Source organism: Nicotiana tabacum, chromosome 4 (assembly GCF_000715075.1).
Source record: "Nicotiana tabacum cultivar K326 chromosome 4, ASM71507v2, whole genome shotgun sequence".
Classification (NCBI taxonomy): domain Eukaryota; kingdom Viridiplantae; phylum Streptophyta; class Magnoliopsida; order Solanales; family Solanaceae; genus Nicotiana; species Nicotiana tabacum.
Window position 1 is genome coordinate 110,138,710 of NC_134083.1, and position 72,089 is coordinate 110,210,798.

Below are 72,089 nucleotides of genomic sequence, written 5' to 3' on the forward strand. Positions count from 1 at the left end.
CTGAAAGGGGTGGCATATTCTTGGTTTGAAATGTGGGAGGACTCCCGCGAGGAGGGAAGCCCTCCGGTGAGGTGGAGTGAGTTTGCCGATGCTTTCGTTGATTATTTCTTGCCTGCCGAGACTAAGGCAGCCCATGCCGCCGAGTTTGAGAGCCTAAAAAGGTAGCATGAGTGTGTGGGAGTATTATATGAGATTCGTGCGCCTGTCCAAATATGCCATCTACATGTTGCCCACTATGGAGGCTAGAGTGCGCCAGTTTGTGTAGGGCCTTAGCCCCTTGGTTATTAATGAGGCCGCTACAAATGCCTTGAATTCTGATATGAACTATGGTAAGATGGTGGCATTCTCTCAGGCCACATACACCCGCAAACTGAAGAATAGAATAGAGTGTGAAAGCAGCAGCAAGGCCCGGTCCGCGGGGAATTTTGGTGGTTCTTCTAGTGGTGGTGGTGGTAGGTCAGCATTCAGGGGAGGGTCATCAGGGCCATCCCAGTCTTTTTCTCATTCTTCAGTCAGTGCACTACCATTGGGGCCCAGTCAGCAACAAAGGAGCCGTTTTAGGCCCAATTAGGGCATTAGGGGATCTTACCAGCATGGTCGATTTGGTAGGAGATTTGAGCAGCAGCAGAGGCCCGCATGCCCTAGGTGCGGGAAGATGCACTTTGGGGCCTGCAATATGGACCAACCCATATGCTACGGGTGTGGAATGAGGGGTCACATTCAGAGGGACTGTCACTCGTCTCACCAGAGCATGGGCAGGCGTACAGCTCAGCCAGCCAGTTCTACAGCTACTACATCCGCAACACCTCCTCTAGCTCGAGGCACCCTAGCAACCGCAGGGCATGGTGCTGCTAGGGGTGGCGCACAGATTTCAGGAAGACCTAGCCGTTTCTATGCAATGAGGGGTCGCTAGAGTTCAGAGGCTTCTACAGATGTTGTCACAGGTATATTGACTATCCAATCTCATGATGTGTATGCTCTTATTGATCCCGATTCCACTTTGTCCTATGTTACTCCCTATGTTTCTATGAGATTTGGGATAGAATCGGAATAGCTCCATGAGCCGTTCTCTGTATCTACTCCAGTTGGTAAGTCAATTATAGCCGCGTGGGTTTATAGTGATAGTGTTGTCACGGTGCATGGTCGGGACACCATGGCCGATCTCATTGAATTGGGAATGGTTGATTTTGATGTGATAATGGGAATGGATTGGCTTTATTCATGTTTTTCCAAACTTGACTGTTGAACCAGAACCGTTAGCTTTGAGTTTCCAAATGAGTCAGTGATTGAATGGAAGGGGGATGATGTGGTGCCGAAGGGTAGGTTTATTTCTTACCTTAAGGCCACGAAGATGATTAACAAAGGGTGTATCTACCATTTGGTTCGGGTTATGGACACCGATGCTGAGGCAACTACACTTGAGGCTATGCCGTGTGTGAATGAATTTCCGGAGGTCTTTCCGGATGAGCTCCCTGGGATTCCGCCAGATAGGGAGATTGATTTTGGGATTGATGTGGTGCCAGAGACACAACCGATATCTATTCCACCCTACAGAATGGCACCAGCAAAATTTAAAGAGCTATAGGAACAATTGAAAGATTTGTTAGAGAATGGCTTAATCCGGCCAAGTGTGTCGCCTTGGGGCGCACCGGTTCTATTTGTAAGAAAGAAGGATGGGTCGCTAAGAATGTGCATTGACTATCGGCAGCTCAACAAGGTTATAATAAAAAATAAGTACCCACTGCCAAGGATAAATGACTTGTTTGATCAATTGCAGGGTGCTAAGTACTTCTCCAAGATCGATTTAAGATCCGGGTATCACTAGTTGAAGATCAGGGAGCAGGATATTCTGAAAATAACTTTTAGGACTAGGTATGGGCACTTTGAGTTCCTGGTAATGTCTTTTAGTCTAAAAAATGCCCCTGCAACTTTCATGGATCTTATGAACCGGGTTTTCAAGCCTTTTCTTGACTCATTCATGATAGTGTTTATTGACGATATCCTTGTATATTCGTGAAGTTGAGGGACCATGTCGTTCATCTCAGGGCGGTTCTACAGACCCTATATCAGCACAAGTTGTATGCAAAGTTTTCAAAATGTGAATTTTGGCTTGAATCTGTCACGTTCTTGGGTCATGTCGTCTCCAGAGAAGGAATAGAGGTGGATCCTTAGAAGATTGCAGCTGTGAAGAATTGTCCCCAATAGAGATTCGCAGTTTCTTGGGCTTAGCTGGATATTACAGGAAGCTTGTGGAGGGGTTCTCTACTCTTGCCTCTCCGTTGACTAAATTGACGCAGAAGGCGGTTAAGTTCCAATGGTCAGATGCTTGTGAAAGAAGCTTCCAGGAGTTGAAATCAAGATTGATTACGGCACCGGTATTGACCCTACTAGAGGGTACAAATGGGTTTGTGGTATATTGTGATGCTTCAAGAATCGGACTTGGGTGTGTATTAGTGCAACATGGCCTACGCTTCTAGGCAACTCAAGAATCATGAAAAGAACTATCCAACCTATGACTTAGAGCTTGCAGCGGTGGTCTTTGCATTAAAGATTTGGCGTCATTATTTGTATGGGGTCCATGTGGATTTATTCACGGACCATAAGAGCCTTCAATATAATTTCAAACAGAAAGAATTGAATCTGAGGCAGAGAAGATGGCTTGAGTTACTCAAGGATTAGGACATCGATATTCTGTATCATCCGTGGAAGGCTAATGATGTGGCAGATGCTCTTAGCCGGAAATCTAGGGGTAGTTTGGCTCACTTGGAGGTGTATCAAAGGTCGTTGGCCAAGGAGGTTCATCGGGTGGCTAGTTTGGGAGTTCGTCTTGCGGACTCTATTGTAGGAGGGGTGATTATGCAAAATAGGACTGAATCGTCACTTGTGGTGGAAGTCAAGGAGAAGCAATACAACGATCCATTGTTGGTACATTTGAAGGAGGGAATTCATAAACATAAGACCATGGCCTTTTCTCTTGGCGTGGATGATGGTACACTAAGGTACCAAGGGCGACTATGTGTTCCAAATGTGGATGGTCTTCGGGAAAGAATCATGACCGAGGCTCACACTTCTACGTATTCCGTGCACCCGGGCTCTACATAGATGTATCATGATCTTGGGGAAGTCTACTGGTGGAATGATATGAAGAGGAATGTAGCAGACTTTGTGGCAAGATGTCCAAATTGTCAGCAAGTGAAGGCCGAACACCAAAGGCCCGATGGGTTGGCACAGAATATTGAAATTCTGATGTGGAAATGGGAGATGATCAATATGGACTTTGTGGTAGGACTACCTCACACTCCTTGCAAGTTCGACTCGATTTGGGTAATTGTGGATCGACTCACGAAATCAGCACACTTCTTACCCGTTAACGCTACTGACACATCAAAACAGTACGCTTAGTTGTATATCAAGGAAATGGTCAGGTTGTATGGCACTCCAGTTTCTACTATATCAGATCGAGGGGAACAATTCACAGCTAATGTTTGGAAGAAGCTTTAGCAAGGTTTGGGTACTCAAGTGAATCTTAGTAAAACCTTTCACCCGCAGACTGACGGGCAGGCAGAGCAGACTATTCAGACACTCGAGGATATGTTGTGTGCTTGTGTTCTTGACTTCAGTGGTACCTGGGATGATCATTTGCCGATCATAGAGTTTTCCTACAACAACGATTATCATGCTAGCATTCAGATGGAACCATTCAAGGCTTTATATAGTAGGAGATATAGATCTATCATTGGGTGGTTTGAGATTGGGGAAGCAAAGTTGATAGGGCCAGACCTCGTGCTTCAGGCTATAAAGAAGGTTAAGATTATTACAGAATGGTTGAGAACTTCCCAAGGTCGTCAGAAGTCCTATTCAGATATACGTCGTAGGGATTTGGAGTTCCAAGAGGATGATTGGGTATTCTTGAAGGTTTTCCCCATGAAGGGGGTAATGTGATTTGGTAAGAAGGGGATATTGAGTCCAAGGTATGTCGGGCCGTACAAAATTATTCAGAGGATCGGTTAGGTGGCTTATAGGCTAGAACTACCTCCAGAGATGTCTTTAGTGCACCCGATGTTCCACGTATCCAGGTTGAAGAAGGTGGTTGGGGATCCATCGCTTATTGTTCTGGTTGAGACTATCGAGGTTAATGAAGAATTGACTTATGAAGAAATTCCAGTTGCCATTTTTGATAGGCAAGTTTGAAAGTTTAGGAATAAAGAGATTGCCTCCGTGAAAGTGTTATGGCGAAACCAACAAGTCGAAGAGGCCACCTGGGAGGTCGAGGAAGAAATGAAGAAGAAATACCCTCATTTGTTTGAATAGTCATGTATTTATAAAGTTATGTTCTATGAAAATGTTAAGAGTTTACCTTCTATGAATTATGTATCATTTGTACAGTCGATGTTAAGGGTGTTCCCTTTTGGTGATATACAGCTCGTAAGGCCATGGTTGCAATTATTTTTATGATATATTGCGTCGTTGGTTCATGAATATGTTGTTAGGGTTGATTTTTGGGATTCTCTAATAGGTGGCTAGACGCAGTTACAGGGGAAACTCTAGAGAAACTTTTGGAAATTTGGGGAGTTAGTCAAAAGTTGGAACTATTGGTGTGTTATAGCAGCTAAGTTACATTAGTTTCTAATGGCAGATATTGGCCCTCATTCGAGGACGAATGATCTTAAGTGGGGGAGGATGTAAGGCCCCGTAAAGTTTTTCCTAAGACCCGGGGTTTCGTGGTGTCGAAGTAGGCTTATGTATTGGCAATTGTAGATTCAGACTTTTTGGGTTGAGTAGTGCATTGGGGAGTTGAAGAAAATTTTTGGAAATACAGGGCATTTTCTGCGGTCCATTCTGCAGTCGCAGAACTAATTTGCTGACCGCATATCTACCGCAGACCGAAGCAGAAATTTGGGCAAAATTTTTGGACCATTATGCGGCCGCATAATCATTTTGCGAGATGCATAACTCCTCGTAGATCCAATACAAAAACATTTTGGAGGAACGTTCTGCGGTGCATTATGCGACCGCAGATTAGGTCTGAGGACCGCAGACTTGCATCGGGGCTTTATTTTTTCTAATTTTTGAACCCGACCCCATTCTTATAAAACAACCTTGGGTGTGGGAGTTGTTTATTTTACATGCATGTACCATCAAGGGTAGTGGGAAGATTGTTTAGCTTTTTTGGGTGAACTTTGGGTAGTAGGGTGAAAGAATCCACCATAGGAGGATCTTGAAACCTTAATGCTCACCTAGTGTTTGATAAAATACTCTAGTGAGCTGGAACTATGAACTCCTTCCTAATTTGTGTTCAATTTTGCTATATCTTTAAATAGATCGAAGTGGATAAGATTTTCGGAATATTGTAGTAATTTAAAAAGCTCGAGGCAAGGTATGTTGGCTAAATTCTTCTCTTATAATTGAACCCCACAATGTCCTTGTAAGTCCCGTGATGCTCATTATAAATTGATTATTCCAAATAAGCTTTGTGCCAAAATAATTATGCGTTCGATATGTATTCCAAAAATTCTTGTTAATGTTTGAGAATGTGGTTTAAGTATGGGCTGTGTGTTATTATGTTATGATTTAAAAGCATGATTCTAAAGAAAACTATCATGTCAATTGTGTAAGAAATCATATGTACCTAAGACCCTAAAGTTCTCAAATATGTGTTTAAAGTCTTAATTAGAAAGGCCTTGTTGTTGATTATCCATGATGATAATTGAAAGTGAAAGAAGAGGACATGAAATATGATGTGAGGCAATCGTGCCAAGAATGATATTGCATCATGGCCATTGGTGCCAATGAAATAAATGATATGAAAAAGATTATGAAATGAGTGATAAATCTTTTTAATAATAAATTCCTTGGGAGTATCGTTTAGCCACCGAGGAATGGTAGGTCGGAACAACCTAACCCCGAAACTACACGTGCCGGTGTAGGAGTGATCAAGGGGTAAATCCCCGTGTTAATGTGATGAGACTGTTTCCCCTTATATGGGATGAGATTAGTGTGTTGAGATGTTTCTCCTTAAATGGGATGAGATTATTGCTAGCGAGATGTGATGTGATGTCGACCCACACAACATTGTGGTGAGACAGCTTAGCCGATCGGGTTGAGATTGGACGCCATGCCGCACACATGGTAGTATTGTGAGTGTATGTATCGGAGCGAGACGGCGTCCGGCTGAGATCGAACTCCATGCTAAAACACGGTGGTGTATCAGTGCTAAAGATATCCCAACTTAAATTACTGAAACCTACTTGAAATTTACCTTTCCCCTAACTTGACACCTTGATACTGTTTGAGTCTTTTATTGATTTCATGTTTTATTCTCTATTTACTGTTGCTCGTTCTATTGAGAGGGTGTTTAGTTTTACATACTAGTACTATTCCATATGTACTAACATCCCTTTTGACGGGGGCGCTGCATCTTTATTGGATGCAGGTGGTTCTATATCAGGTGGTATTGATCAGTGATAGCAGCATACCCTCTCCTCAGCTGACTTAGTGAGCCCCACTTCATTTCGAGGTCAGGTATCTCTTATCCTTTGTACATAGCATTTTGAGGTATAGTCGGGGCCTTGTTGCCGGCACTGTCATAACACTCTTTTATTCCTGTTAGAGGCTTCATAGACATAGTGTGGGTAGTATCTATTTTTGGGAAGGTTAATCTAAAAATGCTGTAATCGTATCATCTGTTCCACTTTAATTATGATTGTACAAGGTAATGTTTTGGAGACTTGTTAATGACGTAACTAATGGAAATGAACTAGTGTTTTCACATGACCTCTTACTGTCTAATTAATGAAATGTATTCTTCTCTTTATTCATAGGTGAGTTGGGTAGACGACACTGTACAGGCTTGCTCGACTTGGGGTAACTCCGTTGAGCGCCGGTCGGGCTCCCCGAAGTCGGGGAGTGACAGAATACCATATAAAATGCTTGGCATCAGTGGAAAGATAATCTCGTGAATATTCGGACTGCCAGTGATATAACATACGATTCTGCCATGGTCCTTCGGCCCGATCCAGAATAATGTGTACACTGCCGAGGGTCGAGCGGCACGAACAATAGATGCATCTATTCTACTGCCGAGGCGTTCGGCCCGCTCCATAAGAAGAGAGAATTCATCGAATTACGAGACACGTGCTTACAATACAGTACATGAGCACAAAGTGAATATAACCTTTACCGTTTCTCAAATAACTTGCCAACAACTCAAGGTGATAAGGCTCAGCCTAATATATACATATATTTTCACATCAATTTCAATTATAAATTAAATTAATTAAGCCAGCATAATGAGTTCAAATATACATATATATATATATAAATTATAAATTCAATTAATTAAGCCAGCAGAGTGAGTTCAAGTAATTCACATATTACATGATAAAGTCCTAAGTCTACCCGGACATAAACTTTAGCTACGTACGGACTCTCGTCACCCCGTGCGTACGTAGCACCCGCAACTAGAAGAACATAACATTTGTTTCACCTAGGGGGTAGTTTCCCCCTTACAAGGTTAGACAAGAGACTTACCTCGCTCCGAAGTTCCATAACCGGCTCCAATGCCACTCTAACACCTCACACCGATGCTCGTCGATCCAAAGCTAGTCAACCAATCATGAAAACCAATAAACATATACTCCAACATCACAATAAATTAATTTATAACACTTCCCAACTCGGCTCGAAGAGTCAACAAAGTCAACCCTTAGGTCCACATGCCCGGATTCCAAAAATTTAGATAAACATTACCCATAACATTACGAACTCAAATATATGATTTATTCCTAATTCCATTTCAAATATCGTGGTCAAAATCTAAAATTATCAATTCTACTTTTTTCTCTTAAAATCTCATAATTTCCACAAATTTTCATGTTAAAATCCTTATGAAATCCTTGAAATTAACTTACAATACGTGGGAAGTACTTACCTTGCAATAGATGATGAGAATCCCCTCTTGAAGAGATCCAAAAATTCGCCCAAACCAATAAAAATGTGGGAGAAATGGGCTAAATCTCGAATTAAAAGCACCCCACTGCCCAACGACTTTCGCATCTACGGTCCACCAGTCGCACCTGCAGAACAATATATCGCAGGTGCGGTCCCCTCTAAGACCAGCCATCCTCACTTCTGCAGAAAAATGCTCGCTCCTAAGAGCCTTCACCAGCCTACCCGCTCCGCTTCTGCGGAAGGTTTGGTCGCGCTAGCGGTTGCGTACCTGCGTTCAAGCCTTCGCATCTACGGAAGGCCATGCCTCTCCTCCTTCGCTTCTACTCTCAACTGCCCGCATCTGCGAGCTCGCAGGTGCGACCAAAACCTCGCACCTGCGCATCCCCCTGCCCAGCACAACTCTGCACCTGCGATGCCAAACACGCCCCTGCGGTCTCGCACCTGTGACCAAATCCTTCGCAGGTGTGATCGCACCAGACCTGGTGCACTTCAGCAGTTGCCCAAGTCCAAACTCATCCCAATTTCCAATCTGAATCACCCCCGAGGCCCCTGGGACCCCATCCAAGCACACCAACACATCCCAAAACATGATACCAACTTAGCCGAAGCCTCAAATCACGTCAAACAACATCAAAATCACGGATCGACGGCCAACCTTTACGTTTAACGCGTTCGAATTACACTTAAACATCCCGGAATGACGGCAAACTTTACGTGCAAGTCACAAATCATGATACGAACCCATTCCAAGGCTCGAAAACCCAAACGGACATCGATAGCACCAAAGTCCACTTTAAATCAACTTAAGAAATACTTAAACCTTTAAAATGCCAACTTTCCATATTAAGAACAGAAATGCTCCCGGGCCACCCGATACTCAACCCGAACATACGCCCAAGTCCAAAATCATCATACGAACCTATTGGAACCTCTAAATCCCGATTCTGAGGCCGTTTACTCAAAAGTCAAACCTTAGTCAACTCTTCCAGCTTAAAGCTTTCGAAATGAGAATTTTCCATCCGAATCAACTCCGAACTTCCCGAAATTCAATTTCGACTACGCGTACAAGCCATAATACATGAAGTGAGGCTACTCAAGGCCTGAAACCGCCGAATTACGCGCTAGACCTCAAAATGACTGGTCGGGTCGTTACATTCTCCCGCACTTAAATATACGTTCTTCCTCGAATGTGCTAAGAACTGCTCCGGAGTTGCCCCAAAATCTTTGTTCAACACCTTGTGCACCTACCCATGACACCACAACCCAGTTGAGCACATTAGCTCGAGCCAGACTGAAGATCCTCCCTTTTATTTAGTCAACAAGCCTTAGAACCAAATTCCAACCCCCGAATTTCTCTACAAGACCTGATTCTAACATACTTAAACCGTATCAATCACTACACACTGTACCAAAACATGATCATACACCTTTGCTGTACTCACACCATGCACCGCATAATTCACATGCCCATAATATATCATCCGACCACAATAGCTGAAATTTCACGAATCTAATGCTCGCAATACGCCTCACAACATATGGAATCCCTGTTCCAACTCTCGCAATACCGCCACGACGAAAGAGATGTGTAGAAACTCATAACCACCTGCCAAAACAATAAATCATGGGGTCTCTTCACCTGACAAGCACCATTACCTCATTCTGAATTGAATAACAATATTTTCTCTTTAATATACCCTACTTAAATCTGATCGCACTGATCTCAGGTCCAATAATCCCATCTCACCGAGTACAGGCTGCTCAGGTAATAAAAAACCTCAAACACCATCTAAAATCTTATATGACGCCATCCATGTGCCAAAAAGATACAACCAGAATATGAATCATAATGAAAAACGAACTCTGGCAAGGAACTACCCAGCCCGCATAACGAATGAAACGGCCAAGTCAAATTATGGTTCCATCTCATAGATAAGAAATAAGGCACAAAAATAAGTATAAGGAACCGTACTTAAAATCTCACTGTTGCGGCGTGCAATCCGATCCAACTATGACACTATTGCGGCGTGCAACCCGATCCAAACATGACACTGTTGCGGCGTGAAACCCGATCCAAATATGACATCGTTGTGGCGCGCAACCCGTTCCACACAACATACCCGTGGCGGCGTGCCACCCGATCCAACAATACACCCGTGGCGGCATGCCACCCGATCCACATAACAATCAATAAGGAAACACCCATCAAGTCGAAATGCTTATACTTACGAATGCTCGAATATCGACCACAAACACGCCAAGTGCATAATACAACCCTGAGGAGATGGGTAGTGCCATACGCTACAAAAACTCAAGCACGACCAAGGTGCAATAAATAACATGCATCTCGAGAGCCATCTTACTTATATAACACCACAAGCTACACGGGATCACAACATATGTGCGAATAATCAAGCCATCTCACAACCCACCTGGCACAATAAAGTATTACATAGAATAGATGACGACGGGATTAACATCCAATGCTCGAAGACTCCTCCGTAAGCAACGCTACGCTAAATGAACACATCCGGCCTGATGTAGAGCGTACCTTCACATTAGACCCACCAACGGACCTCAAGCCGATTATGATCATACCATACTGGACCACAACCTTCCAAGGATCCGCAATGGCCATATGCATGACACACACGAGCAGCCGTCCAATTCGAAACAAACTCCCACAGTCCACAACCAAAGGAATAGAGTGCCTCTCAATCATAAGCTCTCACATTAGCGATAATACCATAGTCTCCATACTTGGTTCAATCTTTAACAATCAAGTCACTAACATGTTACACTTATATGATCTCCTCGTGGGATATACCCCCACAATCTTCCACATCAGGTAGTAAAATCTGAACGTTAATGGCCATCAGCCATGTTATTTCCACAGTGCTAGTCAAGCATCCGCAAATCAATACACGATGCCTCTTACCTCGGACACCGTTCTTAGGTGACACTAATATAATGCCAGCTTACTCTAAGCATCTGAAATTTTCTCCTCGCTCCTCCGAGCTCGTGATATTCTTGCCAACATCGAACTGCAACCTTGATCCCTCATTTCCAATTCCCATGCCGCTCACTGCACCTATCCTGCCGCTACGTGATAGTACAAGAATTTATCATAACCCCTGAAACACTAGTAGAATAAGCACTCCATTGGCTAGGAACCTTTAACTTAACTCATTTTAGAAGAACCATTGCAACATGCAACTGAATCCCCATAACAATAGAAAATACAAACCTCAAGTCATGGTCTAAACCGTCGTAACTCTTTCGGGATCCATTTACCCATAACAAAGCCATTAGAATCAAATACCTCCCAAATCAATCAAATTATGATGGCTGTCAAGCCCACACGTACAACCACCAACCACTTGTATAACGTTACGCGCCGAAGGAACTGATCATTGCCACAATCATGCTGGTTCAAACCATTACCAACCGACCCAACTTCCTCCAATTTACTCTTGACCTGCCTTAGAAATAATAATAGCTCCATTCAAAAACATAACGAACTCAATCATCACTCATCCCGAGTGACTCGACTCACGAGATCACATCGTCTCGATACCCATGAACCATCTCATACCCTCATCATGCGCACAATAACGTCTCCAACTGGTACACCCATTCCGAAGGACCTTCCGCAAATCCAAAATTATTTCTTCCATTTCTCCAATACTGCCCCGCAGACCCGATGATAACATAGAAAATTCCCCAAGTATTCTTCACACTCTGTTGCAAAATCCCGATCTTCATCCACACCATGAACCCAAAGTCCTTAGACACCACACTTACATCCTTGAACCCATTAGAACCACTATTAAGAACCACCAAATCTGACATGGTCCCGAGTATAATCAAACTCCATCGCTCTATTAGTATATGAACACTCCCAAAGAAGCAACCAGATTAATTCTTTTCCTTGTACATCACATCTACAAGAAGCATAAACAATGAGTCTTCCCAAAATCTGCACATGAGTCAATAAGGCGAAATATAGCACACATTCATCAAGTTCTTTGCTCGAATTACCCCTGATGTTTTTCTTTTCTTAGTCATAAATAATCCACCAATGCACCGATGACCAGAAATCGCACAAGTAGAATACCTTGCAATCCGATCATAGACGGTGGGCTCCCCCACTTAGCTTTAAGCTACCATCACATAATGTAGAACCCGCAAAGATTCCTCCTTGTCAATTGCCATGATCTCACACCGTCAACTAGCCAAATTTCTCATAGTCCCTTGTTAAACGTTTCTTGAACATTGGAATTATCTGCCACAATCGCATATTTGACCTTCTGCGAGTAGTAAGTAGAACTATTCATAGAAACTTCATCAAAATCACGCAACCGCTAACTTACACACAAGAGATATCCCACCTGTGGAATTCCATACCGACATCTTCCAATGACGCTGCACTGGGTACCACTACTTCAAAATCAGTAAACCCTTCTGAGTCCACGCTCGTCCACCGGCTGTACAAGTCTGTTCATTCCCCATTGACATCAACTGAAAGTCCGACAATACCTTCCAAACTCGAGGTCACATCGAATCCCATAACGATAATCAAGCTCTTACATCCCTAAGTACTCCAAGCAAACTTATTTCCGTCATATTCAACCTTCCTCAGCACAGTAGCCACTATTCCAAATAAAATTCGTAGACCTAGTCACTGCCCACCATGATTCCCAAATTGCTCTAATCTTTTATCAAGGCATGTGGCGATCCTACCACAGAATCCATATGCTACTCTGCCACTCCCACTTCAGTTAAACCATATCCTTTAGGCAACTTCTCGACCTCTGCTTTTCATACTTTACCTGCTAGCAATTCAATCACCGCGAGACACCTCCCACCATGTCCTTCCTCATCCTTCGCTACCCAAATATTGCCTCGAATCAAAATCCATCTCTAGAACACCTGAACTAATAAATTGCTACCAACTCTAAGCCTCTTCGAAGATCATCTTTCTCGAGCCATCAACATTAGAAACACTGATACGATTATGAAACCGCTACACACCGCCATCTCTGAGAACCGCTTCTCAAACACAATTTCACAACACCTTGCCCCGAAGGCAAATCAAGAAGAACATAACACCGATGAACCTTAATGCATTCAAATAAGGACGACGACACCACATCACACATGAGAATTCCACCACGCTCGAAAATATTAAGTCTCGTTATTCCATCACCCAAATCCTGAACATCCATAGTCTGATTGCCTTTCCTCCGCTGGAATTAAATGCCGAACCTCTAAACCATGAACCGAGAAATCCACCTTTCGAGTCATACACTACCGCGACCCGTAAATGAGCAATCTACCATTCACAATAACACAACACGATAACAACGCACGAACATCATAACAATATGTGCATAACATCAAAACCATAGGCAATACTTATACAGGGCTGGAATGACAGAACCCCTTCCACAAGACGACGATAATAACTTGCTCGAATACATAGGGAGAAATATCATGCACCACATCTGTAGTACTACTATAACTCCTCGCTGCCCCAATTAATAACAAGCGCTCCATGTCGCATAAGATTGAGTAGGAAGGAAATGAAGGCATAAGATTCAATGGAATCAAACAGCACAAAGAGGAATCAAGAAGGGAAGTGCTCCCAACAGCCCCGTAGCCTCTCAAAGATAAGTACAAACGTCTCCGTACCGATCCGCAAGACTCTACAAGACTTGCTCATGACTCGTGAGACCCAAGTGAACCTAACGCTCTGATACCAATAGGCCGTGATAGCGCTCAACGTCGTCGTTAGGAAAGCCCACGGTGAACTACCAACTTAATTATGAACTTTATTATTTTCGAAATCGTGAATTTTATTAGATAAAGAAATCAATGCATTAAAATCATGGAAACTTAAAATTTTAACAAAATAGATAATAAAAGTGTATAAATGCTAAGCAAAATCACAAACAACTTCTAGAACATCCCAAAACCTGGTGTCACAAGTGCATGAGCATTTACTAAGGAATACAATAATAATACAACATATGTCCGGAATGTAAATAAGACAGGATAAAGTAAATAGTATGATGAAGACTCTGTGGGCTGCGATGCATAGCCTGAAATGCAGCTCACCATAAAGTTTCCTCTGCAGCTGCGCCTACGCGCCAAGATGACCACCAGATGAACATGTCAGATCCTGCACATTTAGTGTAGAAGTGCAGCATAAGTACATAAATCAGTGCGTACCCAGTAAGTATCTAGCCTAACCACGGAGAAGTAGTGACGAGGGGTCGACATCGACACTTACTAGAGGTCCAATAAAGCAATATAATAAATCATAAGAAGATATGAAGCACACATCAATAATGGGGTAAATCTGTAAGTTACATAATCTTCCAAATATTTCTTTTAGAGGTATGAGTTTCTCAGTCTTGTATTCTACCTCAACAACTCAGATATATCAAGTGCTAGAATTAAATGAATAAGGAATACCATACAAAGTGCAGGCATTAGTGGAAAGATAATCTCGTGAATATTCGGACTGCCCGCGATATAACGTACGATTATGCCGAGGTCGTTCGGCCTGATCTAGAATAATGTGTACACTGCCGAGGGCCAAGCGGAATGAACCATAGATGCATCTATTATACTACCGAGGCGTTCGGCCCGCTCCACAAGAAAGGAAGGAAGTCATCGAATGCACGTGGCTCTAACTAGTGTCCTGTCTCCTACACTGTATTGATCTATGCTTAACATTTCAAGTGGAAAATGTACTTGTGAAGTGGTTCTTAACACACACACACACACACACACACACACACACACACACACACACACACACACACACACACATATATATATATATATATATATATATATAGCCCCAAATCAATTTCAATTATAAATTCAATTAATTAAGCGAGCAGAGTGAGTTCAAGTAATTCACATATTACATGATAAAGTCCTAAGTCTACCCGAACACTTATCTCGCTCCGAAGTTCCACAACAGGCTCCAACGCCACTCTAACACCTCAAACTGATGCCCGTCGACCCAAAGCTAGTCAACCAATCATGAAAACCAATACAAATATACTCCAACATCACATTTAATTTATTTGTAACACCTCCCAACTCGTCCAGCTTAAAGCTTCAGAAATGAGAATTTTCCATCCGAATCAGCTCCGAACTTCCCGAAATTCAATTCCGACTATGCGTACAAGCCATAATACATGAAGTGAGGCTACTCAAGGCCTCAAACCGCCGAATTATGCGCTAGACCTCAAAACGACTGGTCGGGTTGTTATATTCTCCCGCACTTAAACATACATTCTTCCTCGAACGTGCTAAGAACTGCTCTGGAGTTTCCCCAAAATCTTTGTTCAACACCTTGTGCACCTACCCATGACACCACAACCCAGTTGAGCACATTAGGTCAAGCCAGACTGAAGATCCTCCCTTTTATTTAGTCAATAAGCCTTAGAACCAAATTCCAACCTCCGAATTTCCCTACAAGACCTTATTCTAACATACTAACACCGTATCAATCACTACACATTGTACCAAAACATGATCATACACCTTTGCTGAATTCACACCATGCACCGCATAATTCACATGCCCATAATACATCATCCGACCACAATAGCTGAAATTTCACGAATCTGATGCCTGCAATATGCCTCACAACATATGGAATCCGTGTTCCAACTCTCGCAATACAACCACGACGAAAGAGATGTGTAAAAACTCATAACCACCTGCCAAAACAATAAATCATGGTGTCTCTTCACTTGGCAAGCACCATTACCTCATTCTGAATTGAATAACAATATTTTCTCTTTAATATACCCTACTTAACTCCGATCGAACTAATCTCAGGTCCAATAATCTTGTCTCACCGAGTACACTCTGTGAGCTGCGATGCGTAGCCTGAAATGTAGCTCACCATAAAGTTTCCTCTGCAGCTGCACCTATACGCCAAGATGACCACCAGATGAACATGTCAAATCCTGCACATTTAGTGTAGAAGTGCAGCATGAGTACGTAAATCAGTGCGTACCCAGTAAGTATCTAGACTAAACATAGAGAAGTAGTGACGAGGGGTCGACATCGACACTTACTAGAGGTCCAATAAAGCAATATAATAAATCATAAGCAGATATGAAGCACACATCAATAATGGGGTAAATCTGTAAGTTACATAATCTTCCAAATATTTCTTTTAGAGGTATGAGTTTCTCAGTCTTGTATTCTACCTCAACAACTCAGATATATCAAGTGTCAGAATCAAACGAATAAGGAATACCATACAAAGTGCCAGGCATTAGTGGAAAGATAATCTCGTGAATATTCAGACTACCCGCGATATAACGTACGATTATGTCGAGGTCGTTCGGCCCGATCTAGAATAATATGTACACTGCCGAGGGCCGAGCGGAATAAACCATAGATGCATCTATTATACTGCCGAGGCGTTCGTCCCGCTCCACAAGAAAGGAAGAAAGTCATCGAATTACGAGACACGTGCTTACAATACAGTAAATGAGCACAAAGTGAATATAACCTTTACCATTTCTCCAATAACTTGCCAAACAATTCAAGGTGATAAGGCTCGGCTTAACACACACATACACACACACACGCACACGCACACACACACACACACACACACACACACATATATATATATATATATATATATATATATATATATATTTCAATTATAAATTCAATTAATTAAGCCAGCAGAGTGAGTTCAAGTAATTCACATATTACATGATAAAGTCCTAAGTCTACCCGGACATAAACATGCTTTATCTACGTACGGACTCTCGTCACCTTGTGCGTACGTAGCACCAACAACTAGTAGCACATACCAATTACATCACCAAGGGGGTAGTTTCCCCCTCACAAGGTTTTAGATATGAGACTTATCTCGCTCCGAAGTTCCACAACAGGCTCCAACACCACTCTAACACCTCAAACCGATGCCCGTCGACCCAAAGCTAGTCAACCAATCATGAAAACCAATACAAATATACTCCAACATCACAATTAATTTATTTGTATCACCTCCCAACTCTTCCAGCTTAAAGCTTCCGAAATGAGAATTTTCCATCCGAATCAACTCCGAACTTCTTGAAATTTAATTTCGACTATGCGTACAAGCCATAATACATGAAGTGAGGCTACTCAAGGCCTCAAACCACCGAATTACACGCTAGACCTCAAAACGACTGGTCGAGTCGTTACATTCTCTCGCACTTAAACATACGTTCTTCCTCGAACGTGCTAAGAACTGCTCTAGAGTTTCCCCAAAATCTTTGTTAACACCTTGTGCACCTTCCCATGACACCACACCCCAGTTTAGCACATTAGATCGAGCCAGACTGAAGATCCTCCCTTTTATTTAGTCTATAAGCCTTAGAACCAAATTCCAACCTCTGAATTTCTCTACAAGACCTGATTCTAACATACTAACACCGTATCAATCACTACACACTGTACCAAAACATGATCATACACCTTTGCTGAATTCACACCATGCACCGTATAATTCACATGCCCATAATACATCATCCGACCACAATAGCTGAAATTTTATGAATCTGATACTGCAATACGCCTCACAACATATGGAATCCCTATTCCTACTCTCGTAATACCACCACGACAAAAGAGATGTGTAGAAACTCATAACCACCTGCCAAAACAATAAATCATGGGGTCTCTTCACCTGACAAGCACCATTACCTCATTCTGAATTGAATAATAATATTTTCTCTTTAATATACCCTACTTAACTCCGATCGCACTGATCTCAGGTCCAATAATCTCATCTCACCGAGTACAGGCTGCTCAGGTAATAGGAAATAAAGGCATAAGATACAATGGAATCAAACTGCACGAAGAGGAATCAAGAAGGGAAGTGCTCCTAATAGCCCCGTAGCCTCTCGAAGATAAGTACAAACGTCTCTGTACCGATCCACAAGACTCTACTAGACTTACTCATAACTCGTGAGACCCAAGTGAACCTAACGCTCTGATACCAATAGGCCGTGATGGCACCCAACGTCGTCGTTAGGCAAGCCCACGGTGAACTACCAAGTTAATTATGAACTTTATTATTTTCGAAATCGTGAATTTTATTAGATAAAGAAATCAACGCATTAAAAATCATGGAAAATTAAAATTTTAGTGAATAGATAATAAAAGTGTATAAATGCTAAGCAAAATCACAAACAACTTCTAGAACATCCCAAAACCTGGTGCACAAGTGCATGAGCATTTGCTAAGGAATATAATAATAATACAACATATGTCCGGAATGTAAATAAGACAGGATAAAGTAAATAGTAAGATGAAGACTCTGTGGGCTGCGATGCATAGCCTGAAATGCAGCTCACTATAAAGTTTCCTCTGCAGCTGCGCCTACGCGCCAAGATGACCACCAGATGAACATGTCAGATCCTGCACATTTAGTGTAGAAGTGCAGCATGAGTACGTAAATCAGTGCGTACCCAGTAAGTATCTAGCCTAACCACGGAGAAGTAGTGACGATGGGTCGACATCGTTACTTACTAAAGGTCCAATAAAGCAATATAATAAATCATAAGCAGATATGAAGCACACATCAATAATGGGGTAAATCTGTAAGTTAGATAATCTTCTAAATATTTCTTTTAGAGGTATGAGTTTCTCAGTCTTGTATTCTACCTCAACAACTCAGATATATCAATTGCCAGAATCAAACGAATAAGGAATATCATACAAAGTGCTAGGCATTAGTGGAAAGATAATCTCGTGAATATTCGGACTGCCCGCGATATAACGTACGATTATGCCGAGGTCGTTCGGCCCGATCTAGAATAATATGTACACTGCCGAGGGCCGAGCAGAATGAACCATAGATTCATCTATTATACTGCCGAGGCATTCGGCCCGCTACACAAGAAAGGAAGGAAGTCATCGAATTACGAGACACATGCTTACAATATAGTAGATGAGCACAAAGTGAATATAACCTTTACCGTTTCTCCAATAACTTGCCAAACAACTCAAGGTGATAAGGCTCGATTTAACACACACACACACATAATATATATATATATATATATTTCCAAATCAATTTTAATTATAAATTCAATTAATTAATCCAGCAGAGTGAGTTCAAGTAATTCACATATTACATGATAATGTCCCGAGTCTACCCGGACATAAACATGCTTTATCTATGTACGGACTCTCGTCACCTTTTGCATACGTAGTACCCAAAACTAGTAGCACATAACAATTATTTCACCTAGGGGGTAGTTTCCCCCTCACAAGGTTTTAGACATGAGACTTATCTCGTTCCAAAGTTCCACAACAGGCTCCAACGCCACTCTAACACCTCAAACCGATGCCCGTCGACCCAAAGCTAGTCAACCAATCATGAAAACCAATACCAATATACTCCAACATCACAATTAATCTATTTGTAACACCTCCCAACTCGGCTCAAAAAGTCAACAAAGTCAACCCTTGGGCCCACGTGCCCGGATTCCGAAAATATTCGAAGATATACATTACCCATAACATTACAAACTCAAATATATTATTTATTCCTAATTCCATTTCTAAAACCGTGGTCAAAATCCAAAATTTTCAATTCTAGGTTTTTGTCTTAAAATCTCATAATTTCAACGAATTTTCATGTTTAAATCCTTATGAAATCCTTGAAATTAACTTACAATACGTGGGAAGTACTTACCTTGCAATAGATGATGAGAATCCCCTCTTGAAGAGATCCAAAAATCTCCCAAACCAAATAAAAATGTGGGAGAAATGGGCTAAGTCTCGAATTAAAAGCACCCCACTGCCCAGCAACTTTCGCATTTGCGGTCCACCAATCGCACCTACGACTCCGCACCTGCGGAACAATCCATCGCAGGTGCGGTCCCCTCTAAGACCAGCTATCCTCGCTTCTACAGAAAAATGCTCGCTCCTGCGAGGCTTCACCAGCCTGCCCGCTCCGCTTCTATGGAAGGTTTGGTCGCGCCAGCGGTTGCGCACCTGCACTCAGGCCTTCGCATCTGCAGAAGGCCATACCTCTCCTCCTGCGACAAAATCCTTTGTAGGTGCGATTGCAACAGACCTGGTGCACTTCAGCAGTTCCCCAAGTCCAAACTCATCCCGATTTCCAATCTGAATCACCCCCGAGGCCCCTGGTACCCCCCATCCAAGCACACCAACACATCCCAAAATGCGATAAGAACTTAGTCAAAGCCTCAAATCATGTCAAACAACATCAAAATCATGAATCGACTCCAAAACATTTCTTTTAACTTTCCAACCTTCAAACTTAGCTGAACGCGTCCTAATTACACTTAATCATCCCGGAATGACGCCAAACTTTACGTGCAAGTCAAAAATCACTATATGAACCTATTCCAAGGCTCAAAACCCCAAACATACATCGATAGCCCCAAAGTCCACTTTAAATCAACTTAAGAAATTCTTAAACCTTCAAAATGCCAACTTTCCATATTAAGCGCCAAAATGCTCTCGGACCACCTGATACTCAATCCGAACATACGCCCAAGTCCAAAATCATCATACGAACCTATTGAAACCTCCAAATCTCGATTCCTAGGTAGTTTACTCAAAAGTCAAACCTTAGTCAACTCTTCCAACTTAAAGCATCCGTAATGCGAATTTTCCATCCAAATCAACTCCAAACTTCCAGAAATTCAATTCCAACATGTGTACAAGCTATAATAAATAAAGTAAGGCTACTCAACGCCTCAAATAGCCGAACGATGCACTAGAGCTCAAAATGACCGACCGGTTCGTTACATTACGAAAGCTAGAACTCAACACAAATGAGCGACTAGCTCGTCTACGAAATTTTGGACAACACCTCCCCTTATTCTTTTTCACTTTCCTCAAATAAAACAACACAACAAACAATATATAAATAGGCTCATTCTCGAGTAACCCAACCACAATTTCAATTTAGAAATATGCTCACTACAAACCAATAATGGCACGGCAACACTAACAAAAAATGAGCATTAAACTCGGTTCTACAATATCAACAACACTTCTCCAAGCCTTCTCTTCAACCATAATAGCAATAGTATTATTAAGTTATTTCTACTGATTTCCAGCCATAAAACATCAAGATTTCAACTCCAAAATAGTCCAGCAATTACAACACTTCAACATGAAGTTCAACCTACTTCACAAGTTTCTTTTATCAAACCAACCAGATATATATAGATGATCTTAAATACATATAGGAGAAGTTGAACCTTACCTTGGCAACAAGAATACTCGTCCAACTAAGTTTTACTTCAAGTTTAAGTAAGTTCTTTACCCCAAACAACAAAATAGAAAGATAACTAGGTGATCTTGATCTTCCAAGAGAGAAATCACCTTACCAACTTGTGGATTTGGTCTTGAACCCTAGGATAACGTTGAGAGAGGTTTTGGGATGATATTTTGGAGCTTCTTCACATTGCAATAGATGGAGAGAGATTCTAAATTATTCTCTAAGTGAAATATAGATATATCTATGTATATATAGCCCTACTAATGGGCTTGGACAGATGGGTTTGGCTGCCTATCTCTATCCTTTCCCTTTCCCTTTTAATTTTGTCCACAAACTCTAAGTAGGTGATGCACCTACTTAATCAAGTAGGTGATACATGTTGGTTCTTTTTTCTATTTTTAAACATGTGTCTCATCCTCGTTAAATAATTTAGACATGTGTTGAGTATCTCAAGAAAGTAGGATGAAAAGTAAGTTGGTGAAGCAGGCACGTCGGGTAAGCAAGCAGCTTGGTTTTATTTGTTCAAATCTCCTTTCTCACATTTAAGTGTATGTCCTTAACCTATTCGTGCATATGTTGAATGGAAATACGGGATGTAACATCATTAAATTACTTTATATACTTTCAAATAGGATCTCATTTCTGAGATTACATCAATTGACTTACGCCGTACTTTTGCGTACGAAAACATAGGGTGTAACATCATTCCCCATTTTGGAACATTTGTCTTCGAATATTGACTGATGCGTGTTACGAATACTTTAATACCGCCCTTGTTATCCAGGCCACTGTTCTATGAATAAATCCAAAGGCCAGGGCATCCCCCCCTTTAGGCCTCTCGAATGTTAAACTCCCAAAGATTTATAGAAATTTTGGTAGAGTCTCCTCTGTAACTGTACTACTTACTATCAACCTGTCACGCAACAAACCAACTAATACAAAGCCACACAGAGACACAATCACCGATAACAATGGGCTCACACGAACAATGATAGTATCTAACATAAGAATCTGGTAACATATATGCACCTAAACGATGTGATGTCTCAGTCTTATCCTCTGGAAGCAGAAACAAGTGAGGATACCTAAACTTCATATCTTTTTTAGCTTCCCAAGTCATCTCCTCCACATTCTTGTTCCTCCAAAGTACTTTAACCGAAGCTACGTCCTTAGTTCTCAATCTCTAAACCTCTCTATCTATTATAGAAATGGGAGCTTCCTCATATGATAGCTGCTCTATGACCGGGACATCATCAACTGGCACGACTCTAGAAGGATCTCCGATACACTTACGTAGCATAGACACATGAAAGACTGGATGCACAGACTCCAAGTTGGAAGGTAATGTTGGACATATTTCTATATGTTTTAATGTTATTCTACCCAAGTTTTAACCGCTTTTTGGTGCTATTTGATGTTAAAAATGTCCAACATGTGTTAATTATTGGTTTTATGACTAATTTAGTTGTGTGTGATGATTTAGGATGTTTGGAGAGCAAAATTATGAAGAAAAGATGCTCCAGCTATAGGAGAAGAGGGTGGATGCGTCGCATCCAACCTTGGAAAAAGGTCTATTTGGAGCACCAATAACAATGAAGTCTTGAGAAGGCATCCACCTTAACATCCACACCTAGGCACATCGAGGTTGAGGGAATAGAGGGTAGGCGTGAAGCATCCACCCCATCATCCGATGCTGAGAAGTTCAAGCTAAGGCGGACTCGAAGCATCCAACTCAATATCAATCCCTGAAGCTGATTTGGAAAATGAAAGGAAAACTTTGGCCCACGACTTTTAAACGCAATATATAATCTAAAAACGCCTCTTTTAGGTCATGGAACACACTCTTTGAAGGGGATTCGGCCTAGGGAGAGCAAGGAGCCGCCATGGAGGCTGGATTTCATCTTCTTCCGCCAAACTTAGTAATTTTTATGTTTCTTTATATGATTTGTTGTTTGGCTACCATGTCTATGTGAAGCTAAACTTTACGTTCTAGGGTTGTGGTTCTTTCATGACTATTATTATTCAAATATTGATTTTCATTTCTTGATTTATCATATTAGTTTATTTATTCAATCCTACACTTAATTATTTCATTTCTTGATCACCAATTAAATACTATCTACAAATCTAGAATTGAACTCGAAAGTGGGAGTTCTAGATTGCATATAGGATTAATTAGAGCAAGTTCTTGAACATGGGCATCGGAGAATGGATTCAAAGTTAGGATAGACATATATCTGATTGCCTTGCTTGGTTGATTTACAGGAATTACAAATGTGTTCTTGTAAGTTCTAATTCCATAGACATATAGGCGTTAGGTTAGCTTGAATATGCGAGTAAGAACTCGACAAATTCTTATGAGAAATATTAACATTGTCAACCAATAAACTAGATAAATTAGTTAGTCAATTCAATTGAAGAATACAATAGGAATGTTTGATAGCCCATAACCCTAGATCGTTTTCATTACATTGATAACTCTTCCTTTGTTCAAAGTTCATTATTTATTTTCTTTTTAGTTTAGTTACTTTAGCATCACTACTTTTGGGTTTCATCCTTGTTTAGATAATTATGATAGTCTAATCTAGTTAATAGTTGATAACAAGTCCTCGTGGTATCGACACTCTATCTTATCACTTTATTACTTGACGACCGCGTATACTTACGTGTGCGTTTGTCCGCAACAGAAGGAAAGTCTAACTCATATGCTACCCATCCTACTTTGCGTATGATCTTATATGGTCCAATGTACCGAGGGCTAAGTTTGCCTTTCTTACTGAATCTCATAACGCCTTTCATCAGTGATACCTTTAGGAATACCTAGTCATCTACCTGAAACTCCAAGTCTCGTCATCGATTATCTGCATAAGACTTCTGACGGCTCTGAGATGCTAATAGACTTTCTTGTATAAGCTTAATCTTCTCGACTACTTGTTGTACCAACTTTGGTCCTACTAACTTAGTTTCCCCAACATCGAACCATCCGATAGGCGACCTACACTTCTGTCCGTAAAGAGCTTCGCATGGAGCTATCTGAATGCTGGAATGATAGCTATTATTATACGTGAACTCAATAAGTGGCAGATGATCATCCCAGCTACCCCTGAAGTCTATCACACAAGACCGTAACATATCCTCAAGTGTTTGAATAATATGCTCAGTCTGAACATCTGTCTGAGGATGAAATGCTGTGCTAAGACTTATCTGAGTCCCCAATCCTTTCTGGAAGGACCTCCAAAAATTAGCTGTAAACTGAGCACCTCTATCTGAGATAATAGACATAGGGACACCATGAAGTCGTACTATCTCCTTAATGTAAAGCCTTGCATAATCCTGTGTTGAATAAGTAGTCATGACAGGTAGAAAATGGGCTAATTTTGTAAGTCTATCAACAATCACCCATATAGAATCGAACTTACGCTGGGTATGAGGTAAGTCTACGATGAAATCCATATTAATTACTTCCCATTTCCAAGTCGGAATCTCTATAGCCTGCAATAATCCACCGGGTTTCTGATGCTCAATCTTAACCTACTGAGAATTAGGGCACTGAGTAACAAACTCTGCTATATCCTTCTTCATTTCGTCCCACCAGTATATTTTCATGATATCATGATACATCTTCGTCACTCCTAGATGAATAGAATAATGAGAATAGTGAGTTTCTCTCATAACCTGTCGGCACAGCCCTGCAACATTAAGGACACATAATCGACCTCGATATCTGAGCACTCCATCTCCTATAATCTCAAATGGTGTCTTCTCCTTCTAAGGGTCTATATCTATGTAATGAGCTAACATAGGATCCTCATACTGGCGTTCCTTTACTTTAGTTACTAAAGAGGATGTTGTCGTATCCTACATAGTAACTCTGGTATCACTTGAATCCAATAATCAAACTCCATGACTTGCTAGCTGATGAATCTCATGGGCAATCTCACTCTTCTCTGGATGTAAATATGACAGGCTACCCATAGATCTATGACTGAGGGCGTCGGCTACTACATCCTCCTTCCCTGGATGGTATAAAATATCAACATCATAGTCTTTCAGTAGCTCCAACCATTGCCTCCGACAAAAATTCAATTCCTTTTGCTTGAAGATATACTGAAGGCTCTTATGATCCATATAGATATCAACATGAATGCCATACAAATAGTGCCTCCACATCTTTAGTGCATGAATCATCGTGGCTAACTCTAAATCATGGGATATTCTCGTGTTTTCTTAGTTGTCTAGAAGCATAAACGACAACCTTACCATGCTGCATCAATACAAAACCCAATCCAATGCCTGAAGCATCACAATAGATAGCATAACCATCGGTTCCCTCTAGGAGTGTCAAAATCGGTACCGAAGTCAATCTGTCCTTCAATGCCTGGAAACTCCGTTCACAAGCATCACTCCGCTGATACTTAGCTGCATTCTGAGTCAACTTTGTCAATGGTGTTGAAAGAGAAGAAAAACCCTCAACAAATCTCCCGTAGTAACCTGCCAAACCCAAGAAGCTACGAACCTCCGTCGGTGTCGTGGGTCTAGGCCAAGTCTTCACTGCCTCAATATTCTGGGTATCAACCCGGATACCTTCACCTGAAATAATATGCCTAAGGAAAGCTACATAATTCAACTAGAATTCATATTTAGAGAATTTTGTGTACAACTTCCTTTTTTATAGAACTCTAAGCACAATACGCAAATGATCTGTATGCTCAACCCTTGAACGAGAATAAACCAAGATATCATCTATAAATACAATCACGAATAGATCTAGAAAAGGTTTGAATACACGGTTCATCAAGTCCATGAATACTGCTGGGCATTAGTCAAACCGAACGACATAACACAAAACTCAAAGTGCCCGCATCTGGTCCTAAATGTTGTTTTCCGAATATCTTTCTCTTTAACCCTTACCTGATGGTACCGAACCTCAAGTCTATCTTCAAGAAACACTTGGCACCCTGCAACTGATCAAATAAATCATCAATCCTCGGGAGTGGGTACTTATTCTTGATCGTCACCTTATTCAACTACCTTTAATCAATACACATCCGCAATGAACTATCTTTGTTTCTCACAAATAACATATGTGCTCCCCACGGTGATGTACTGGGTCTGATAAAGCCTTTTTAAGCAAATACCTCAGTTGTTCTTTTAATTATATCAGCTTTGCAAGTGCCATTTTATAAGGAGAAATAGATATCGGCTGAGTATCTAGTAATATGTCTATAGCAAACTCAATCTCCCACTCTGGTGGAAGGCCTAGAAGCTCGTCAGGAAAAACATCAGGAAACTCATTAACCATAGGGATAGATTGAAGGGTCGGTGACTCTGCTTTCACATCCTGTACCCGTACTAAGTGATAAATATATCCCTTTATGATCTTCTTTCTTGCCTTGAGATAGAAAATGAACCTACCTCTCAACGATGCAGTATTACCTTTCTACTCTAGAAATGGCTCCCCTGGAAACTATATTCGAACCATCTTTGATCTACAATCAACGTTAGGATAACAAGAAGCCAACCAATCCATACCTATTATAATATCAAATTCTACCATATCTAGCTCAATCAGGTTTGCTACTGTAGAACGACTAAGAACTACTACTATGCAATCTCTACATACCCATCTAGCTATCACTGGATCCCCAATAGGTGTAGACACCTCAAAAGGTTTAATCAACCCAGGTTCTATCACAAACTTACTAGCAACCAACAGAGTGACATACTATAAGGTGAAACCTGGATTAATCAATGCATATACATCATATGAGGAGACTGATAATATACCTGTAACAACATCAGGAGGCGACTCCTGATCCTGTCAACCTGCTAATGCATAGATGCGGTTCTAACAACCGCTCGAGCTAGATGCTCCACCTCTGCCTTTAACACGACCGACTGGTGCTTGTGAACCTTGGCAGGGGGTGTACTGATGATGATGATCCAGCTACAGATCCCATTGGTTGAACTATACCTGCACCACCTCTCGTCAGACAATCTCTCATAACGTGGCCTGGATAACCACAAGTATAATAAACACCCAAGCCAACAAGGCACTGCCCAACATGGTGCTTACCACACTGAGCACATCGTGGCAAGGGAGGCCTCATCTGACTTGACTCACCCCTATACTGAGAACTAGAGGCCATGAAACTCTAACAGGTCCCTGAATATGTGGAATGATCAAATCCCCTACCAGCGAACTGAGGGGGTGCCCTAGCCGATGGCTGGGGTGGATAACTCGGGTACTGCTGTCTCTGAACACCTCGAAGCTCACTAGAAGGACCTGAAAATATCGCTCTCTTATTCTGTCCCCTATCATGCTCATGATCGGCCCTCTGCTTCTTCTTTACGCTCATCTACACCCTGAGCGTATGCCTGAATACGAGAAATATCCATACCTGGCTGAAGTGAGACCAACATACATTCATTAAGCAAGTGTGGCTCCAACCCCATCATGAACCAGTGAACCCTATCATCCATCTTAGCTACAATAGTGGGAGAATACCTAGCCAATGAATCAAACTGAAGGCTGTACTCCTGGACACTCATATTACCCTGCCGAATGGTCAAGAACATATGAACTCTAGCTCATCTAAGCTCTGGTGGAAAATAATGATGAAGAAAAGCCTCTGTAAACTCCTGCCATACTGTTAGAGGGGTATCCTCACCTCTGGACAATTCCCAAGACTCGTACCAATTAACTACAACATCCCGAAGTCTATAGGAAGCTAGTTCAACTAATTTAGTCTCAGTGGCCTTCATTACCCTCAAAGTCCTCTGTATCCTATCGATAAATACCCGAGGGTCCTCATTTGGATCTGCCCAGTGAATACCGGGGGGTCTAAATTAATGAAGTCCTGAACCCTCGCACTGGTGGCCCTATCTGTATTACCAATACCTACCTCCTAGCGCCGAGCCTGTGCAGCCACTAATTGAGTCAATAGCTGAATAATATCTCTCGTCTACTGGCCCGGTGCATCTGGATGAGGAGCTGGGGTTACTGGGGCGGGCGCTAGAGTTGGTGCCCCTCAGAGATCCTCTAGAGAGGGTGGGGTATGTGAAGTCTGAGATAGAGTCTCACTCTAAGACTCTCCCCGAGCCCTGGTAACTCGTGGCGCTCGACTCGTAGTTTCATCAGCCACAAACATAGATTTGCCCTTCTGGGCGACTGTAGCCTTCTTAGGCATTGCTGAAAACATAACATATTATTAGGAAAATGAATCCTTATACCGCACGATCTAAGATAAGAGGGAGGATACCATCCTATATGTAACAACCCGGAAAATTTTGAAGTATTTCAGTGTAAAGCCCAGTAAATTTCGCAAGTGAATTCAAGGTTTTGTGGTGCCGGAGTAGGCTTACGTGTTTGAGGATGGTATAAAATCTTCGAGGCGAGCAAGCTCGCTGCGGTTCGGACTTTTTGGGTTGAACAATGCACCGGAAAGTAAAGGAAAATTTTTGGCGGAAAAGCGCGTTAATGTGGTCCATTATGCGACTGCATAATCACTTTGCGGGCCGCATAATGGCCGCAGAAGTGAGCAGGAGAAGGGCCAGTCTGGGGATAATTATGCGGTCGGCTATGCGACCGCATAACTGTTATGCGGTGCATTATGCGATCGCATAACAGTTATGCAGACCGCATAGTGATCGCATACACATGCAGCTTTTTGATTGTTTTGGTCTGTAATTATGCGATCGATATGCGGTCGCATATGCGACCGCAGAACTTGTTCCGGAGCTCCATTTTTGGGTTTTTAAAACCCGACCCTACTTCGTTAAATACACGTTTTGGGTCATTTTTGAGCAAAAACTCTGATGTTTTAGAGAGAAGGGAGAGTATTTTAGAGAGAGGAAAACCCTAGGCTAATTATTCATCAAGTCTTGCTCAAATCGTGGAAGATTAACAAGGAAAAACCCACAAGTTATTCAGCTAAGAGGTAAGGTTCCATACCCTAGTTTTCAATTTCGAATTTGGGTAGAAGATGGTTGATTAGGAGTATGATTCATGGGTATGAGATTATTATTTATACATGCATGTACCAATAAGAATTGTGGGAAGATTGTTGAGGTGAAATAAGTAAGGATTGGGTTGTGGAGTGAAGGAAATCTTGTAGAAGAACTTTGTGGTTAAATTTGCACACCTAGTGTCTAATAAAATGCTCAAATGAGCTGAGACCATGAATATCTTCCTAATTATGGTTCAATTTTGTTATGTCTCAAAATAGATCGGGATTGCTAAGAATTTCGGATCATTCTAGAGTTAAGGAAGCTCGATTGAGGTATGTTGGCTAAACTTTCTCTCTTGGAATTGAATTTCATAATGTTTCTGTAAGTTTCAAAGTATGGGTTGCGTATTAAAAGGTTATGGCTTTGAGTCGTGTTTTCAATGAAAGATAGTATGCCAAATTGTGTGAGAAAATCTCAATATTATTAAGACTCTTAATTGCTCGTATGTGTACCTAAAGTCTTGATTTGGAAATATCTTATTGTTGATAATCTATAAAGATGGTTTGAAGTGAAATAAGTTAATTGGGGGTATAGAGTGTGGCCAACGTGCCAAGAATTTAAGTTATGATTGTGTCTAGTAGTGCAAATGATTTGAGAATATACGATAAAGAATATGAAATGAGCCTCGACTCAACTGTGTTAAAAGTGATTTGGAAAATAGAATTTGCCTAAGAGCTTTTGTACTGAATTCATGCCCATTAGTGGCTGCTTTAACTAATACTTTGCTTTATAAATATATCTAGTGTGATTCGAGTTCTATATACTCATGTGTTGAACTGGTACATTGTCATTGCTAGGGAAGAGCATTGTAAGAATAAATGGTGTATTGATTGTTTATGATTTTCATGTGTGTTTCTATTGTTGGATGGTATGACTCATTCTTTGGGAAGAAACCATTTGTGTTTGAAGTTTCCATTTCAAAAGGATTTGAAGTATATGATTTCTGAAATATCCTATATGTTGATACTTGATGGTGATCTTTGAAATTAAAAGAGGTGAAAGTGTGGAATATGAAATACGGCCATCGTGCCAGGAATAAAGAATCTTGTGAATGGACTAATGAGCCAAGGAAATATTGTCATTGTGAATGACTAGAAATACTAATAAGAATTCATACAATGTGAAAGATGTTGAGGTGAGTACAATTGTATTTATGATATTTCTGTTTGCAAATCAAATCAAAACTATTTTGGGAGCATCATTAGCAATACCGAGGAAGGGTGGGTCATAAGGCCCACACCTGAAACTACACGTGCCGGTGTAGGGGTGGATTGTGATTATTCCCCCAATTTGGGATGAAATTGGAACCTTTGGGAAATTGTGATATTATTTCCCTTAATTGGGATGAAACTGGAATCTTTGTGGATTGGAAAAGTCAACCCACACGGCATATGTGGGAAGGCGGCCTAGCTGATCGGGTGGAGATCAGACGCCATATTGCGCATATGGTGGTACTTCTCTTGGTAACAACTTTCTTTCGCATCACATGTCAAGCTACATTGTTCGTGGGGAGATGGCCTAGCCGATCGGGAGTGATCGGACTCCGTGCTAACAAAGACGGTGGTATATCAGTGCTAATGATCTCCCAACCAAAATTATATATGAAGTTCATATTTTGAAAATTATTATGTATTAACTGGACGTTTGGTTATTGTTGATTGTGACTTGCTGTTTCTATGTGTTGCCTTTTCTTATATGGGCATTCTATTTTGAAAGAGGATTTTTAGCTATACATACTGGTGCTATTCGACAGTACTAACGTCCCTTTTGCCGGGGGTCCTGCATCTTTAATGGATGCAGGTAGTTTTTCAGCAGGCGGCATTGATAAGTGATAGCAGTACACTCTTTTCAGCTGATTTGGTAATCCCCACTTTATTTCGGGGTCATGTATCTTTTGTTTCTCATGTACAGTGTTTTGAGGTATAGCCGGGGCCTTGTTACCGGAATTTCCATATCACTCTTCTATTGTATTTAGAGGCTCCGTAGACAGGTTGTGGATTATGGTTGATGTTGGGAATTGAACTAGAAATGTTGGTACTTGGAAATTATATTTTTCATTAATTCTATAAACTCGTAATGTTTTGGAAATTATGAATGAAGCTACTAATGGGAGTGAAAAGGAAGTTGTTAATAAAAATCTTTTCAGTGATTGATTAATGGAGCACATCTCCTCTTTATTCATAGATGAGTTTGGGTAGAAGGAAGTCTAATAGGCTTGCTCGGCCGGGTTCTCTCGGTTAACCACCGATCGCGTTCCCTGAGTTTGGGGCGTGACACCATATGTCCTGCAGCCTACTTTTTATAAGTGTGGTGCATAACACACTCATAAACAAGACTCTACTAGACACGGTCTGTAGACAACTCTAGGTCAGAACTGCTCTGATACCACTTTTGTCACTACCCAAATCGATTAGCCATGACGAGTGCCTAAGTCCTACCTGTCGAACATCCCTAATCATAAGTCTAAGATATAAACATGAAATAAGGGTAGGTCATGAATAACATATGTCAATAGACTACTGAATCATGTGAATAACATACGTGAGGAAACATGCCCAAAAGACATATATACATATACATGCAGAATACGGTAGGGCGAGTTGACAAGGTCACACACTATCCAACTATACATGACTATCTACAGACCTCTAATAGAGTGTACAACTATATAAGGATGGGACTGGGCCCTGTCATACCCATATATGTATACAAAAATATCGTACCAAAACCCAATAGCAGCTCCAGATCAAATGGAGCACACCAACTCTCGCTGAGCAAGGATCCTAAGAAGGGGGACCATCAACCTACACCTACGGGCATGAAACGTAGGCCCCCAGGAAATAGGAGCGTCAGTATGAATAATGTACCGAGTATGTACGACATGAAAACAATATGGAGTAAAGGACTCAACATGTAAGTCTAAATAGCTCTATGAATGATGAAACATTTATGATGTCATGCATATGTGTATAAATATCATATTATGCATAGGTATTTGTGTATATAACATCGTCAATCCTCTGAGGGACTCCCATCATATCATCTCGGCCTCAGTGGAAGAAATCGTCAACGTATACCAGCTGATCAGGTGGTGGTGCATATATAACGCCGTAACCTTTCCCCATACCCCATATATATATAATATATGCGTATATAACGCCATATGGTCATGGGTCAATATACATGTATAAATGAATGCAATGCATACAGAAGTAAGTTAATAAGATCTCTCGGAAAGTAATAAGATCAATATGCCTTCGACTGATATCATGAAATAAACTTTATCAACTTACGTATTTTCTGAGACCCATGAACAAATGATATAATAATAGGACACATGGGAAATCAAGAACATAGGCAACCCTAGTACTTCTATGAATAGAGTCATTTGTGAAAGTTGGGCGTTTGCTCGTTTTGTTTGTATCATATGGATCATGCCAAAAGGAAATAAGGGATTGCCTTAACATACCTTTGTTGTTTACCTAACCACACGACGTCGGTTCAGCCCGTTAGTACTTCAATCTACAACAAACAATAAGGACCATTGTTAAGCTTACAGAAGCTAGAACTCAACACTAATGAGCGACTAGCTCGTCTATGAAATTTTGGACAGCATCTCCCCTTATTCTTTTCACTTTCCTCAAATTAAACACAACAAACAATATATAAATAAGCTCATTCTTGAATAACCCAACTAGAATTTCAATTTAGAAATATGCTCACTACAGACCAATAATGGCACGGCAACAATAACAACAAATGAGCATTAAACTCGGTTTTACAATATTAACAACACTTATCCAAGCCTTATCTTCTTCCAAACACATCAACCACAATATCAATAGTATTCTTAAGTTATTTCTACTGATTTTCAGCCATAAAACATCAAGAATTCATCTCCAAAATAGTCCAGAAACTATAACACTTCAACATGAAGTTCAACCTATTTCATAACTTTCCTTTATCAAACCAATTAGATATACATAGATGATCTTAAATACATATAGGAGAAGTTAAACCTTACCTTGGAAGAAACAATACTTGTCCAACTAATCTTTACTTCAATCTCAAATAAGCTCTTTACCCCAAACAACAAAGTAGAGAGATAACTAGGTGATCTTGATCTTCCAACAGAGAAATTACCTTACCAACTTGTGGATTTGGTCTTGAACCCTTGGATAACGTTGAGAGAGATTTTGGGATGATATTTTGGAGCTTCTTCACACAGCAATAGAGAGAGAGAGAGAGAGAGAGAGAGAGAGAGAGAGAGAGAGAGAGAGAGAGAGAGAGAGAGAGAGAGAGAGATTCTAAAATGTTCTCTAAGTGAAATAGAGATATATCTATGTATATATGGCCCTACTAATGGGCTTGGGAAGATGGGTTTGGCTGCCCATCTCTACCCTTTTCCTTTAACTTTTAATTTGGTCCACATTTTTAAGTAGGTAATGCACCGACTTGTCACCTACTTAATCAATTAGCCGATACATGTTGGTTCTTTTTTCTATTTTTAAACATGTATCTCATCCTCCTTAAATAATTTAGGCATGTGTCGAGTAGCTCAAGCAAGTAGGACGAAAAGTAAGCTGGTGAAGCAGGCATGTCGTGTAAGCAAGAAACTCGTTTTTATTTGTCCAAATCTCCTTTCTCACGTTTAAGTGCATTCGTCCTCAACCTAGTCGTGTATATGTTGAGAGGAAATACGAGATGTAATATCATTAAATTACTTTATATACTTTCGAACAAGATTTCATTTTCGAGCTTACATCAATTGACTTACGACGTACTTTTACGTACGAAAACATGCGGTGTAACATCCACTGCCCATCGATATTTCTTTGTGATCGCGGAAGAAACCTCGGGAACACGAAGGCAAAGCTCCCCCAGGACCAGGAAACCTTCATCACGAAGGTGAGGGAAGTCTCGTGATCGTGAAGGCTTGTCCTACCTGAGCACCGCGTACGCGACAATACCTTCGCGAACACGAAGTGTAATGGGTGCTGACCCCCTCCCAGGTCCCTTTCTTCTACGCGAACGCGATAGAGCCTTTGCGAATGTGTAGGCCTAGGAACTCAAACCTTCGTGAAAGCGAACGCGAAGAACAAATCAACCCACTACCCAAATCTTTCATCGCGATCGCGTGAGGACCTCTGCATTTGCGAAGAAGGAAACCAGAACCAGCAACAACTGTTTTGGACTTAGCTCCGGGAGATCCGAAACATACTTGAGCCACCCGGGACCCCGCCCAATATCACCAACAAGTCCATAAACATAGTATGGACCTGCTCGAACCCTCGGAACACTTAAAACAACATCGAAACCAAGAATCACACCCTAAGACCAAATTGAATGAACTTATGAACTTCAAACTTTTCAGCTAACTCCGAACATGCCGAATCATACTGAGACAACTCGGATTGACACTAAATTTTGTGTACAAGTCATAAATCACCATGCGGACCTATTCCCAAGATCAGAATCCTAAACGGACCTCGATAACACCAAAGTCTACTCCAAACCAAATTTAAAGAACTAGAAAACCTTCAATGTGCCAATTTTCAACATTAAGCACCAAAACGCTCCCGGGTCATCCGAAACCCGATCCGCACACACGACGAAATCCAAAATCATCATACGAACCTATTGGAATCATCAAATCCTAGTTCCGAGGTCGTTTATTAAAACTGTTGACTTATTTCAAACTTAGCCATCTTAGGCCACTATCAAGGAACTAAGTGTTCCGATTTCAACCCGAACCCTTCCAAACCTAAACCAACCATCCCCGCAAGTCATAAAATAACAAAAGCACATACATGGAGTTTAAATTAGGGGAATGGAAACCTAGAAAGCAAAACGACCAGTCAGGTCATTACACTTGTGGTCTTAAAAGCTTAAGGGGTAAAGTTTTGCGGGGCCATGATATTTGTATTGTTATAAAACCTTCTCATTAAGGGTAAAAAATATAAAATGAAGAGTTTAAAGTTGAATTATTTTCAATTAAAAAATATGTCATTCTTTTTGGAACGAGCTTATAAGAAAAGTGTGTCATCTAAATTGAAACAGAGGGAATATCTCATAATTATCACAAAAATCTTATTCATGCTTGACTTTTAGCAAATGCAAATAGAGAAGAGAAGACAATTATTCATCCTATCATTCCAGAATCTAGGTGTTTAATCAAGACAAAAGTTTCTCCTTAAACATGTTCATTTGTTAACGCCAAGTCTAATTTATGTTAGGCAGTGGAATCTATAGGCATGATTTATAGAAAAGATTTATCTATAACATAACTTTGTATCACTCTTAATTATATAGGAGATGATATTCTGCAATCACAGCTCAAAGCAACAAGGGAGGTAGGAACAAAGTTATTATCAACCTTCAAGTTGATTCACAGGCTTGGATACATGATTCCACAATAACTAAGAAAATTTGACTAACACATATTGTGCTTATACACCTTATCACATATACAAACTTTGTTAGAATCGTGTTTAGGACCTTACACCTTCATGAACTTGATCTTAACAAACGAAAATCAATTGTCAGCATGTTATTATGTAAAGAATCAGTTAAACATTCAATTTCCTAAAGCGTGATATTTGCATAGGTATTGAAGGACAAAATTCACTTGCAAACAACTCCTACTGCCTAAGTCCCTAAACCTTAATAAAGAATTCTTTAGAACATTTTAAGACATATATGGAATTAAAGAATTAAGGCATATGATGATTCCATTCTAGGATTAGCCAAACATAATTCCCACAAAATAGTTATTCTTCACTACATCTATGGCATACATTCAACTTAAAGTATAAACATCACTGGGCATGAAAAGAAAAGGAAGGAAGAAAGTGAAGAAGGCAACTAACCTTATGCTGAGCAGCAAACTAGGGCTAGAACAAGATTGTCAAAGATCCGTCTCCAAAATCGAACCCAGAACTCAAGCTCGACCGAATTTGAAAACAACAAAAAGAAAAATAAGTTAGAGCTGAGAGATTGAGAGTGTTTTAAAGTGAGTTAGTAAGTTTCAGTTGTGGTATCTAGATGTCAGTGAAAGTCATGAACTCCGGTATTTATAGCCATAGTTGTGGCTCACCAGAACTCGGGTTTTGAATTTCAAAAACTGACGGTTCTCTAAAATTGAAAGAAGAAGGGGGAGGCAGAAGAAAAAGATTATTTGAGATTGAAGAAACTCACCTTTTCAGATGCCTAGGAGAGATTGATGTTAGGAAGAGGGAACCATTAGGCTTAGATCTCCGCAGAGAGAGTTGAATCTCCACTGGTCTGAGATGCTCTGAGTCCTGAAGATGCTATGACTCGCCTGTTCTTGCGGATATTTCCCCATGCGACCTCTGGATCTTCAAGATCCTTATATGGTTAACCGAATGACAACCACTGGAAGTTCAGAGATTTCTGATGATCTCAGAAATATGACGAGGCGAGGGAGAAAAGACAGGTGACATGATACTAGTGGTGATGGGAAAAGTAGGAGAGAGGAGGTCGGTCGGTGGTGGACCATCGGTAGCGGCTAGGGTTGAATGGGTAATGGGGTGAGAGGAGAGAGTGAGAGAGAATGGGGGCGACACTCTGCAAGGTTATGGGGGATTAGGATTTGACCTTGGGAATAAATAGGTTTTTAATGGTTGGGTGAATGTGAGCCGTTGATCAGTTTTGATCAACAATTGGGATTTTTTGTAAAAAGAAATAGTTAAAACGATTTTTTAAAAGCTATTGAATCAAAGATGATCGGAGGGTTAGGATAATTTTAGTAAAATAAAATAGATATAAAAGGGAAAAATGTTGGTCGTTTGATGGATATGAGATCAACGGTTGGGGTTGACTATGATGAATGAATGTATTACCTGTTAAGCCGCGATTGGCACACACATTGTGGCATGGATTGATGAGATGGAAGAGGGGAGTTGGGCAGGTGAATTTCGGACCGGGTCAGTGGCTTGTTGGGACAATTTTATTTGGGCTTTTGATGGGTAGGACCAGGTGAAAAAATAGAATTAAGGATATAGCCACTTCAATTAAAAAATTATCATTTGTAGACATAGCCTATTGCGATTTTATCCCCTTTTATTATAATTAATTTAATTATACTTCTCTAATCCTAATAATTCATAATAAAGTATATTATTAATGAACTACTAAATGTGTATATATTTTCTTAGCTAATTTATATTTGAAATAATTAGTAATTTGTAGATAAATTTGGGAATTATATAACTGGCCGATTGATTAATTAATTTTAAAACAAAGGTGATTTATAACCACACTTCCAAAAATAAGTTTTACCATTATAATCATAAATATACTATTAATATTAATTATTATTATTATTATTATTATTATCATTATTATTATTATTATTATTATTATTATTATTATTATTATTATTATTATTATTATTATTATTATTATTATTATTATTATTATTATTATTATTATTATAAAACATTGCAGTAGGCTATTGGAATAATTCTTTTAAAAATGGTTTAAATATACTTTATTATGTTACTGGTGATTAGGAAGCGTATTAAATTAATTAAAAAATAGAGGGTCAAAATTGGTCGTCAACACTAGGTCATCAGCAACGTCAAGAGTTGTTCTTGCTATTGCATCCCAAAATTCTACTAGCGGGGGACTCCTGAATGATGCTGGATTGGGAGGTTCCGGTATAATTGATAATTCAAATTTGCAAAACCTAACTTTTACCTTGTAGAAATAGAACGAGGAGCAAGGTAAACATACAAAACAAATTTCAGGAATTCCTCTCATAATCCAAGGGATTGATATGGACAAATTCTCACAACAACCTTGTAAAGAAACTTCGGCTCTGTTACCAATTCCAAAAAGTTCAAGATGGGACGTCAAATCCCGGGTATCACGTCATAGCATATACAACAGGAATCAAAAGAAATGACTTGCTAAAATAAGAGATTGAATTAGTTCTCGTGAAGAAATACAGAGAAACATTCATGAAATAAGCATTAACTCGGTATTCTCTACTATCCAAAAATTTAATTAACTCTTTTGCAGAACTTGCCAAAGTATTTATCAAGGAACATACTAGAGCACAAAAACTTGAATAGCGAATGGAGGATATCTTCAAGATCCAGCAAGAAACACTGAGTTACTCCGGGAATTCGTTAATCAGTTTTAGAGAGAAATGATGTTGTTACCTCCGGCTCGTGACAATTAGGAAACAATAGCTTCTTCTAAGAACCTCAGTGAAAGAAGTTCTGAAGCTGCTAGGAGGTTGAAGGAGAGTCTACGAGAATTTCCACCGACAACTTTGAATGACATGTACAACGGATATGCACCAAACTCTGAATAGAAGAAGATATAATAAGTCATTCTAACAAATTGGGATAGCCGATGACCTACTCAATATTACAGCATCGGTTCACAGCAAGGAAAAGAATTACATACACCTAGAATTGGAGATTATAACTGTCACGATCCAGAATTCCCACCATCAGGACCGTGATGGCACCTAACATTTCACTTGCTAGGCAAGCCAATGATAGAGATTATTAAGCCAAATTCTTATACATTTCAATTATTACCAGTAAATAAGCTATAACAAGGTAAAAAGAAAAGCACGGAAATCCATAACAACTTTAATGCTTATACACAACTACCCAGAAAATGGTGTCATAATCCACGGACTACTAAGATTTAGCTACAGGTAAGGTGTCTGAAGGAAATACAACTGTTTTCGATACAAATAAAACAATAAAGGAAATGCATAGAAGGGGACGCCAGGGCCTACGGATGCCAACATGACTACCTTGGGTCTCCAAACAGATCGAGCCAGCAGCAAGACTCAAGGTCAACTCGGTCCTGTACCAAAATCTGCACAAAAAGTGCAGAGTACAGTATTAGTACAACCGACCCCATGTACTTGTAAGTGTCGAGTCTAACCTTGGAGAAATAGTGACGAGGCTAGGACAAGACACCTACAATTAAACCTGTGCAATATATATTAATATATACAACAATAACAACAACTAAAGAAGCAAGGCAAGAAATATTGGGAAGGTGACATGCTGAGGGGATTACATGGCAAGGAATCACAACATGATCAATCGATATATCTTTAACAGAAAGAAACAAGTAAACGCAATAAAGGAAAGTGCACGGCATCACCCTTCGTGCTTTTACTATCAACCTCACCATAAGAAACAATAGAAACGGCACAACATTACCCTTTGTGCATTAATCTCTCTCATAACATGGCATGACATCACCCTTCGTGCATTAACACTCAGTCACAAAAAGTTGCACGACATCATCCTTCGTGCTTTAACACTCTCCCTCACCAAGACAATGAACAATAACAACAGGGAGATAGATTTATCAAGAACAAGTCTTACTTCAACATTCAATTCCACGTTACTAACCTCAACATTGAGTCAACACCCAATCAATACCAATTTCCGTGAAACATACTAAGAGTTGTTCAACATAGTGAATAGCTAGTCTAATCATGAACAATATGATCAAGGAATACAACGATTACAATAATAAGACTCCCTCGCATGTTATGACTCGACAACAACGCATAGGTACTCGTCACCTCACCTATACGTTGTACTCAACATACAAACACGTAGCAAAAAAGCGAATAATACTTAATCCCTCAAGCCAAGGTTAAACACGACACTTATCTCGCTCCGAAGGCCACTCAATACTCAATCACAGATTTTCCTCTAGAATCCACCTCCAAACCACTCGTATCTATTCAAAAACGACTCAATAATATCAAATATTTCTAAAGGAATCAATTACATTGCATATATTTAGATTTCCCAACTTTTCCCCCAAAAAGTCAAAAACAGACCCCGGGCCCGCTTGGTCAAAACCCAAGGTTCGGACCAAAATTCATTTATTCATTCACCCCCGAGCCCGAATATGCAATTAGTTTTGGAATTCAACCTCAATTTGAGGTCTAAATACCAATTTCCCAAAAATCCCTAATTCTACCCAAACCCCCAATTTCTACCATGGAAATCCTAGATTTTAGGTTGGAAATTCATGAAATATAATGGGTAATTGAAAGAAAATGGTTTAGAATCGCTTACCAACACTTTGGGGAAGAATTTAGCTTGGGAGAATCGTCTCTAGGCCGTTTGGCTTTTGAAAAGTTGAAAGAATGGCTTAAGTCCCATAATGGGACTGTTTAATAGCTGGGCGACAGTGTTCATCGCGTTCGCGAGGACACTGTCGCATTCGAGAAGAGAAGAGCTTGCCAAGCTTATGCGATCGCGAAACTCTTAGCGCATTCGCGAAGGTTACGCCTCCTTGGCCTTCGCGTTCGCGAGTCCTTGCTCGCGTTCGCGTTGAAGAGTGACTGACTTCCTGCCCCAGGTCCCAAACACTACTAGTTCGCGTTGAGCTGGTCACGTTTGCGAAGGGTAAAGCCCCCATCGCTCCGCGTTCGTGACCCAGCCTTTGTGTTCGCGAAGAAGAAAAACCCTGACATCCCAGTTTCTACTTCGTGTTCGCGAGATTGCCTTCGCAAACGCGAAGAAGGAAACCAGAAGGCACCTGAAATTGCAAAAAACCCAGATTTTTCTAAGTGCAAAACACCGCGAAGCCTATCCGAAACTCACCCGAGCCCTCGAGGCTCCAAACCAAACATGCACGCAAGTCCTAAAATATCATACGAACTCGCTCGCGTGATCAAATCGCCAAAATAACACTTTGAACTACGAATTGGACACCAAATCAAATGAAATATTCAAGAAAACTTTAAAACTTCTATTTTCACAACTGGACGTCCGAATCACGTCAAACCAACTCCGTTTCTCACCAAATTTTACAGACAAGTCTTAAATATTATAGTGGACCTGTACTGGGCTCCGGAACCAAAATACGGACCCGGTATCAATAAGGCCAAACATCAGTCAATTCCAAAAATCCTTAAACTTCTAAACTTTTAATTTTTCATCAAAATTCCATATCTCGAGCTAGGGACCTCGAAATTCGATTCCGGGCATACGCCCAGGTCCCAAATTATGATACGGACCTATCGGGACTGTCAAAATATGGAACTGGGTCCGTTTACTAAAAATGTTGACCGAAGTCAATTTAAATTGATTTTTAAGGCAAAAATTCTCTTTTTATCAGTTTTTAACATATAAGCCTTCCGGAAGAACACTCGGACTGCGCATGCAAATCGAGAAAGGCTAAGATTAGGTTTTTGAGACCTTGAAACGCAGAATTAGGATAAAAAATATAAGATGACCTATCGGGTCATCACATTCTCCACCTCTAAAATAATCGTTCGTCCTCGAACGGACATAGAAAAGTACCTGGGCTGGTGAAAAGATGTGGATATCTACTCCGCATGTCCAACTCGGACTCCCAAGTGGCTGCCTCGACGGGCTGACCTCTCCACTGCACTCGAACTGAAGGATACCTCTTTGATCTCAACTAGCGAACCCGCCGGGCTAAAATACCACCCGCTCCTCCTCGTAAGTCAAATCCTTGTCCAACTGGACAGAGCTGAAATCTAACACATGGGATAGATCGCCGTGATACTTTCGAAGCATGGAAACATTCAACACCGGATGAACTGATGATAACCCCGGTGGCAATGCAAGCCTGTAAGCCACCTCTCCCACACTCTCCAGAATCTCAAAAGGTCCGATATACCTATGGCTCAACTTGCTCTTCTTTCCGAACCTCATTACACCCTTCATGGGTGATACTCGAAGCAACACTCTCCCCAACCATGAATGCAACATTACGAACTCTACGGTCGGCATAACTCTTCTGCCTGGACTGAGCTGTGCGAAGTCTATCCTGAATAGTCTTGACCTTGTCCAAGGTATCCTGTACCAAATCTGTACCCAATAACCGAGCCTCCCCCCAGCTCAAACCATCCGACCAGCGATCGACATCGTCTACCATATAGTGCCTCATAGGGAGCCATCTGAATGCTCGACTGGTAGCTGTTGTTGTAGGCGAACTCTGCAAGGGGAAAGAACTGATCCTATGATCCTCTGAAGTCTATAATACATGCGCAAAGCATATCCTCCAAGATCTGAATAGTGCGCTCGTACTGTCCGTCTGTCTGAGGATGAAACGCTATGCTCAACTCAACCCGCGTGCCCAACTCACGCTGTACTGCTCTCCAGAAGTGTGAGGTGAACTGCGTACCTCGATCAGAAATGATAGACACGGGCACACCGTGAAGACGGACGATCTCGCGGATGTAAATCACTGTCAACCACTCCGAAGAATAGGTAACTGCCACAGGAATTAAATGCGCTAACTTAATCAGTCTGTCCACAATGACCCAAATGGCATCGAACTTCCTCTGAGTCCAACAAAGAAATCCATAGTGATACGCTCCAACTTTCACTCAGGAATCTCCTACTTTTGAAGCAAACCACCGGTTCTCTGATGCTCACACTTCTCCTCCTGACAATTTAGACACCGAGACACATATGCAACTATATCTTTCTTCATTCTCCTCCACCAATAACGCTGCCGCCAATCCTAATACATCTTGGTGGAGCCCAAATGAATATAATACCGGGAACTGTGGGCATCCTATTGAATCAACTCACGAAGTCCATCCACATTAGGCACACAAACACGACCCTGCATCCTCAAAACTCCATCATCTCCGACTGTAGCTTGCTTGGCATCACTATGCCGCACCATGTCCGTAAGGACAAGCAAATGAGGGTCATCATACTACCGCTCCCTGATGCGCTCAAACAACGAAGACCGAGCGACGGTGCAAGCTAGAACATGACTGGGCTTAGAAACATCTAACCTCACGAATTGATTGGCCAAAGCCTGAACATCTAGTGCAAATGATGTCTCACCAACTGGAATATATGCAAAGCTACTCATACTAGCTGACTTTCTACTCAAAGCGTCGGCCACCACATTGGCCTTCCCGGGATGATACAATATGGTGATATCATAGTCTTTCATTAGCTCCAACCACCTCCTCTGCCTCAAATTGAGCTGCTTCTGCTTGAACAAATATTGCAAGCTCTTATGATTAGTGAATACCTCACATGGCACGCCATAAAGATAGTGCCTCCAAATCTTCAGCGCTTGAACAATGGCTGCCAGCTCTAGAGCATGAACAGTGTAATTTTTCTCGTGAACCTTCAGTTGTCGCGAAGCATATACAATAACCTTGCCACCCTGCATCAATACCGCACCCAGACCAATACGAGATGCATCACAATATACTGTATAAGATCCTAAACCTGAGGGTAACACTAATACCGATGCCGTAGTCAAAGCTGTCTTGAGCTTCTGAAAGCTCGCCTCACACTCATATGACCATCTGAACGGGGCACCCTTCTAGGTCAACCTAGTCAACGGGGCTGCTATAAATGAGAAACCCTCTACAAACCGACGGTAGTAACTCGCCAAACCCAGGAAACTACGGATCTTCGTGGCTGAAGTAGGTTTAGGACAGTTCTGAACTGCCTCAATCTTCTTAGGATCTACCTGAATACCCACTACTGATACAACGTGACCCAAGATAGCAACTTAACTCAACCAAAACTCACATTTTGAAAACATAGCATACAACTGGCTGTCTCTCAGAGTCTGAAGCACAATCCTAAGATGCTGCTCATGCTCCTCTCGACTGCGGGAGTAGATCAAGATATCATCAATAAACACAATCACAAATGAGTCCAAATAAGGCTTGAACACTCGGTTCATCAAATCCATGAATACTGCTGGGGCATTTGTCAACCCAAAGGACAATACCAGAAACTCATAATGCCCGTACCGAGTCCGAAAAGCTGTCTTAGGGACATCAGATGCCCTAATCCTCAACTGATGGTAGCCAGATCTCAAATCAATCTTTGAAAACACCTTGGTACCATGTAGCTGATCAAATAAATCATCAATCTTCGGCAATGGACACTTGTTCTTGGTGGTGACTTTGTTCAACTGCCGGTAATCTATGCTCATCCTCGTCGATCCATCCTTCTTCTTCACAAACAACACAGGTGCACCCAGGGTGAGACACTAGGTCTAATGAAGCACTTATCAAGCAGATCTTACAACTATTCCTTTAATTCTTTCAACTCTGGCGGGGCCATGTGGTATGGCGGAATAGAAATGGGCTGAGTGCCCAGAGCCAAATCAATGCAGAAATCAATATCCCTATCGGGTGGCATCCCCGGCAGATCTGCAGGAAACACCTTTAGTAACTCACGAACAACCGATACTGAATCCTTGGAAGGAACCTCCACACTAGAATCGCGGACATAAGCCAAATAAGCTAGACGCCCCTTCTCGACCATATGCCGAGCCTTCATATAAGAGATAACCCTGCTGGTAGAATGGCCAGGAGTCCCTCTCCACTCTAATCGAGGCAACCCCGGTAAGGCTAAGGTCACCGTCTTGGCGTGATAATCTAATATAACATGATAAGGTGACAGTCAATCCATACCCAGAATGACATCAAAATCAACCATATTGAGAAGTAGAAGATCTACATGAGTCTCAAGGCTCCCAATGTTGACCACACACGAATGATAAACACGATCTACAATAATACCATCTCCCACTGGTATGGACACAAACACAGGAGCACTCAAAGAATCACGAGGCACGACCAAATAGGAAGCAAAGTAGGATGACATATAAGAGTAAGTAGATCCCGGATCAAATAGAACTAAAGCATCCCTAATGCAAACTGAAATAGTACATGTAATAACGGCATCAGATGACTCAGCCTCAGGCATGGCTGGAAAAGCATAACACCGGGGCTGGGCCCCTCCACCCTGAACTACGTCCCTGGGACAGCCTCTAGCTGGCTGGTCTCTACCTCTAACGGCCTGACCTCCACCTCTAACAGTCTGGACCCTACCTCTAGCTACATGACCCCTGCCTCTGGCTGGCTGAGCAGGTGGTGCACCAACTGGTGCCGGAACCATGGCACGAGAACCCTGATGCTATGAGCTTCCCGATATCTGAGGGCAAAAGCTAGTAATGTGTCTCAGATCACCACAAGTATAGCAAGACCTCGACTATTGTGACTGTTGGCCGTAAAACTGACCCTGTCGACCTGAGTAACCACCCTGAAAACTTTGGAGTGGAGGTGCACTAATAGGGGCTGGTGGTGCACTGTAGGCTAGCTGGTCGGAATAATGCTTCTGAGGGCCACGACCACCCGAGGCACCGTGGGATGCCAGGAGTGCTGAATAAAACAGCCTGGGAGGATGGCCTCTACCAGAAGTACCTCGACCTCCAGATGAGGCTTCACTGAATCCACCGGAGTGACGAGGCCTCTTGTCATACCCCTGACCACTCCCCTGAGCTAAATCCATCTCGACTCGCCTGGCAACATTGGCAACCGCCTGAAAAGAAATCTCACTCCCAGTCTCCTTAGCCATCTGCAATCTGATAGGCTGAGCAAGTCCATCAATAAACCTCCTCACCCTCTCTCTGTCTCTCGGTAGGAAGTAGAATAAGAGCATGATGGGCCAAATCCACAAAACAGTCTCATACTGAGTAACAGTCATACTGCCATGCTGGAGATGCTCGAACTGACGGCGATGCTCCTCTCTCAATGTGATAGGGAGAAACTTTTCTAGGAAGAGCTGAGAAAACTGGTCCTAAGTAAGAGCTGGCGACCCAGCTAGTCTGGTTAACAGATAATCTCTCCACCATTTCTTGGCAGAACCATTCATCTGAAATGCAGCAAAATCGACCCCATTGGTCTCCACTATACCCATGTTCCGTAGAATCTCGTGACAACTGTCGAGATACTCCTGGGGATCCTATGAAGGAGCACCACTGAAGTGAACTGGAAAGAGCTTGGTGAACTTGTCCAATCTCCATAAAGGCTCAGAAGACATAGTTGACCCATCTTCGGCCTGTGCTGTAACAATCGACTGAACTACTCTGAATGGCTAAGCTGCTGGAGCCTGATATTGGGGAGCTATCTGCTCCGGAGCAGGAGTAGTGGGAGTCTGGGCTCCTCCTCCAGCCTAAGAGACGACTGGTGCCATGGGAAATGTGCCAGTCTGGGCCACACTCTCCATAAGACCCACCAAATGGACAAAAGCGTCCTGAAGTACTGGGTGGCAATGAACCTCTCTAGAACCTGAGCTGGTCCGGCAGGAACAGTCTGGGTTGGAACCTCCTCGCCCAACTCTACCTGAGGCTCCACTGCTGGTAGTGCTGCAGGATCTCTGGGCTGAGCCCTGCCCCTGCCTTGGCCTCGACCTCTGCCCCTCGTAAGAGCTGCCACTGGGGGATCTAGCTGCTGCTCAGCTGAGGAAGCGGTACGTGTTCTCGCCATCTGCGAGAGAATAAGAGTAGAAGAGTTCAATCAGTATTGAGAAAACAAAATCGCATGACATAGAAGAATAAAAGTGAAATTTGTTCCTAAACTTCATAGCCTCTGGAAGATAAGCACAGACGTCTCCATACCGATCCTCCAGACTCTACTAAGCTCACTCGTGAATCGTGAGACCTAGGCAACCTAGTGATCTGATACCAACTAATCACGACCCAGAATTCCCACCGTCAGGACCGTGATTGTGCCTAACATTTCACTTGCTAGGCAAGCCAAAGATAGAGATTATTAAGCCAAATTCTTACACATTTCAATAATTAACATCAAATAAGCTATAACAAGGTAAAAAGAAAAGCGCGGAAATCCATAACAACTTTAATGATTATACACAACTACCCAAAAACGGGTGTCACAATCCACGAACTACTAAGATTTAGCTACAGGTAAGGTGTCTGAAGGAAATATAACTATTTTTGATACAAATGAAACAGTAAAGGAAATGCATAGAAGGGGACGTCAGGGCCTGCGGACGCTAACAGGACTACCTTGGGTCTCCAAACAGATCGAGCCAGCAGCAAGACTCAGGGTCAACTCGGTCCGATACCAAAATCTGCACAGACAGTGCAGAGTGTAGTATCAATACAACCGACCCCATGTACTGGTAAGTGTCGAGTCTAACCTTGGCGAAGTAGTGACGAGGCTAGGACAAGAAACCTACAATTAAACCTGTGCAATATATATCAATATATACAACAATAATAACAACTAAAGAAGCAAGGCAAGAAATATTAGGAAGGGGACATGCTGAGGGGATTACATGGCAATGAATCACAACAGGAATGAGAACATGATCAATCGATATATCTTTAACAGAAAGAAACAAGTAAACACAGTAAAGGAAAGTGCACGACATCACCCGTCGTACTTTTACTCTCAACCTCACCATAAGAAACAATAGAAACGGCACAACATCACCCTTCATGAATTAACTCTCTCTCATAACATGGCATGGCAATACCCTTTGTGCATTAACACTCACTCACAAAATATTGCATAACATCACCCTTCGTGCTTTAACACTCTCCCTCACCAAGATAATGAACAATAACAACAGGGAGATAGAATTATCAAGAACAAGTCTTACTTCAACATTCAATTCCATGTTACTAACAACGCATAGGTACTCGTCACCTCACCTATACGTTGTACTCAACATACAAACACGTAGCAAATAAGCGAATAATGCCTAATCCCTCAAGCCAAGTTTAACCATGACACTTACCTCTCCCCGAAGGCCACTCAATACTCAATCACAGCTTTTCCTCTAGAATCCACGTCCAAACCACTCGTATCTATTCAAAAATGACTAAATAATATCAAATATTGCTAAAGGAATTAATTACATTGCATAGATTTAGTTTTCCCAACTTTACCCCAAAAAAGTCAAAAATCGACTCCAGGCCCGCTTGGTCAAAACCAAAGGTTCGGACCAAAATCCATTTACTCATTCACCCCCGAGCCCGAATATGCAATTAGTTTTGGGATCCGACCTCAATTTGAGGTCTAAATCCCAATTTCCCAAAAATCCCTAATTCTACCCAAACCCCCAATTTCTACATGGAAATCCTAGATTTTAGGTTGGAAATTCATGAAATGTAATGTGTAATTGAAAGAAAATGATTTAGAATCGCTTACCAACACTTTGGGGAAGAATTTAGCTTGGGAGAATCATCTCTAGGCCGTTAGGCTTTTGAAAAGTTGAAAGAATGGCTTAAGTCCCGTAATGGCATTGTTTAATAGTTGGGAGATAGTGTTCATCACGTTCGCGAGGTCACTATCACGTTCACGAAGAGCAGAGCTTGACAAGCTTACGTGATCGAGAAACTCTTATCGCGTTCGCGAAGGTTACGCCTCCCTGGCCTTCACGTTCGCGAGTCCTTGCTCGCGTTCGCGATAAAGAGTGACTGACTCCCTCCCCCAGGTACTAAACACTATGCATTCACGTTGAGCTGGTCGCGTACTCTAAGGGTAAAGCCCCCATCGCTCCGCGTTCGCGACCTAGCCTTCATGTTCGCGAAGAAGAAAAACCCAGCTATCCCAGTTTCTACTTCGCGTTCGCGAGAGTGCCTTCACGAACGCAAAGAAGGAAACCAGAAGGCACCTGAAACTGCTTAAAAACCAGATTTTTCTAAGTGCAAAACATCCTAAAGCCTATCCGAAACTCACCCGAGCCCTCGGCGCTCCAAACCAAACATGCATGCAAGTCCTAAAATATCATACGAACTTGCTTGGGCGATCAAATCACCAAAATAACACCTAGAACTACGAATTGAAAACCAAATCAAATGAAAATTTCAAGAAAACTTTAAAACTTCTATTTTCACAACCAGACGTTCGAATCACGTCAAACCAACTCCGTTTCTTACCAAATTTCACAGACAAGTCTTAACTATTATAGTGGACATGTACTGGGCTCCAAAACCAAAATACGGATCCGGTATCAACAAGACCAAACATCATTCAAGTCTAAATATCCTTAAACCTTCAAACTTTTAATTTTTCATCAAAATTCCATATCTCGAGCTAGGGACCTCGGAATTCTATTTCGGGCATACGCCCAGGTCCCAAATTATGATACGAACATATCGGGACCGTCAAAATATGTAACCGGGTTTGTTTGCTAAAACTGTTGACCGAAGTCAACATAAATTAATTTTTAAGGCAAAAATTCTCTTTTATCAGTTTTTAACATATAAGCTTTCCGGAAGAACACTCGAACTGCACACGCAGATCGAGGAAGGCTAAGATGAGGTTTTTGAGTCCTCGAAACACAGAATTAGGTTCAAAAATATAAGATGACCTATCGGGTCATCACAATAACTTCAATGTAAGTATCTCTGAACTAGTGGTTGTTTTAGGAGAAATTGGAGAGAAGGTAAGATGTCCTAGAGAAATGAGGTCAGACCTAAGCAAAAGAAGCCAAGAATTTTTGGGTGAATTCCACAATGACTATGGTCACAAAACCGTGGATTCCAGAATCTTACAAAGCGAGGTAACTCGTCTTTTAAAGGAAGGATATCTCATGGAACTATTCAGCAAAAAAGGCAAGCAATCCTATATGACGAGTCGAAGCAAAGATTGACCTTCGAGAGCCCTATCTCCAAAACGAACAGTTAATGTCATATCCAGAGGTGAAGAAATCATGGGGTAACATTCACATCCACGAAAATGTTTGCTAAGATGTCAACCCAATATGAAAAATAGTCTCGAAAAATATTGATAGGAGAATGCATAACCTTTAATGATAAAGATGCAAATGGCTTCACAATGCCACATAACAATGCCTTAGTAATTACATTACCTATTTTAGATACTAATGTAAAACGAGTTTTCATTGACCCATGTAGTTCACTCAACTTCATCCCATTATGAGTTCTCGAGGATATGCAGCTAACAGATTAGATCATTCTAACATCTTCGATCACTTTTCGAGTTTGGCAGTTCAAGTTTAACAACACAAGGTGAGATTATTGTAACAAATTCTATAAAGGAAGTAGTCAAAGAACCTCCATTTAGAAGGTAGCCGCAGATAGGGCCTACAATATTATTCTCACAAGACCATAGAACTATAATATGGATGCAGTACCATCAACATTGTACCAAGTCGCCAAGTTTCCATCTAAATACGGAATCATGCAGACTAAGAAAGATGAATAGGCTGCTCAAAAGATAAACTCTATAGCTATTGCTAAGGGTTTAGCCAAAGATGGAGACATTGAAAAGCAATTAAACGAGTCGGGATTAAGGGATGTCAAAGATCCTTCAATTAAGGAAGATCTAAATGCACATGAACAACTAGATGCAGACATCTCGGATACAAAAATCTCAAATGTAGTCATTGAGACAAAGGAAACGGATGCTACTAAGTCCACCATCGAGGAATTGGAAACTATCATACTGTTCATCAATTTCTTGGATATGAAGGTTTATATTGGTTGGGGACTCGACCCCGAAATTAGAGGTAACTTAATTGAATTTTTATAGGCTAATGCAAACTGCTTTGCTTGGTCCCATATTGACATAAGCTTACCACCGGAAGTGATAATACATAAGCTTAACATAAACTCGTTGTGTACCCTTCAAGCAAAAGAAAAATAAACAAGGGCCATTTTGAAATCAATATAATAGGAGGAGGTTAAAAAGTTTTTGTAGATTGGATTAGTCCGAGAGGTAAAGTACCCGAATTTGTTAGCTAATATCATAATATTTCCAAATAAGAACGGTAAGTGGAGGGTATGTGTTATGTTCCCATTATGGAACATTCTTCATAAACCCCGAGATCTTGGGACGACTCGCCAAGTGGGTGATCAATCTTAATGAGTATGACAGTACTTATTAACCTCGTACTGCCATCAAATTGCAAGTCCTAGCAGATTTTGTGGCTTATTTCAGTACATGCATACTTCTTGAAGAAGAAAAAGAAGTATTCATTGCTTTAGGGGAAGTCCATTGAACTTGAACCCTCTTTATAGATGGTTCATCAAACGTTAAAGGGTCTGGACTAGGGATATTACTTGAGGCTCCTTCGAGGGATGCAATTAGGCAGTCTACTAAATTCCATTCGATTACTAACAATAAAGTCGATACGAAGTTGTGGCTGCAGGGCTTGATTAGCCAAGGAATTAGGAGCAGAAAACATCGGGCTGAAAAATGACTCCCAGCTGCGATTAATCAAATACAAGGAACATATGCATCCCTAGAGAATATGATGCAACTTTTTTGGAGAAGGATAAATCACTCCTAACACAATTCTATGAATGGAAAGTAGTTTAAAGACAGCTAGAAGAGAACGCTGAGTCAGGTGTACTCACAAAATCTCGGATCAACTATTGATATCACCAAATTCGATAACAATTCAGTCATCCACTTATATTTATCTACTATTACCAAAGTAAAAATGAGATAAATTCAATCAATTTAACTTGGGATTGTCTTAATGAATTTATCAATTATTTACATAATGGATTATTACTCGAGGATAAGAGCGCATCTCGGCAACTCCAAGTGCGAGCTGCCCGATACTCCCTCATTGAAAGTGAATTATATGGAAGAATATTTAAAGGTCCCCTTAGCTAAATACCTGGGTTTCATACAAACTGAGAATGTCGTGTGAGAAATCCACGAAGAAAATTGTGGAAATTATTCCAGAGATGGAGCTTTATTTCGGAAACTTATCATAGCCGAGTAATATTGGCCTCATATGCAAGATGATGTGAAGGCTTTCATCAAAAAATGTGACAACCACCAACGATATGCTCATTTTACACATCAACCGGTAGAACCCTTCATTCAGTGTTATCCCCTTGACCTTTCATGAAGTGTGGGATAACATATTCAGACCACTTCCTTAAGCTCCAGGGCAAGTAAAATTTTTGTTTGTCTTAACTGATTACTTCAATGAGTGGGTTGAAATAGGTGCATTTGCAAGCATTCGTAATAAAGAGGTGATAAATTTCATTTGGAGAAATATAATTGCTATTTTAGTGTAACGAGGAAAATAGTAAGCGATAATGGATCACAATTCATTAGTATAAAAATTACTAAGTTCTTCGATGAACGGAAAAAAATCAAAAAGATCATGTCATCTCCTGACCATCTCGGGGCTAATTTCGAACAAAGTCTTAATAGATAGTTTGAAAAACGGCTAGAAGCATCTAAGGGGCGATGTCCAGAAGAATTACCCAGATTCATATGGGTGTCTCATACGACAATAAAGACAAGTATAGGGGAAACTCCCTTTTCGCTCATGTATGGATCAAATGCATTAATTTTTGTGTAGATAGGTGAGCCTAGCTTAAGGTTTGCTCATGCAAATATGGACTCTAATAATGAAGAATTGGAAGCAAATATAGATTTAGTGGAAGGAAAAAGAGAAATGGCTTTAATCCGGATAACTACGCAAAAGCAAAGAATTGAAAAATATTACAGTCAAAAATGAATCTCCGGTATTTCCGTTGAGGACTATGTACTTTAGAAGGTATTTCCGTTGACACAGGAACTTAATGCTAGACATAGACCTAATTGGGAAGGTCCATATAGAGTCAATGGAATTGCAAAAAATAATCTTATCAGGTTGAAACCATATAAGGAAAGATGATCCAGTCTAAGTGGAATGTTGTTCACCTGAAGCGCTACTACTTCTAGCGCCTTCATGAGGGTTTGGCACCCCTTTGATACATTTATTTATTTATTTATTTATACTAACTTTTTTAGATAATAGACATATAGCTGGCCCAACTAGAATGATGATAACATCAATCCATTTGGAACCTACGTAGTTCCCAGCCAGGGTCAATAAATGTCTGACCGAAGTTTTTCAGTATCCAAACATGTGTCTTTTCATTCTTAAATTTTTTTACACTAATTCAAATTCAATATTCATTTACACTAAGAAGTTTGCAGATTCAATAAGTCCAAATTTACGCCTAAGTGTAGAGGAGATGATCTATTCACAATGTTAAAGAATACAAAAGGGCCCTATCGTACATCTAAAGCCAAAAACTCAAGGTTACGACTCTAAGACATCATTTCGAAAATGATGCATCAAAATTAATTAACTTCAAAATTTGTAAGACTTGACAAAAGTACCCGATAAATATCAGAAGCTCAATAAAACACTTTAGAATTCGAAAACATATTCAAGTGCGAAAGCAAAGAGTAAAATGTTCATTGATAAAAGGCACAAAGGACCAAGGAGAACATTCCACAACCAACAAAATACAAAAGTTAAAACATCTAGAAACTGGTCATTGCACTGATATTGGTCACTAATCACGAAAATGAGAGCATGATTTAGTGTGTCATAAAGTTGACAGAACAAAGGAAGCTCGAGGATCTAATTGAGAAACTCGTGGAGCAGTTTGGAGAGGTTCAACTTGAGAAGTCGAAGCCGAAGGGTGTGACTCAATACTCTCTTCTTCGTCGGCCTCATCTGGTTGGCCTTGAGATGTTTTATCTTCCAAATGAATATTCGTCGAAGGTGGTCAAGTTCATAGCTTATTAGGCTATCTCCACTACTTGTTTGGTGCTCTCAATCTCCTTTTCCAAGTCATAGGTCTCGATACAAATTACTTCCAATGTCTTCAGCTAAATCGTCACAAAATATGAGATTTTGATCAAGCTTAGAATGAAGCTTCAAGCAATTATATTTCCAGACTGCTGATTGTGCTTATTCTGAAGGTCTTACTTTTCATCCCTGGATGTATCAAAAGAAACTCTCGAGCATGCAAGGTCTCTCTCTCGATAACGTTTCCTCTTAATTAACTATTTGAGCTCCTTGGTGACTTAAGTATTTTCCTGAACCAGTTGTCCCAAATACACTTCCTTCTGAGCAAGTAAGGCCTTGAGATTCTGAATCTCCTTAAAGGATTTAAAGTCTTGCTCTATGAAGGATAGCTCTTCCTCATTTATCTCATCTCTCACCTTGTCTAGTTCTTCCGAAACTGACTTAACATGATAGTCTAAAGCTTCTTTCTCTGCATGGTGTTTTAAACTTAGACTCTCAAGCTTTGTTGTATGCTTGCAACACAAGATTACCCTCTCATAGAATGAGAATCTTTTCATAATTTGGGTCAAAACCAAATTTGCATACATAATAAAACAAGGGAATGATATTCAAAAAAATCCAATGGTTCTCTGTAAAAATAAGTACCCGAAGAATACAATGTTGCACCTCATTGTCAAGGGTAGTATTGGAGTTACTTGTAATTTTCTCTTTTTCTAAAGTCCCAATTAACCCTTTCAACAAGACAACAACATTATTCTGGTATTTTAAAATATTCACTTCATCAGGAACTTTGATTTTAACACTGCATTTACTGACGCTGGTCGAAGGCTCAGCTTCTGTACTCTAAGAAGTTGGAAACTCTAACAGCGACTCAAATTCACAATCCATGGTCTCATCGATGGTAGATGGATCCCAATTAATAGGACCATCAAAGCCAACTTCTCTTCATGAGGCAACACCAATCTTCGAAGCCGTAGCAAGGGTTGTATTTACTAACCAATGAAGTTGAGATGAAAATCTCCTCAAAATCCTCTCTAGTCTGAGCTCAAGCTTTCAAAAAGTGCTGAAAACTGACATAATCCCGACTTTCAGCACTTTAAATAACTGAGTGTCAGGTGTTCTTCGCGTTCGTGAAGAACCTGACGCGCTCGCGATGAGCACAGGCTAATTGGCCTACGCGTTCGCGAAGGGTAATCCCCCCAGTACTTCGCGTTCGCGACCCGCCCCTCGCGTTCGCAAAGAGTAATCTTCCCCAGTCCATAATTTTCCCTTCGCGATTGCAAGATAAGCTTCGCGATCACGGAGCACTGGACACTAGAAGCAAGAACCAGCAGTTCCAACAAGTTCTAAAATAGTCCGACACCAATCCAAAACTCATCCGAGCCCCTCGGACTCCAAACCGAACATGCACACAAGTATAATAACATCATATAAACTTACTCGCTACCTGAAATTATAAAAAAAATCAGATAACAAGAATCGATCATCAAAACTCAAGATTTCAACTTGAAAACCTATTTTTTACAATCTTTCACAAAATGCGCCGAAACTCGCTCGGGTCACCTCGGACCCCAACCAAATGTGCGTACAAGTCCAAAAATATCATACGAACCTACCAAAATTATCAAAATACCGATCTAAGGCCGTTTACCAAGAATATTGACCATGGACAACTCAAGTCCAATTTTAAGTCAAAAATCATATTTTTTCAAATTTTCACGTAAAAACTTTCCGAAAAACGACACTGACCACGCATGGAAATTAATAAACATCAAATGAAACTAATAGATGTCTCGAAACACGAAAATAAAGGCTAGTACTTAAAATGACCTATCGGGTCATTACATTCTCTACCTCTAAAGCAACGTTCGTCCTCGAATCTTCCAAAATTTCTTTTAACGATATAAATTTTCTTAATCTCGTATTCTATCTCAACAGCTGAGAAATCTCAAGTGCCAATATCAAACGGATAAGGAATACCATATAAAATGTCATGCATCAGTAGAAGGAAAATCTTGATCGCCTAACCTCTCCATTGCACTTTCACAGAAGGGAAACTCTTGGATCTCAACTTCCAAACCTGCCAGTCTAGAATAACAACTAGTTTCTCCTCGTAGGCCAAATTCTCATTGTGCTAAAGTCCAAAACATGTGACCTATCCTCATGTTACTTCTGAATCATGGAAATGTGAAATACCATATGTACCCCTGCTTGGCTAGGAGGCAATGCAAGCATATAAGCAACCTCTTCAACTCTCTCCAAGATCTCAAATGGGCCAATAAACTTCGGGCTCAACTTGCCCTTCTTCCCGAACCGCATCACGCCCTTCATAGGTGATACTCGGAGGAGAACCTTCTTAGAACCTACCATGTAAGCTACATCTCGAACCTTCCGGTCTGCAACTCTTTTGTCTGGATTGAGCTGTATGAATTCGCTCCTGAATCAACTTAACCTTCTCTAAAGCATCACATACCAAATCAATGCCCAATAACCTAGCCTCTCCACGCTCAAACCAACCAATCGGCGAACGACATTGCCTCCAAAATAAGGCCTCATATGGAGCCATCTAGATACTCGACTGGTAGTTGTTGTTGTAGGCGAACGCTACGAGCGATAGAAACTGATCCCATGAACCTCCAAAATCCATAACACAGGCGCGTAACATATCCTCCAAGATCTGAATAATGCGCTCAGAATGTCCGTCATTTTCTGAGGATGAAATGCGGTAATCAGCTTGACCCGCTTGTCCAACTAACGTTGCACGACTCTCTAAAATTGAGATGTGAACTGCATGCCTTGGTCAGAAATGATGAAAATGGGCACTTCATGTAGGTGGATAATATCTCGGATGTACATCTGAGCCAACCACTCTGAAGAATAGGAAGTCACCATCGGAATGAAGTGTGCGGACTTAGTCAATTGGTCCACAATAACCCAAACTGCATCATATTTCTTCATGGTCTATGGTAAGCACAAAGTCCATAGTGATGCGCTCCCACTTCTACTCCAGTATCTCCAATCTCTGAGACAACCCTCCCGGTTTCTGATGCTCATACTTTACCTATTGACAATTCAAACACCGAGAGACATAAGCAACAATATCGTTCTTCATTCTCCGCTAGAAATATTGTTGTTTCAAGTCACGATACATATCCATGACACCTAGGTGAATAGAATAGCGCAAACTGTGAGCCTCCTCAAGGATCAAATCTCTGAACCCATCAACATTTCGAACACAAATCCGGCCTTGAAGCCGCATAACACCATCATCACCAATCACAACCTCTTTAGCACCACCCCGTTGCACCGTGTCCCTCAACACCATCAAGTGAGGATCATCAAACTGGAAAGCCTTGATATGATCCAACAACGATAACTATGCCACAATACAAGAAAGAACGCGGTTAGGCTCCTAAACATCCAATCTCACAAATAGATTGGCCAAGGCCTGAACATCCATAGCTAGTGGCCTCTCCACTACCGATAAATATGCCAAACTACCCATACTCTCAGCCTTCCTACTCAATGCATCGTCCACTGCATTGGCCTTTCCCGAATGATATAATATGGTGATATAATAGTCTTTTAGCAACTCTAACTATCTACGCTGCCACAAATTAAAAACTTTCTGCTTGAACAGGTGTTGGAGACTCCGATGATCGGTATATACCTCACATGGAACGCCACATAGATAGTACCTCCAAATCTTCAATGCATGAACAATGGCTGCCAACTCTAAATCATACACAGGGTAATTCTTCTCATGAACCTTCAACTATCGAGATACGTAGGCAATTACCCTACCGTCCTGCATCAATACCACGTCAAGACCAATACACGACGCATCACAATACACGGTATAAAATACCGAACCTGTAGGCAATACCAACACTGGGGCTGTGATCAATTCATCTTTGAGCTTTTGAAAGCTCGTCTCACACTCATTGGATCATCTGAAGGAGTAACCTTCTAGGTCAATTTAGTCAAAGGAGCTGCAATGGATGAAAAACCCTCCCCAAAACGGCAATAACCTGCCAAACCCAAGAAGCTCTGAATATCTGTAGCTGAGGACGGTCTAGGACAACTATGGACTGCTTCAATCTTCTTCTGGTCTACCTTGATCCCCTCACTAGACACCACATGACCCAAGAACGCCACCGAATCAAGCCAAAACTCGCACTTGGAGAATTTAGCATATAACTTCTTCTCCCTCAAAGTCTGGAGAACGATCCTCAAGTGCAAGCACATGATCCTCCCGACTGCGAGAATACACCAATATGTCATCAATGAACACGATGATGAAGGAATCAAGATATGGCTATAACACACTGTTTATCAAGTTCAAAAAGGCTGCATTAGTCAGCCCAAAAGACATCACCAAAACTCATAGTGACCATAGCGGGTCCTGATAATGATGTGTTATTAACCGTAAGGACAGGCTATGAAACGCATATGTGAACCCTATGGACTGGCTATGAAACGTATAGGTGTATAATATAATATGAATGAACAATGTGAACGGTCTATGAAATGCACATGTGTATTGTATGGTATATATGAAACGCACTAGATTTTCAGGTAAATGATTCCACGAAGAGAGTTGAATTTAATTGAAGTGGAATTGAGCAAAAAAAGTGTACAAAAGTGCAAAATCCTTCAGTGATTCTGCATCTGCGGAACACTGTCCGCCGATGTGACCTCGCATCTACGAGGTGGAAGGCCGTATCTGCGGAATTAAGCTTCCTTCACTGTGGCCGCATCTGCGGTAAGAATCTGCACCCACAGAGTCGTTGGTGCGACTATTTGGTCCGCATTTGCGGATAAGGGAATTCCACACAGACTCGCATCTGCGATGAATTATCCGCATCTGCAAAAATATGTCCGCATATGTGGCAATATGTCCGCATTTGCGGCAATATGTCCGCATCTGCGGAGTAGGCAATCTCCTAAGTTTACGCATCTACGATTGAAGGTTCGCTTTTTTGGAGTTGCACCTGCGAGGATCCTTCCGCATGTTCGGTCAACGGGCTTCAGACCTGGACAGGAATGACAATTCATATTTTCTCAACTCAAAACCCGCAAATACATGACCTAGCTTATTGGAAACAGATCTTTGACTTATTTTTCATTTCCTAGACTAGAGAAGACAAGTTTTGGAGCTAGGGTTCTTGCACACACACTTAAAAATGACAATTTCAATTAGTTTTAGGAGTGAGGGATATTGGTTGACAGTGTGTATGTGTGTGTGTGCTGCTAATGATGAAGAACAAATTTTTGGGAAGTCTGAGTACCAAATTAGATTGAAAAAGCATATCATCATCTCTGCTTGTCATGTGTTTGACATATTGTCCAAAAGACAATTGTCTACTAAGTACAACAAAATTAGTCTTAATAGGGTCCTATTTTCATATATTGCACTTATTTAGAATTCTTGAGTATAAGTTAAGTGCTAAAAATCAAGTTTAAGAAGCAAAAGAGTCAAAAAATTCTTGGTTTATGAAACCCCTCATGTGCATCGCAGAGGCGCACAATGGCCGCACCTGCGGCCTCGCACCTGCGAAGCCCTTTTCCGCGGGTGCGATTTGTGGTCAACTGGGAAAAACCACAGAAGCGAAGGAAAACCCGAAGAAGCAGGACCGCACCTGCGATGGTTTTTCTACAGGTGCGAAAACTGGGCATAATTTACAATTCCAGTAGCTTTGCAACTGTAGTTTCCAGGGCCCGTTCGACTTGATTCTTTAGCCTAATTGCATTGTCTTGAATTGCTTAACATGATTCTAATACCCAACTAACTGTGTCTTGATTTTTGAAGGTACTTTGAATTTAAAATGGAACAGAACATGAACGACAATGCTCCGTTTGATCACAAAATTGAAGAAGTGGTTGAGGACTTGAACTATGATGCTAACAGATTCATGTCTTCCCAGTGCCAAGCCCGGTTTTATTATGCTCTCTTCACGAAGAAGCTCAAACTTGAGAAGGGAATTGCCGATGACAAAATGGCCAAGCTCCTTCCAGATTTCCATGGCCGGCTAGTTTCAAACGGTTGGACCTGCTTTATCCCCACTCCATGCATAGACAATGAGGAATGGGTTAGGGAATTTTATGCCAGTTTTAGGCATACACAGTTCCAAAACCATGAAATCACTATAAGGGGGAAGACTGTGAGATTCGAAGTTGAAGAGAATAAATGATGTATATGGGCTCCCAAATCATCCGCTCGAGCCAGTGAAATAAAGAGATACATGCGACAATGGTGATTGGCTAGTCGCAAATCTATGTCCTCAAGGTCATAGAGTGACTTGAGCAACAAAGAAAAAAGGCATCAAATTTGGTGATTTTACAGCCGAAGCAAAAATGTGGTTGTATATCATTGCGAGCAGAGTGTCTCCTTGTGAGAAAGTGTATGATGTCCCATATGCTAGGGCCTTGATAATTGCTTGCATCCTTTATGGCATTCCTGTGAATGTCGGTCACTACATTGTTCGGGAGCTGAAGGAGTATGTGCTTCAAGGTGGCACGTCTTTGATATTTCCATCGTTGATTACAGAGTTGTGCCGGCGTGCACAAGTTAAGAAATGGGATGGAGATCATTTGATAATGACATACAAGCCCCTTCATCCATTGAGAGTGACAGGAGCAGCCAGTGTGCTAAAGAGCAATAAGAGGAAAGTGGAGATTACTATAGGTGAGGGGTGCTCATCATAAGCTACTCAGGCCGAGGGACCATTTGGGATGCTAAATTCCCAGCTTTCCTCCATTCGTTACCTAGTGTCACAACTACCTAGTGGGCCTTCACACTCCCAGCCTATGCCCGAATATTGTACCATGGAAGAAATGAAGACCTACATGAAGGTCCAGAAACAGCAGGTAGAATCTCACGAGAGGTTGGCGGCTTCTGTTGACAGGCTTGAGGCAGCCTGTGGCAACATGGCCAAGGCACATTTAAATCTGCAGGCAGACTTCAAAAAGGAGAAAGAGAGCAATAAGAAGAAAGGCAAGTTTATGATAAAGATGTGGAGAGGCATCAAGGCCATCTGCAAATAGGGACAGCCAAGCGGGAAGATACCAGTTGAGGACGATGATGATAGCGAAGAGTATTCCTTCATGTCGAGTGTTGCTGGTGATGATGTTGATGATACTGATAATGATGAGGCCGAGAGTTCTTCACGGCAGTGATTAGCCTATCTCCCACAGTCTGCTAGTCTGATGCAGACCTCGGGGAGGCCCTCAAACTACTCTTATTTTATTTTGATATTGTGCAGTGAGGATACTGCAATGTTTTTAGTTGGGGGTGGTTTTAGGGAGAACACTTTATTTGTACATTGATGCTTAATTTGTGCCCTTGCCGGGCTTATGCTTTGGTATGGATATTGTGTGCCCTTGCCGGGCTTGTTTTATCATTGCTTATCATGTGCTCTTGCCGAGTACACTTTAGGGAGTACACTCTATTTGTACATTGATGCTTAATTTGTGCCCTTGCTAGGCTTATGCTTTGGTATGGATATTGTGTGCCCTTTCCGGTCTTGTTTTATCATTGCTTATCATGTGCTCTTGCCGAGGGTAATTTGTTATTAATGATATATTTGCAGATTAGTCACTTTTTTAATTCTATTTTATTTTTCTTTCTTTCTTTATTTTCTTTAGCAGTTTTTAGTTTATGTTATTTTTGTTCCTTTAGTATTAGTTGCTTTTGTTATATTATTATTTTTTTTAGTAGTTTTGTTCTTTTATATTTATTTCTGTAGTGTTTATTTTATCTTCTTTAGTAGTTTTTGTTTATATTATTTTTATCTCTTTTAGTAGTAATATACTTTTCAATAAATGTCTTTGTATTTTCTTTATGCTACGGTTCTTTCCCAAGAAATATTTATTTGTTGAACCGGGTGACTTTTCTCTATGACGGATAGTGTGACGACTTTCTTAAGGGAATTAGTCTTGTTTTGTTATGTGGAGACTTTTGGATTGTTTGGTACTAATAAAACTAGTCTCTTCTATGTGAAGTGTGAATTAAATATACCCCTCCAATTTTTTGTTTTAAATTGAAAAAGTAAGTTGCATGGGGAAGAATGATTTTTGTGACAACATTTTGGCTCATTTAGCGACTATTTGCCCACTAGTTGGAATGATATTGCTCTATATGCTCTTGTTAAGAAGTGAAATTGATCCGTCTTGATTGGTTCATGTGCCATGTGTGTTAGTTTTTGTTATAAATAATTCTTGTGTTTACTTCTATCATCTAGAACTTGCCAGGCTGGTCTTTCAACGCTAATGTTAATTATGTTTGGTTGGAGGGATGATGTTAGGCATTCTTTGTAATCTTTGGAAAAGCCTCTTTAGCCTTTCAAGCCTACCATTGCATAAATATTATCACTAGTTTACCCCATTTGAGCCTTTAACCTTTTCTTTGGCCACCTCATTACAAACCTTTACCCTTTTGTGAAATAATTCCCTCTTTTGAACCCGTCCCTCCTTGAATATTGAGAATGACACTAAAAGCCTAAGTTGGAGGTGTTGGTGTCAAGTTGGAATTGAGGGTAGAAACATATACCTCAAAGTAGTTCATATGAAGTTACTCAAGCTCCAAAAGAAAATAGTTATATAAAAAAAAGATAAAAATATGTATATATATAAATATGGAGTCTTGAGAAAATTAGAGAGGTATTGTAAGGTGGTTATATGTTGGTAACTAGATTCCAATAAGGTCTATGTGGTTTAAAACGATGCAAGGTGCAAAAAGAAAGACAAATGTGATTAGTGTTCAAGGAGGGTGTAGTCACTTGTATCCCAAATGCTTATCCGACCCTTCCCTAAACCTACATTACAAGCTTAAAACGTCCTTATGGGATCTCCAACCGAATGTTGTTGAATAGGTGGCAAATTAAAATAAGGGCAAGCTTATGGCATGATATTTTGTAACACTTGAAATTGTTTGTTGAGACTGAGTGTCTTTGTGTATTTATCCCTTGTGTTGTTATTGTAAATATGGTGATTTTGGGACTTTTCTTTCTTGTGAGAGCACATGAATTAGGATGGATTGGTGACATTGATGTATCCCGAAATGAGTAAATTGAGCATATGTTGGTAGACTAGTGCTTTTGAGTCACTTCTTGAGGCTTTTGTGTTGTCACTTGATCATTTTGAAATTCCTTTGCATTTCTTGAAGTTGTTTCTAAATGAGGGAGTTATTTGGTTAAGATTCACATGCTTGAGCCTAACTATTAGTACCAACCAAATCCATAAGTATGGTGATTAATTGGAGAATGTGAATTGTAAATGATAGCAATACTACTTGTGCTTTAAATGGTAGAACCTCATTGAGTTGTTGGTTTTGATTTGCTTGAGGACAAGCAAAAGCTTTAAGCTGGGGGTGTTGATGAGTGGTGATTTTACCACTTATTTTAGTCTCTTTTCTTTAGATTTTGCATCCTTTAATTATAATATGAGGTTGTTTATGGTGTGTATTGCTAGATTTTCAGGTAAATGATGCCATGAAGAGAGTTGAATTCAATTGAAGTGGAATTGAGCAAAAAAAGAGTACAAAAGTGCAAAATCCTTCAGTGATTCCGCATCTGCGGAACACTGTCCGCCTATGTGACCTCGCATCTGTGAGGTGAAAGGCCGCATCTGCGGTAAGAATCCGTGCATGCGGAGTCGCTGGTGCGACTATTTGGTCCGCATATGCGGAGCAGGGAATTCCACACAGGCTCGCATCTGTGATGAATTATCCGCATCTGCGGAGACGCATTTGCGCCAACATGTCTGCATCTGCAGAGTAGGTAATCTCCTGAGTTTACGCATCTGCGATTGAAGGTCCACTTTTGTGGAGCCGCACCTGCGAGGATCCTTCCACAGGTGCGGTCAACGGGCTTCAGACCTGGACAAGAATGACAATTTACATTTTCTCAACTCAAAACCCACAAATACACGACCTAGCTTATTGGAAACGAATATTTGGCTTATTTTTCAGTTCCTAGACTATAGAAGACAAGTTTTGGTGTTAGGGTTCTTGCACACACACTTGGGTCTTGAAGATTTGAAGCTTTTGGTTGAGAATTTGTTACTCATTTATGCTCATTTCTTCATTTCCTTGCTTTGTATTGAATATTTAAAAGTGTAGTATTTTTTCCAACACTTGAATCTTGTTTATGGAAATATTCCTATTTAAAGTGTGGATTAAATATCTTGTTGTGCTCATGTATTGAACGATTTTTATTTATTATGAAATGAGTTATTGTTTCTTTATTTATTCTTGTTCTTTAATGTTTTCAAAGGGATTAGCTAACCCTAGGACTCGACCATTTACTTCGATTTAATTTTGGGAAAGATAATTTAGGGTTGGTAAAGATTAATTAACAAGAACTTGAGTTTTTAACCCTCACTTTATATAGGATTGAACTACTTGTAGCCATAATAGGGTGTGCTTAATCTCTTAATTGTTTTAGGGGTAAATCAATTAGTAAGTCTTGTTAGTCTTTAGAAGAAGCTAATATAGAATTATTACCCGAGGCTAATTAACATAAACTTGCTCATATTTGTAAAATCGTGAAATACATTGGATCGTTACTTGAGTGTAATTCTCCGTGTATCCATGCTTGTAGCCATTGATCATTTTACTTGATTTCTAGGTTAGTTTACATTTTTGCATTTAGACATAAATATTTTCTCAAAACATTTCTAAGTGTTTGGCTTAGCATAATAAGTGATAATTCTCTTACACGCCTAATCGCCTACATATTGTTCTCTGTGAGATTCGACCCCGACTCATAGTTGGGTAAATTATATTACATGCGACCGTGTCCATTTACTTTTTAGTAGTGGATTTGGACGTCATCAAAATGTGATCCTATGGTGTTTCGTAGTTTCTTGATGTACTTTATATGCCTCTTATTTGAGTTACCATGTTTTCATATGTTGTTTTGACTGCCTTACATATGAGTACTATTCCACATGTACTCGCGTCCCTTTTGCCGGGGGCACTGTATCTTTTAATGGATGCAGGTATACTTCTACAGGATGAAATTGATCTTTGATAGGAATCTTCTTCACTACTCAGCATATGGTGAGCCCGCTACAGTTCTAGTGGGTTTAGGTATATAGGTATCCATTGTCATAGAAGCTCCATGTATACTGTGGGTTATGTACTTAAAAATTTTAGTTTTGTCATATATCTATGTTCACAGTATTTACAACTATTTATAAAGTTGTGTACCCACCGTGAGAAAGAATTTGCCATTGAGCCAAATGTATTCAATATGAAAGTCAAGATCTAATTATGTTATGGTAAATCATGCATGAGTAATGATGAGAGGTTAATGTAAATTAGGCTTGCTCGACTGGGTTTACTCGGTTGAGAAATGGTCGCGCTTCTCGATTTCGGGGCGTGACAGTCATGTACTTAAGTTTTGAGTTTCATCATGTGTAACCATCATGAGAAAACAATATATGGGCCATTGAGCTAAATGTATTCAATATGAAAGTCAAGATCTAATTATGTTTTGATAAATCATGCCTGAGTTATGATGAGAGGTTGATGTAATGTAGGCTTGCTCGACTGGGTTCACTCGGTTTAGCGCCGGTCATGCTCCCCAAGTTCGGGACGTGACAGTATCAAAGCAGAGACCTTGAAGTCTCCAGAAAGATAACTGAGCGATCACTAGCGTCCGAAATGAATAAATGTACCTGGATCTGCACAAAAATGTGCATATGTATAGTATGAGTACACCACAATGGTACCCAGTAAGTATGAAGTCTAACCTCAGTAGAGTAGTGATGAGTCCAGGTCAGGACACCTACTAGGATAAGAAAAAAAAACTTAACAAAGAATAGTACAGTCTAACAATGAAAACGAGAAAATAATGACAATAGAGCAATAAAATAAGGTAAGCTAACAACAAAAATTAAGGAAATAAATACAACAAGAAATTAACAAATGATGAGAACAACAATTAATCAAATACAGACAAATACATGTAAGACAAGAAGGAAGCATCAAGAGCTGGTTTTTTAACATAGAATGTACAACAAGAATCACAATCGAGGTACCACAGCTCATAACCTCATTTCAAAATCACAATCACAATCTTTCCATATACCTCCGCGTGAGCCTTACATTTTGATATTTCTGAAAATATTTTTTCTGATATAGCTACACGTACTTTAGCCCCCTTATGTCACCACGTCGCTTCAAATAATTCCCCTACTACCAACACGCACATAAATCCAACTTTATGCCGCCATATGAACATAAACCGCGACATGCTCATCAATATCACAACACAATAATAACTCGCACCAAAAGTGACCATATGCCACAACTTGCCAAAATCAACAATACAAAAGTTTCCACCACATATAGCCCACGGCTCAACCACAATGTGAACAAGAATCTCAATAATAAAAAAAAATTAATAAGAATTACTCAATAAGGGAAGATATCTCATAATTCAACAACTTCAACCTCAATGTGATAATAGCTTTCATAACATCAACTCCAGTAACTCAAAATAAAGGTATTTCCACAAAATGACAATTTCCTATTTAAATGTACAACATCAACTTATCAATAAAGGGGATGGTGTGAAATAGTATCTCGATCTAAATGCATGGAATAACTTGATACGAAAAGATATCATGAAATAACAACTCCAAATAAGAATAACTCGACAATAAAAGAGGTAACATGACAATAAGAGAGATAACAACTCCAAATAAGAATAACTCTCCATATAAGAGCATGTTTGACAATAAAAGATACAGCGTGTGATAACAACATAAAGTAAAGAATGTAATAGCAATTTTACAATGGATGATATAATAAACATATGCCAGTGGAGTAAATGGGTCAATTTGTAAGTCTGAATAGCTCAGTAATCAAGAAATCTTCATAGTGTCATGTATATGGGTATAAATGTCATATAATGCATAGGTATATGTGTACATAACTTCATCAATCCTCTGAGGGCATCCCATCGTATCATCTCGGCCTTAGTGGGCGAAATAATAAACATATGCCAGTTGATCAGGTGGCTGGTGCATATATAACATAGTAACCTTTCCCCATACCATATAGACATATAATATATGCGTATATAACTCCATCTGATTCTAGGTCAATGTAAATGTGTATATGAATGCAATGCATAACGAAGTAAGTCAATAAGATCTCTCGGAATGTCATAAGATAAATATGCCTTTGTTTAATATCGTGAAATAAAATTTATCAACTTCTGTATTTTCTGAGTCCCATGAACAGACAATATAATAACATCACACAAGGGGAATCAAGAACATAGTCATCCCTATTACTTCTAAGAAAAGAGTCATTTGTGAAAGTTGCATGTTTGCTCGTTTCGTTTGTATCATATTGATCATGCCAAAAGGAAAGAAGAGATAGCCTTAACATGTCTTATCACAGTATATCCAATGACCACGTTGAAATTGTCTCATCACACTTTAATCTACAACAACGATAAGAATGCTATCGTTAATCTACGAAAGATGCAACTATGTACAACGAACGACAAGCTTATTTATTATTAAAACGGGCAGCATCTCCCTTGTTTTCCATTCTTTCCCCAAGTCCATAAAAAGAACAAGATCACACGACCTTCAACTATATAGTTTCAGCACCACAACACACCGAACAGCCCAACAACACAATTAACCCTACACAACAACAAGTGCACAAATGTCACCAACAAAACTACTACTTAACACGATGAGCGGTAAGCTAGGATAGGAACCAAACCCCAACTCTTTTTACCATCTTCCCTATACTTAAAACACCTTCAAACAGTCCAGAATATAAAAATATATATTGGTATGACATTCTAACCTTATATCCATCATAAAAGTAACATCAAACAACCCAACAAGATATTACAACAATATGGACAACTTCTAGGTATTGTGTGGTTGCTTATTCTCCTATTTAAAACATAATCAACATAATAAAAATATTTTCCAGCATAACAACAATACAAAAATTATAACCAAGCCATTCCCCGCGGTTTCCAGCCATATGAAGTCATATACACAACTCCAAAATAGTCCAATAAGACACAACAACCTCTTATACAACTTCAAGTTCTATCTTGTAATTCTTCATCCAAATAACTTAATCAATGCATATATAAGCTTGAGCCCAAGAAATAGAGTGTTATACGTACCTTAAATAATCATTAAAAACTCAAACCAAAGCTTCCCTTAGCTTATAAGCAACCTTAATGGCATCACACTATCATAGAGACTCTTTTCTTCACTTAGGCTATCGTTTGAGGATAGGTCTAGGTAAAACGACCTTGGAATAGACTTGGAACCTTGGAGAGATGTTAGAGAGGTGTTGAGAGAGTTTGGGAAATTTACTTGGTCTGAAATAGCCAAAAAATGAGGTATCCAACCCCATTAAAATGTTCTAGGGTCGTCCACCACCTAAGTGGGTCCCATTGGGAGCTGCTAGTGCAGTCTCGCAAAAATGCGAATATTTCTATACTCTGATGTCGTATCGACAAATGGTGTAATGTGTTAGAAACTAGACACATAAATATTCAATTTTTTAGGTGGAGAATCCCGTAATAACTTGTGTATCAGGAGAAGAGCTCCGCTACATTTGACCTAATTTCAGTACATTTATGAATGTAACTTGTGATGACCTTTGCCAACTTTTGTTCCACAACTCGCTTAGCTTCAAAACATAACACAAGACTACCATATGACTAAAATAAATCATAACATAACCTCTTTATCATGTTAATAACCCTAGTCTCGCCCCAAAAGTACATGTTATAAACTTGTCGACTTTCGACGAAACTTATTTTCTTCTATTCATTTAGCTTCTAAGCCTTCCAACCCTCTTGGTACTTGTTATTCATGTTCTTAAATATTTGTAACCTCCAAGGTAATATGATTAACTTACTTTATGTACTTTCAAATATAATCTCATTTCTGAGCTTACATCAATTGACTTACGATGTACTCTCACGTATGAAAACATGGGGTGTAACATCATTCCCCCCTTTGGAACATTCATCTTCGAATGTTGACTTATGTGCTTATAAGTCTCATAACCTATAGCTCTTATAAATACTTTAATATTGTCCTTGACATCTATGCAACTGTTCTGCGAATAAATCTGAAGGCCAGTGCATTCCCCCCTGTAGGCCTCTTTCTCACACCACGACTTGTGGTCGGAATTCATCCAATCTCGTAACAATTGTTACCTTCTATGTGACCCTTCTCTTATTTTTCCTCCTTCCTTTAGCCAATTTCTAGGCTGCACTTTGTGAACATGTATAGAACTATGACAAGCTATCCTTCTAGGCATCTATAGGTGTACCGAAGTCCTTGCTTTGTACTTTGTCAAACTTACGACTATTTCTATATCTTGTTTCATAGCCTCGGTTATCTATTCTTGTGGATTTACTTAATCTAGGTAGGTTATACTACACTATAACACTTACTTTAGTTTATTATTACTGAGATCTACTGCCCAACTTCAGGTTACTCTCTCTCAGCTTATCTTATATGTATAAATCTAAGTCCTCTAATGCTTCCTCATCACTGTTCATCTTAAGAATGATGGCTTAATCTCATCTCATATCCTAATCTCATCTCATACTTTGTAACTTTTATCCATCCATTATTGATTCAGCTTAATGTTGATCCATAATTAATCACTGATAACTTGAAACCTCTTATGTAATACATTGTCACTAGGGTACAAGTCGCATCGGGGAACATTTGAAGTGATTTGCCTGATCCACCTAGGGATGATACTATACTTCAATAACCTTAGTTCATAGCATGCCAATGTGATTCATCTTACAAGGGGGGTATTCTAATCTTTGCAATTCATGAAATCTTTTTTCTTTAAATCATTACTGAATCAAAGGCATAAATGTCATCCTCTTATCTATCACAATTACACCCTTATTGTACTACCAGGGCAACATGCCATCTTTTTAATTGCTCATAGTCTTAGACTCCTCTGAGTTCATTCAGGCTATACTGAACTTTTTATAACTTAAGGAAACCATCAGCTCTCTTGTTTTGATGGGCTTAATCCCGAGGCCTTATCTATTCTTGTCACCTTCTCACTCATCTTTTCTAATCCTTACTCTTATCTAGCTAAAACCTTGTTGCTCTACCATACTTTAGCTTGCGACCTACACATATCTATTCATACTACTCGCAAGCTTCCTTTCACATGGTAGCACAATATACTTCCTTCTGTTCCTTCCCAATTGTCTTTAAATGTAAGCAATTACTTTTCCTGGTCGTTCTGCCCCTTTCTGCATGGATACTTAGCTTATCTTAGTGCTCGCGAATACTGGAATTCCCTGTAACTCATATGATTTCAAATATCACTTTTGACTTTCGTTCATTAGTCACGATAGGTACCACTTTCTTATGGAGTGCATCCAATGTTGTAGTGAGGCTATTATTACAAGACCATTTCTTCTTCAAGTTACTATTCTTAGGTTGAAGCTTTCTTCCTTATTTCCTCAGCTAGTCTTTCCTTGTAGTACTTAGGGAAGACCCTCTGAGTCTTGTAAAGTTGCGAGCTTATTACATCATATACCGAAGGGGAGGTGCCTCGGTGTATGTTGTTTGGTGATGATATAGTTCTGATTGATGAGATGATAGGCGGCGTTAATGAGAGGTTGGAGGTTTGGAGGCAGACCCTCGAGTCTAAAGGTTTGAAATTGAGTAGGATTAAGACTGAATATCTGGAGTGCAAGTTCAGCGATGTGACGTGAGAAGCAGACTTAGACGTGAGGCTTGACTCACAAGTCATCTCTGACAGAGGTAGTTTCAAATTCCTTAGGTCAATTATCCAGGGGTTGGAGAGATAAATGAGGATGTTATGCATAGTATAGGGGTGGGGTTGATGAAATAAAGGTTATTGTCTACAGTACTGTGTGACAAGAATATGCCACTAAAACTTAAGGGCAAGTTCTATAGAGAGGTGGCTAGACTGGCCATATATTATGGGGTAGAGTGTTGGCCAGTCAATGATTCTCATATCCAGAAGATGAAAGTAGAAGAGATGGGGTTATTCAGATGGATGTGTGGGCATACTAGGTTGGATAAGATTAGGAATTAAGATATTTAGGAGAAGTTGGGCATGGCTCCCATAGATGACAAGATGCGGGAAGCAAGGGTTAGATGGTTCGGGCACGTGCAGATGAGAAGCCAAGATGATCCGGTTAGGAGGTTTGAGCGGTTGGCTTTGGTGTTATGAGAAGAGTAGAGGGAGGACTAAGAATTATTGGAGTGAAGTGATCAGGCAGGACATAGCTCAACTTCCGATTTTTGAGGACGTGGCTCATTATAGGAAGGTGAGGAGGTCGAGCATTAGGGTTGAGGGTTAGGAAGGAGTCGAGCATTTTTCTCCTTTATTACAAAGGGGGATTAGTCTCTTAGGGTATTGTCTTGGACTATTAGTGGTGTATGTTAACTCCGCACTATTTTTCCATTTTTTCACTGTACTGTGGCGTTATTACTGGTGGTTGTTATTACTTTTCCATCTATTTTCTTTTTCCTATGATGCTTATATTATTTTTCTGATTTTTCTTGCTGTCACAGAATCTATTGTATATTTTCGTCTCCTTGAGTTGAGGGTCTCCTAGAAATAGCCTCTCTACCCCTATGGGGTAGGGGTAAGGTCTAAGTACATATGACACAGGCATCACAAATGCAAAGCCTACCCCAACCCTAAGCCTATCGCAGATGAGACAACTGGTCTGCAAATGCGAACCTAGTAGGCTCGCAAGTGAGAGAAAGCAATCACAAAAGTGGCTTGCTCTAGTCCCAGCTCCCCATTACAAATGCGATTAGGGGTTCGCATAAGAACCCATCGCAAATGCAATATTAGTTCCGAAATTGCAAAAGTTGGTCCCCTAGCGCAACATCACAATAGCGAGCAGGATCTCTTAAATCCGGTAATCGTAAATGCGAGAGCAGAACACCTACAAAAATCCCAACCTCTCTCAAACTCTCCGGGACATGTCCAAAACTCAGCCAAGCCCACAGTGCTCCACTCCAACCATTTGCACAAGTACATAATCATCATACGAACTCACTTGCGCGATCAAAATACCAAAATAACATCCAAAACAATGAATCAGACAACAAAACATACAAAAATTACAATGAAACTTAACAATTGCAAAAAGACAACATACATCTAATTCCTATTAAACAAACTCGGAATGACACCAAATTTTGCAGACATGTTCCAAATGAAAAAACGGAGTCATACAAAGTCACAAAACTAAAATCCGATCCCGATAGACATAAAGTCAAACCATGGAAACTTAGGGAAATTCTAAACCTTCAAATTGTCAACTTTCGCCAAAGTACCAAATCATCCTAGAAACCTCCGAATCCAATTTCGGGCATATGCCAAAATCAACTCTTCCCACTTAAAGCTTTCTAGTTGAGAATCA

The 72,089-nt window shown here is 40.5% G+C and overlaps 2 long non-coding RNA genes across 2 annotated transcripts; both read right to left on the reverse strand.

Annotated features, from left to right (window-relative positions):
- Positions 1-14,812: 14,812 nt before the first annotated feature.
- On the reverse strand, positions 14,813-16,573 carry LOC142180355 (uncharacterized). The gene is made up of 2 exons (XR_012708897.1): positions 15,837-16,573; positions 14,813-15,695 (listed from the first exon to the last, which is right to left on the reverse strand). It is a non-coding gene; the product is annotated as an uncharacterized LOC142180355 (long non-coding RNA).
- A 1,541-nt stretch (positions 16,574-18,114) lies between these two features.
- LOC107793316 (uncharacterized) lies at positions 18,115-36,862 on the reverse strand. Its single transcript, XR_001649682.2, has 3 exons — positions 36,133-36,862; positions 32,733-32,785; positions 18,115-18,408 (listed from the first exon to the last, which is right to left on the reverse strand). It is a non-coding gene; the product is annotated as an uncharacterized LOC107793316 (long non-coding RNA).
- Between the last annotated feature and the right edge of the window lie 35,227 nt (positions 36,863-72,089).